The sequence below is a fragment of the Centroberyx gerrardi genome, chromosome 4 (assembly GCF_048128805.1).
Source record: "Centroberyx gerrardi isolate f3 chromosome 4, fCenGer3.hap1.cur.20231027, whole genome shotgun sequence".
Classification (NCBI taxonomy): domain Eukaryota; kingdom Metazoa; phylum Chordata; class Actinopteri; order Beryciformes; family Berycidae; genus Centroberyx; species Centroberyx gerrardi.
The window spans coordinates 33,746,440-33,818,528 of NC_136000.1; the positions used below are offsets into that span (position 1 = coordinate 33,746,440).

Sequence of the window (72,089 nt, forward strand, 5' to 3'; positions counted from 1 at the left end):
TCCGGCCTCTCAGATTTTTCCAATGTCCACGGGAAAAGCGCTTTCTGACGCTCTGGTGTTCCCCCGCTCGATGACACGCTGGCTGCTCATTTTTCTCCTGGCTCAACCAGCTGGTCTGGCAGCAGGAGACATGCTCCTCCTCAACCCAGAGACAAGGAGACGGTGGAATTTTATGGCAGGTTTTTCCACCTGGCAGCCCAGACGGCAACAACAACCTGGGGCTGCTGGGGGTGTCCCTATCCACCGTGTCGACTGGAAAAGCCTCCCTCTCTGCTTCTGAATTGGATCATGTATCCCGTATTGTGGGACAGATGAACAATTTAACCAGGGGAATCGCCACCGCCGCTGGACGTGCCTTTGCTCTGGCTACCGTCGGTACTCGTCACGTGTGGTTCGGTCTGACAGCCCTTCAGAAGAAGGACAAGGAAGACCTGCTGGGTTCTCCGCTGTCGTCTAATGGGCTTTTCGGCGCATCCGTCACCTTGGCTACACAGCGTTTCCAACGTTTAGAGGAGGAAAAGGCTCAGTTGCGCCGTCATCTGCTGTTGCTGTCTTCTTCCGCCAAGCAGAAGACTTCCTCCCAGGACCCAAGGGAATGGCGTATGGCGGCGTCCAAGAGGCGTGGACGGCGTAATGTGGCTTCCTCTTCCGCTACATCCTCCTCTCGCCTCCTGCCGGCGTCCGCGACGCAGCCCGCCCCACCACCGGCTCGCTCCGACGGCGACGCTCCTCCTCCGCCACTGGCCCAGAGAGGACCCCGGGGCTCCTGTCCGACCACTGGCTTGTTCCTGGAAGGCTGGGAACCAGCCGCCCAGCAAGAAGCTATACTCACTGCCGGAGGGGGGAACCGACCCGGCTTGCGAGGCTTCTGTTCCGTGTGTTAGTGGCATTGTTCGCGCATCCCCCCACAGTGTTCCTGGATATGTTCCCATTGTGCCTTGTGTGAATGATGTTTTTGTTTGTAATAAAACAAATTACTTATTCCATAAAGAGCCTATTCCTACCACCCTGACTGCCGATTGCTCTCTGTCCTCCTCCCACAAAAGACACCGGCCACAGCGGCGATCGCAGTCATCATTTTGCTCTCTGCTCTCTTCCCACACAGGAAGCGCTGCGGAGCAGCGATTGGTTCGGTGGTTCGGTAACCCCCTTCTCCCCTGGTCTTCGGGCCGAAATGGGACGGCTGATGGTCTCAGTATCACCAACCCACCCTGCTGTCCCATGGGACAACAGGAAGGAAGCCGGAAGGCTTTTACACGGAGCACACGATAAGCACACGAAGCACCAACTACGCACTGATAGTATAAATGAAAAACACTTGTGGCTTTTGCTTTTTCTGTGTGCAGGGCATAGCAGTTTGCAATACTGTAAAGTTTTGTCATGCATGTAGTAACGTAAACACACATACAGACAGGTATCCAAATGTGTAAAGTATGGATGTGTATTCTGAACATAACACACTATCAATACAAATGAGGGGAAAAAGTTTTTTGTTTTTTTTCTTACTGTAAGAAAAAAAAAAAAAAACTTCTTCCCTTCTTTGTATGTGTGTTTACTACATGTATGACAAAACTTTACAGTATTGCAAACTGCTATGCCCTGCACACAGAAAAAGCAAAAGCCACAAGTGTTTTTCATTTATACTATCAGTGCGTAGTTGGTGCTTCGTGTGCTTATTCAAATGATGGTTTGTGTGTACTGTATTGACGCAAAAACACAATGTTTTAAAAGAGTTTGAAGAGTTTTGCAAGAATTGTTTACTTTTGCAAGAGATGTATAATGTTTTGCTGGTTTGGTGTAAGGTTTTGTGGTTAGTGTGTAGAGTTTTGCAAAAATAGCCTATAGTTTCAAAGATAGTGCCTAAGCAATCAGAAAAAACTGTAAGGTGCCGCATATTCCAGGCCTGGAGAACACGGGGGCCAACCTCATGTCGAGGGGCGGGCCCCTGGAGGACGAATGGAGATTACATCCTGGCATAGTGGACTAGATTTGGTCCCGATTCGGGAGGGCGGAAGTGGACCTTTTCGTCACCCGGCAGAACGCCCACTGTCCCCTGTGGTTCTCTCTGTTTCCCCGAGACGCTCCCCCATTGGGGGTGGACGTGTTCGGACACGCGCCATGGCCAGGAAAGCTGCTGTATGCTTTTCCTCCCCTCCGTCTCATTCTTCCCCTGCTGGCGAGAGTGAGAGTGGAGAGACTGTCGCTCATTCTGGTGGCCCCGGACCGCACAACGGCACAGTGGTACCCGGAGATGAGACAGCTGCTGGTGGCTCCGCCCTGGACAGTTCCCCAGTTTTGGGGGGCATTGTCTCAGGCGAATGGAGCGATAGGCGCGATGCCCAGCCTGGGACAGCCTCTCAGGGTTTGGTTCCTGAGAGGGACAGACTGATGCGCGCTGGACTGGCTGCGGATGTGGTGCAGACCATCCAGGGTGCGAGGGCTCAATCCACCATTAATAGCTACAAGGCTAAATGGTTGGGCTTTCAGAAATGGTGCAGGGAGTGGAACATCGATCCTTTGAACTGTTCAATTGGATCTGTTCTCTCTTTCCTCCAGTGCCTGCTGGAAAGGGGGCTGGCGCACTGCACTATTAAAGTGTATGCGTTGGCAATCTCTTCCTGCCATGAGGGGTTTGGAGAGAGGTCGGTTGGAGGCTCTGTCTAAGGAGCCTTTTGAACCGATTAGGCAGACTTCTCTTAAGCTGTTGTCGGTCAAGACGGCTCTGCTGCTTGCTTTGACCTCAGCTAAGAGAGTGAGTGACTTGTGCGCTCTTTTGGTCCATCCCAGCTGTTTGCTGATACGTGGGGACCTGAGTGGCGCCACACTCAGCCAGAATCTGTCTTTTGCACCCAAGAACATCAATAGTTCTTTTCGGTCTAGGACGATTCAGCTGGAGGCTTTCTATCCTCCTCCTCACGGTGAGGAGAGAGAGGTGAGGCTGCACCGTTTATGCCCCGTGCGTGCTTTGGCATGTTATGTGGAACGCACAGCCATGGTGAGGCGCACACAGCAGCTTTTTGTGTGCTATGCAGACAGTGTGGCTGGCAAGCCCCTGTCAAAGCAGAGACTCGCCCACTGGCTCTGTGAGGGAATATCACAGGCTTATGTGCTGGCGGGTAGGGACCCTCCTGCAGTCATCCGCACGCACTCAACACGGAGTGTGGCTGCATTGACGGCACTGTTCAGTGGAACAGGTGTGGAGGAGATCTGCACAGCGGCGTCCTGGTCGATGCCCTGTCCATTCATCAGGTTCTATCTGTTGGATGTGTCTGGGTCTTTCTCCGGTTCTGTACTTGTACTTGTACAGTACTGGTACACAAGACCTGTGAAGAAATTACCTACTAGGCAAGGGCGTAGCGGACACGGGGTACGCGGGGGACACGTCCCACGCAGTTCCCGTATCTGTCCCCTCTGTCCCCCGCACTTTATTCCAAAATTCAGTGCTAATTCCTACTCAGAATTCTCTCTCTCTCTCTCTCTATCTCTCTCTCTCTTTTCTTAAGGGAAACAATAATACTTGTATGATAGCGGTTTGCACTTGTATTTGTCAATTTCATTCCTCCTTTCCCCCTCTGTTTTCTTTACAAATCGCACTCTGCTGCCGTTTCTAATATCATTAATTCATTTCCAATAATAAGTGTGCTTACAGTATTTCTATAATAACTCAGTCCTATAGTCCTATAACTGCTTTAGGCCCGGATCTACTAAAGGTTTGCGCCACCGCAAATCGCATTGCGGGTGCTAAAACCTTGTTTTCTGATCTACTAAGACGGCCGTTTTTTGCGGTGTGGTCTAATTGCATATGCATTTGTGGGTGTACCAAGGCTGAGGCGCAAAATAAAGGGAGGGATTTATGGAAATTGGTAGTGGACGTGATTTATCAAGAGGCGGTGGCCGTTAACACCTGGTGATTGCGCATGGCAAAGCATGTCTTATCATTATCATTTTGTGCATAGGATAGCTCTGCTGGAACTGTCTCTGGAACCGGTCTACAATCAAAGTGACAGTCATCTACACAGCATAACATGTAGTCATTAGATCGCAGGGTTTAAACGACTTAAAAATGTACAATTTAAGCCTCATTGGCAGAGTAGCAGAATACGCACTCATTATTCAGACTATTACCTAAATATAAAAAAAAGAAAAGTTGCATGCTCTTCTCTGGAGCGTGCAACTTTTCTTTGCTGACACTAAGGAGAGGCGCAGAAACACGTTTGGGTGCTTCACTTAGGCTAGATCATGGCCATGAATATTATGCTCAACAAATAAGACGGGTTGTAGACTTTAGTTTGTGTATATACTATGTTATGATGAATAGGCCTATAATACTGTGAGTTATTTGAAATCTGTTGATTTATGTTTGTGAAAATCGAATGGGAGAGGATCTTTCAATAAATAATTCAATAAAAATCGTCTTACTCCTGAACAATCTGTCCCCCTCACTTCTGAAATTATGGCTACGCCCCTGCTACAAGGCCTGAGTCTCTCGTGTTGAAGCTCGATGGAGACTGGCCACTGGGTTGGCCAGCGTTACACCTTACTGTTTGTCAACATGATTAAGTGTAGCGTTGGTTTTTCACGCCCCCCATTCTATAGACATGGGTGTGAGCGGAACCATATCTGGCTGACCTATTGCATTGTTACAGTCGATCCAGGCTATGACACAGCATGTTGTTCATGTTAGTGTCTCGGCAGGGAGTGAAGTCATCGGGCTTCGCCCCCTAAGCCAAATGAGCCCTGTTAGAGGGCGAAGCCTGTGTGAAATAGAACGATAGTTAAGTATTGTAACTCTAGTTCTATGATCACAGGCGGAGCCCTCTAACAGCTCGCACTGCCGTTCCACGAGTCGCTGAAGACTTGGTGGATGCTGAATGAGGGGCCGCTCGCCATTTATAGTGCGAGGCCTCATAGAGGGTGTATAGGCTCATCCTGATTGGCTGAGCACGTGCATGCAAATTTCAGTGCACTAAGGCGACTAGATGAGTGGCTAAGTCAAATGAGCCCTGTTACAATACTTAACTATCGATTCTACTTTACTTTAAAGACAATAGTTTAGGTGTAAGGGACTGTTCGTTATTTGGGGGGGGGGGGGGGGGGGGGGGGTGTTCAAAATGGGGGAGGCACGTCAAATAATTTGCACCGGGGAGGGACTTATGTTTTTTATTTTGGCTTTAAGGGAGAGACATACAACTTTAAATGGTTGTACTTAGGTGGTACAGCTTCGACTACAACTGACACTGGCATAGTTAAGTGGTATATATACTAAGGGTTATATACTAAAATATTTCATGCAAAATGCAGTGTGTTCCGGTAGCCTACTGGTTAAAACACATACCTCATGACTGCAACGTCTGCGGTTTGAATCCGGCACTGGACTTTTGTTGCATGTCGCCCCCCATCTCTTTCTCTCCCTTTATTTTTCCTGTCGTTGAATGTTCACATTTAGACCATATTTCACCGGTGTAATATCCCGGTGAAATATTGTCTAAATGTGAACGTTCAATCAACGTCTTCAAATAACTTTTAAACCTGTTTTGAACGTCTTTTCAACGGAAAAATGCTCACTGGGGAGGGTCATGCATTTTCCCACAGTCACTCAGGGAGGCTCAAGGAAAAATATTTGTAGCACGGGGGGGGGTCAAGATAAAAAAAGTCACACCCCAGCCACCCCCTCCTCTCATAAATAACGAACAGTCCCTAAGCTAGAGTATGTATGTTTGAAATATTAGAATTCATTTTCAACATCAAGAAGAAAATCCATAAAAAAAAACATAATCTTTCATCCATCCTGTTGTCTGCTTTTATTGTTGTGTCTAAATAACATTCAGTGACTGTTACACAGAATATACTGAAAATGTTGACTATCAACAAAAAAATGCTAAATGATTTCATTATCATTATATTATATATATGTTATGTACGCAAGGGAGGTGATGATCCATAGGCCATGTTTAATTCCTCTATTGGCTTTTTTGTTTCCTTTCACTGGTCAATCTTCAATCTCATAATAGCTTAGCTTACATACTGCATCCTATTGCAATACATTTGACCCAGCAATAGATGTGCCTATTATAGAACAAATTTAGCTTGCCCTTGTCAATCAGTTAACTTCAACTGCTGCAATACTAAATACCAACATGTGGTGGCTCTGCATTTCTGTTAGCAATTAGTTCTGGTTAGGATATTGTGGGCAAGGGCCAAGAGTGAAATGAAATATTGGTAAATTAGTATGTTTGACAATCTATATTAACTCACATTATTTGTAGTCCATGGAGCAATGCTTGTATAACATGCCCAAAAACGATTCTATTCTATTATAATCTATCTTTGCTGCAATGCAACAGTGCATAGATAATTGTATGTTTAATTTAGAATATGGATGAGGGCAATTCTGTATTTGTAGTTGTGTAACTTTACACTGAGGCTTTGAATTCTAACAAGCGATTCAACCAGAGGAAGGTTGTCTTACATGTACCAATAAACATGCTATTGGAAGACTGATTGTTAAAGGATGAAGTTACTAAAATGTGCATTTTGTAGACTGTTTCTTTGATTAAGATATAGGAAAATTAAAACATTAAGGATAAGCTTAAACCCATCACCAAGACTGTTCAAGTATAACAACTTTATTACCATTATGACACTCGTGGGCTCTTCCAGTGTTGCTATAGTTTAATATGCTACCTGTTAGCTTTCTCAATAAGTAAGTAAATTGATACAGCAACTGGAGAAAAAAAAACATTTGCAAGAACTTCGAAAAAGCATCCTGGCAAATTGTTTTTTCACCTGTTTTCTGTTTTATTGAGATAAACACGGGTGGAAAAAACAAACAAAACGTAGATATTTGGATCCAACAAGAGAACCATGTTTTTTTTTCTCTCTTGCTTTTCAGGGTTTCCATAGATCAGCTGTTATGTCACTTAAACAAAACTTAAAAATCTCTTTAAATCAGACATAATAGAAATAATTAGGCTGCTTTTCCTTTTTAGTACACAAAGCAGAAATACCCAGCCATAAATTTGGCTTGTAATATTAATGGGGGGAAAAAACCCCATTGTGAACCACATTTGTTTTAAAGTAACTTTAAAAGTAACCCTGAAACATACAACTTACCCCAGTATGATGCTACTCTGTACTGAAATAGGAAGAAATAGAAAAAACTACTACTAACACCATATGGCAAAAATGAGCGTAAATGTTTTAAGTGTATTCCCATCGATTTTTATTTTAAGAGTTTGACTTGTACCTGGAAAATAAGCTTTTGGCAAATTTCATTACTCATCGTAACTCAAAATGCAAATGTGTTTTACTTCAATGTGTCCAAACAGTACCAACAGAAACAAACATTTCAGTAGTAAAAAAATACATGAAAATTCAGAGAATCACAACATAAACAAAGCCAGTAGTGGGTCAACAGTGTTTCAACAAGGGATGCCATACTGCAATCCTGAGGGTTTAAATGGCAATAGTATCTTTAAAATGATATTGTGTGGGTCTGCTAATGACTAATGGGCCATGTATATGAAGGCTTTGACCTCCTGTTTTAACATCATTACACACCCCACAATGCTGTGCATCCAAATAGTAATATACTGTATATATTCATAAATGAATAGTTAAGAAGCATATTTCATTCATCATGAATTAGGAGTATCTTCATTCCATACAGAAACACTTAGCGTTTGTTAGCAATGCTAGTATAAATCAAAGGCACTAAAAGACCATTTCTTTAAAAAAAACAAAAACAAAAAAACAAATGAACTACACATTTAGGTTTTTCTATATACTGCAATACGTTGTGAAACATTTTGGAAACTGAAATGTTTGGCACATGATTTTAAAGAGTAAAATTTTGCAGCCCCTTTGTCTTCCAAAAGGATTGCTTACAAACGCTAACAATTTCAGCCTATAATACTGTATTTCCAAAACCAAATCCCTGATGCAAGTGTTTGTTAATGCACTGACAGCACTCTGAATTTATGCTATATCATATAGACTCTGTAAAAACCTGAACCATTATCTAGGACTCAACCTATGATCTGAGTCCACAAATACAACTGAACAAATTCCAGGTGCCATTTATGCTGTTAAGAAATAGAACTTCCAATACTGGCAGTTTAGTGTGTGTAATCAACATGTGCAACTCCACTGTGCATATCTGTGCTACAAAGACCAACTCTTACAAATGAAAGGTAAACTGATAACACAATATTACTGACATAACAAACAGTGCAAATTCAGTTTTTAAGATTGAAAACACCCTCTCCAACACAAAAATTAAACACATGATTCCACCTTTCCCAAGAACATACTCTGAAAGTGCATTGTTTGGAAGCTGTGAGGAAGATGGTTTAGGATCAGAGCAAAGAAGCAAGAACAGAACAATGATGTCATAATTGACCTTATTCACACGGCAGCCATTTTGAACACTCGGGTGGGAAATTCTACCTGGAAAATCGACATAAATCTAGTGTTACTTCAACACATAAGTGAGGACTTCAGATAGACGAACAGTTGCCAGATTAACTTCAACACAACTAGTTTACTAGTTAGTCAGCTACTAGCTAGCTGCCTAGACTAGGCTCTGGTAGGTAGAGATAATGGGCAAAATGCATTAAAATATGAACCGATATCCCTCTGATTCTTGAGATACATTTGTTTCTGATTTTTTTTCAGTGTGAATATGTGAAATACTAAGTGTAGAGCAGCTGGACCTGCTCTTTCAGGTAGAGTTACCTGAGATACAGTACCTGAGATATTAATTGAGATACCTCAAACATTTTGGTAAGAGAACTTTCAGTGGAAGTCACATCAGCCGCATAGGTCCATGGTCATTGCTATGTAACTGGTGACTCTACACCAACTGATAGGCAGAATGATGGCATCTCACTATGGTGATGTTTTGGAGAACAATGTTATATATCTGTAGCCAACTTGTCTTAGTTTTAAAGAGCCAATAACATCGTACCAGTGGTACAACCTGGCCAAACACTATGGCACATGAGCATTGAGTAATGTCATTGATCCGGTCTGCCAGAGTTTGGGGTTTAGTTCCCACTAACACAGCCAATACTAAAAATGTATGCCATACTATAAGGTGGTATGGATACAAATTTTCACCAAATACAATATGTTAATACTAATAAGTTTTTACATTTTACGAGTTTGGTCATTGCAGTTTTCAGTAGCAGCAATGTTAGTGCCACAATACTTCTCTATGGCTGTTGCTTACTAACTCACACCAAGCATGTTTGGAGCGGTTTATTTGAACTCTGCAGCATTTATTCCTTTAGTTTGGTTAATGTGGCTAGGTGAGAACAAAGTCATTCAAACTCGGGTGGCATCAAATAACCGTCCTCTTGCAAGAGAACAGTGGTGTGGTTCGTTAGGAGTGAGGACGTAATCCAAACAACAAACGCAAGGTTTTATGGGTGTAAGGAGATGGATGTTGACATCTGATTGCTGTTACATTCATGGTGTGGGGTAGCACAGTCATATGATATAGTTGTTAGAACATACCTGTTCTTGTTATTGTTTATAATAATACTTCCATCACACATGGTCTGAACCATACTATGGTTCAGACCATGTGTGATCGTACCTTTAGTTTTACAGTAAGAGCATCAAAGTAGCTCCCACAATACAACCTGGCCAAACTCTAACAGTGGCTCTGTACTTTCCTCTGTACACCTTATTGTTCTGTCTTTGCTTTTTTGGTCCTAGGATGTATCAGGGTATCTGCAGCTATCAGCAAATTGAATTTAATGCTTTTTAAGTAACTGGTGCCACCATTAAGGTTACACAAAAGCAGTATGTGAAAGCAAAACCAAGCACAAGTCTTGATGGGTTAGAAGAACTCCACCACAGTGTTTTAACAATGGCAGGGCCAATGTAGCGATGAAAAAGAATGTGTGTGGGAACAAATCACTAGCATGATGCACATAGTCCATCGCTTAAATGATTTCTTACAGTCTGCACAGTAGGCTTCTCGGTCATTTACGTAACCAACATGCAACCATGCCTGAAAATCTTTCTTTTTAGTGAAAATTAGCATTTTCCCATCTCTGGATTAGCTAGCTATCTCCTGTGCATCTGTATGTCTGCACTGACTTTCCCACTCGTTTCTCATACTCATCTCACCCTAAAGTTCCCAAGCAGCCAGTAACGATGCATCAATTTTGTTCCGGCCTTTGTTCCAGTCTGTCAGAATGATAAGGTTCCACATAGCCAAAACACGCTAATTACTGGCTATAATAAATCACAATTAATGTACAGATGTTTTTTAGGAATTCAAACAAGTAATTAGGTTAATGGATCAGTAATATGGACCCTTTAGTAATATCTAATGGCAGCCCTAGGAACTACAACAACATCGGCAAACGTGGGTCCTCCAACAGTCACACAGCCTCCAGTGCTCCACCCAACCTCTCTCACCCCTCCCTCCCCCTGAGCTAAGGTGGTCTAGTATGAACCGGTGTTCTCACGGCAGACACCACCTAGCCAGTGTTACAGTTCAGCATGTCCAGTGAAGAGGAAACATATCCCATTGCAAACTGTTATAAATGTTTAAAACATCCCACAGTTGCAGAACTATCATGAAGTCAAGTAACAAATGGAATCAATAGCTAGTGATGCTCTGTTATCAGCTAACCCAGAGGTCTAGCAGCTCAAGCTGTAGCTAATGCTAACTAACTATACCCTTTAGCCGCTTACTAGCAACAGTTTGTTTGGTGGCGTATTGCTTGACAGATATTTATTTATGCGCAGTGAAGTCGTTCAGTAACGGCGCCGCTGCTGAAAATCCGCTAGATTGTTTTTTTTTTTATCAAATGTATTTCTGCCGAGATGCATCTTTATGGTCGAAGTGACAATTAGCGATGTGTGGTCCTGGAAATAGGGTCAACCCACCACGCTGTCAGAAAAAAAATACAGGGGAAACACTGGAGCTAACGTTTGCTATGTAGCATGTGTGGCTAACTTTAGCTACATCAGGTTGCTTACCTGTCCAATAAATGTAAGGCCAACTCCGCATCGCTCTTGTTTTCAGAGTCCTAAGCTCCTCCACCTTTGAAATGCTGTATTAACCCTGGTTTTGGAGCAGTTTTGTTATTGTAGGCTTTGTCAGGCTTTTTGAGCTTGCTCCAGTTCGCTCTGCCATGGTTGCACAAATGAAACTGAAAGAAGTCCTGAACACAAGGAGGGTGTAGATCATGTCCACCAAAGCAGAGAGTATGGGCCAGACTGCTTGTTTAAGTAATACTGAGGTAACAGTGGAGTGACTGGCATTGATCAACAACACTTGCAAACCCCCGCTGATATATTATTGTTATTTTGTGCAACGAGCCAGTATAATATTACTAATAAAATGATAAAGAAAATATTTAAGACCTCTGGGAATCAAATTTCAGACTTTTTAATGCCATTTAAGGCCTTAATTTTTGCAAAATGTATTTAATGCTTTTTCATACTTTTTAATGACCTGCGGATACCCTGTGTATAGATGGGGAAGGTTTGATCTTATAAATCATATCCTGGGCAGGAAGTGTGTGACGGTCATAGTGGGCGTGACTCTGTTGCCTCTCTTGGTTTTTCCAGTCTTGCTGAGGCCAATGTACATGCCAGGATGGGCAGCCGACTCATAGGCATTATAATTGTTGGCCAGGAGATTCTCCTTGAACTTGCACTCCTCACTGTAATGGCCCTGAGGAGAGGAAGAGTAGGAGGAGCAGGAGGAGGAAGATGAAGGAAAGGAGAGGAGGAGGGAAGTGTAAGGAAGAGACACGGGAGAGAGAAAATGACTAGAGGAATGGGAAGGAGGTGAGAAGGGAGATGCAATGAGAAAGATAAAGAGGAGGAGAGGGAGACAGAAAAAGGATGGAAGGATGAATGGAGAAGAGAAAGATGATAAGAGATTAGCAAACTGTGTCTGCTTATAAAATAGATGCATAAGACTTGATGATTAAGTTCCTGAGCCTGAGACTTTGCATGGAATAGAAATGTGTGAACATGTTGTTGAACATGTATGCAGGTATTAAGAGTAACCAGATTAGTCTACTCCATCAGCTATTTCCCAGGCCACCCAGGAAACCCCAATTCCGTGATCGCCTAATTTTTCATGGAAAACTGAACCAATCACGAAAAAATACAGAAGCTGCTGAATGCATGCAGCTTCTGTATTCTAGCCTAGTTGTTATATATTTAGACATTATTTAAGCAATATCACACGAGAAGGAGTGCTGTTGTACTATATATTGGCTCATATCGGTCGTAGAAGATGCCGAAGATAATCATGGCTGTGATTATCTTCGGCATAACTACGCTAGAATACAGAAGCTGCTGCTGTTCACTTTGTATTTGTGTTTTCATAGTAACATTCCTTAACTGACAGTGCCTATCACACAGGTTCAAATTAGCGTTAGCTCATTTTCTTATCAATATCTTCTCATGCACTTGTTTCTTCTGCTGTATAAATGGCCTTGCTCTATCTTTTTTGGTCTGTTCAGCCTACTCAGACTAGTCTGTACACTGTACACCATATATAGATATACAATAATAAAACTGTTATGCTGAACAACACCGAACCACAGCGAGGACAGCTTTTTTCCTCAACTTGGTGCCGGGAGCTGGATAGCAATAGATCTTCAAGGTGACTCTTCTCCTGACTGAAACACAGCAGTAACCATTATCCAAATTTAAAGAGGTACGGGAACCTTTTGAAAACCCAATTCACATCACTGTGTTGTGATGAAAGCCTCCGTTTTGAGTCTCTAAGAAGGTTAATGCGATCAAATATTTTAAACTGTGTTGTTCATAGGAAAATAACTAAACTGAGTTTAGTTAAAGAATTACTCGGTTATTCTAAGTGTTCTCCACACACTGAAAGGTATGCCATAATGTGAGAAACAGTTAACTGGATGTTCGGGGAACATTAGAACGGATCCAAAAAGTGTTCCAGGAACACTCAGAGAAATAGTATTTGGGTATACTATGCTAATTAAATAGTGTTCGGGGAAGACACTCAGAGAATGATAAATTAAAAAAGAAAAAGGTTCAGTCAAGAAGGAAGTAATAACAGCAAGAACAACTACAATAATAACAAACTGTATTTATATTGCACCTTTCTTAAACAGAGGTTGTGCTTTACAGAATAAAAAAACAGAAAACCAAAGGCAACAACAATGGATGAATTAAAACTATAGGCAAGGTAACATAAAATAAAATAAATAAATAGAAATAAAATACTACAAGAATCACAAAAAGGCTAGTCTAAAACAATACATTTTTAAAAGAGACTTAAAAGACAAGACTGACTCTGCACATTTCCATCTTGCCCTCTTTGGTCTAACCCCATGTTTATGGCAGGAGGACACACACTTAGTGACAGACAGTGGAAAGACTTTGGGGTGACATCCCTTGGGCAGGTCTACAAAGATAATTCAATACTATCATTTGCAGCATTAACTTACCAGACAGCATGTTTTTGTCATATTTACAAATGAAATCGGTAGTTGGTAAAGTACTCGCCATTAATGGTAACCCATTATATAAGTCTGACTTGGATCAACTGTTTTGCAAGATAACTAATGGCAGAGGAGCTGTATCGGGAATTTATAAGATGTTGTTTAATCAAGCCCCCGACATCTTCTCTGTCACCTAATCAGCTTGGGAAAGAGATTTGAAGTCTGTTCTTATGACATCACAATGGAGTGCTATATGGAGAACTGGCCTTTCCTCATCAAAGTGCATAAGGTATAGGATTATTCAACATAAAATATTGTGTAGAGCTTATATCACACCTGCAACTATGGCTAAAATGGACAAGTATTCTTCTGACTTATGCTGGTGTAACTGCCAAAGCCACAGTTCTCTTGTTCATTACTTATGTGAGTGCCCCAAGATTCAGTCTTTTTGGACAGCAGTTACTGCTGCTCTTACAGAAATATTTGATATCAATGTGATTTGATCTGTATATTAGGGCTACAACCAGACCATATACACTCAAAAGCATTGTTTTATTTAATTTCATTAGGTTTGCTGGCAGCTAAACAAATGATACTCCTGAACTGGAAAAGGCTTAACCTAAATACATTTACAGTCTATAAATGGTTGGATGACTATTTGGATATAATAAACATGGAACGTGCAGTACTGTCATTAAAAGATTTTGATAAAGGTAAACATGGAATTTGGGAGAGAATTAGATCTGGATTGTCCTGCTGTACTCAGTTATGTAAACTTATGATTGTTTGCCAGTGTTGTAATTGAGGAGGTATTATGCTGACCCCTCTTGTTAAGTTATTTTATTTTATTTATTTTTTATTTTTGCATTTATTTATTTTTGTAGGTATGCATGTGAATATGTGTTGGTAAATGATAAACTATGAATAAAAAAAAAATAAAAGACTGACTCTGCTAACCAAATGTCCTCAGGTAGGTCATGCCAAAGTCTAGGGACGCTGACGGCAAAGGCTCGATCACCTTTAGTCTTCAGCCTAGACTTTGGAACAACCAGAAAAGTAGCATCTGTATACTTACAGGTGATGTATAATATTCACACTCCAAGTGATTTGCATTTACTTTACACCTGTACAAATACAGTTGCTGTGGAAAACTGAGTACAATAATGGTGGCTGTTTCATTCCAGAACACGCATGGTTCTTCCTCTAAAGGCATCAAATTTGAAAGTCCTGATCAGTTCTCACCGAGCCGTAGAGTTTCCCCTTGTTGCTCATGGCGACAAAGAGACCACTCCTCACACCAAAGAGAGTCACCACTCCTCTCTCCACTGGGGAAATTTCTAGAAGACCTGGGATAAGAAGTGAGACAACAGTTACCAACTAGATGGAATACATCAATACTGAAAGACCCCTCTCTCTCCTTACTCTTCCTGGGTAAGGAAGAAAAACATTGCATAATAGACAGACAAAACATTACGGATGGCAGACAAGGTAGATAGACAGACAGTTTTGTGAAGATTGGACACGCAGTCGATTAGTTATGGCTAATTTTGTAAAAAAAATATACCTCTTCGTGGCAGTTCATGACTTTGGAAATAATCTTCAGCATGGGAGACAGATACTTTACCTACTGCTCCAAACACCTCTGATAACTTTTATTGAGGAGATACGATTACCAGATTTCTATGGAACGGTAATAAAGTTAGGATCAAACTTAAAACACTTAAATTATCCAAAGAAAAAGGCAGGCTTGCCGATCTTAAGAACTATTACTTGGCAGTACAGTCTATTCGAACTTAACAAAACAGACAAAACATTTCATAGCTGGAAACTTTTTCTTTGGATAATTTATGAATGAAGATGGAGAGCTTATTTTGGGAATCTTTCCCAAAAATATGAACTACCACATTCCCACTTCTTCCACTACCTTCAAGTTAGAAGCTACATAGGAAATTGTCAGATGCAGAACAAAACCATCAATGACTTGCACCCCCCTTGTTAAAGGTCCCATATTATACACTTTCGAGTGTTTTATTTTGTCGTGAGGTCCATTAAAAGCTGTTTGTGTGGTGTCATGTACCAAAAACACTCTCAATCCATTTTTACACGTTAATTTTCCAGCATCTCTCTGAGCCTTACTAAGAACAGGCTGTTTCTGCTGTGTCTTTAAGGCTTATTAATATTAACGACCCCTCTGTTCTGATTGGCTAACCATTTCAAGAGTGAAACGTGAGACACCACAGCCTGGCAGCGACAGGTAGGGAAAACTCTCCCGTTAATAAACAATGGCAACCACTCAACCGCTTTGAAAAAAATGCTTTGTTAGCCTATTATTTCTTACAAAAATGATAAGCGTACCTTTGTGATGCCACAAAGTTACGGAAGTCCAAGCGGCTTGTTTAGAGGCTCGCTTTTCTAATATGGATTGTGTGGATTTAGTTGGCTACCGTGTGTTTTGATACTTTCACAATGTTTAGATGCCACATCCAACTTCTTTATAATCAAAGAGGCAAGGGAAATCCTGTTTTACACGATATGGGACCTTTAAGCTTATTTTAAAAAATCAAAGTAAGAGTATGAGTAGAATTCAAGACCATATATCTGCCATTTCCAAAATCCCTACAAACACCAATAGACAAGATGATATGAGGGCAAAGGAAAAATTAGAAAAATTAGAAATTGATTTATCAGATGATGAATGTAGGAAAATGAATATGTATATCCAACAAATTAATTTTTTTGGCAGGAATATTCTTGGAAGATACTACTGTTACTTCATAACAAACAGTGCAACATGCTAAATATGATAATAGTATCACTCCAAAGTGCTGTAGAAACTGTGGGGATTACACTACCAACTTTCTAACATCTTATGGTTTTTTCCAGTATTAAAATCAGTTTGGGAAACAATACATAAGGAAATCCAGATGGTAATAAATGTAAATGTCCCACTGGACATCAAGTATTACCTTCTTGGTATGAGTCCTTTACAAATAGGTAAAGAAAAATATAAATATTTGACAAGAAGCTTTAGAACTACTGCACTGAATATAATTATACACAACTGGTGTCAAACATACAAACCACAAATACAGACATGGAGGGATCTGATCAACCAAGTGTATATTATGGAAAGGATAACATATGTAATCAGAGAGCCTAGCAGAGGTAGGGGCAGAAACATTTTTAGGGGAGGTTGTAGAGGACAAAGAGTGGGAGCAATTCCAAGGCAGCACGGTGTAAAGGTAGAGAGTGACTGTTGTTTTGTTTAGGCTTTTGATCTCTATGGGGCAATTCCTAGCCGAGTGTGTTATTGACTTTAACATTTCGAGTTAATCTGTTGGGTAGAGACTTACTGTATAAAATCAATTGCAAAATACATTGTACACCTGAAGGTGTTTTTATAGAAGTACCAGTTGACACAGTGTTTTGGTGGAAACTAACTGGCCCTTCTGTTCAGAATTTAGTTTCCACAGCATTAGGTGTAATTGAACACCCCTCACCAAAGCTACGAAGATTGATCCTCAGCATGAAACCTTTGGCCAATTTGTATGTCACAGCTTTCTATTGGTATAGTAACGTTCCAGACGCCTGTCTACAGAGAGTGGACCCACATGTTGGTTAGACTATGGCATTTCCAGCATTTTCAAGTGAAGTTTTTATGCAAGTTCAATCAGGAAGACTACCTAAAACCACCCACCTCTCTCTAGTTTCATTCATGCTTTCTCTTTGCCCAATGAGAGTTGGTAAACACTTTCCCTCTTTTTCCAGAGAACCAATTCGAGTTAGCCGTCACTTTCCCTCTCTTTTCAGAGCGCCAATCGTCTAAGTGGCCAGGAGTATGTCACCTACTATGCTGTTGTGCTACTCAGAACTATGCTGTATGCTGCTGTCATTCCAGTCGCTGTGTGTACCTTCGCCCTTTCTCCTCCCCACCACCACCACCGACTGTGTGTTATGTTGATGGAAGCTCTTCTAAACATTCTAATAGAGAAGACTTAAATGCTGGATATGCTGAATAGCAGACCACCAATGTGGGTGAGAACTGTGTGACTTTAACTAGGAGTGCGATAACCTGAAAGTTACATCAGATCATTTCCACTCCTAAGGACGGTGAAAAGAACGGCCTTGTCAAAGAACCATAAAACACCATGCTTGTTTCTGGTAATCCTTAAGACACCAGGATGTCTGTGATGAGACACATTGGAATGTGCTTAAAATAACATTAAATATTTGATACAGACTCGGGACTTGGGACCTTTGGGAATCACATTGTGTTGTACTCTAATGTATATCTCTTGTTTTGTGTGCATCTATGATGTTCGATACAGTATTTATTCATTTTATTAATCAATTTCTTCATCTTTTCACAGGGCGTATGTTTGATACCATGATGTAGTGTTAATGTTACAACTGCCACTTATACTGCATAGATCTGGGATCCAAAATGAATGTTTTATGCATATGTTATGAGCTCTTTCCCGCCGTAACTCTAGACAGTACCACTCCACACATACACGTCTTCCGTCTCATAATAAAACGTGACCCTGCCCAAGAGGGACTTCACACTATGTGGTCGCGAACACATACCAGTGAGTCTAAACAACTTTGTCTCTAAGATTTTGACTCTGAGACTCGCCTCATCATCGTCAGCTCCACAAGCCAAATAGAGAATCTGCTTCATCTTGAAACTGATGGAGAGTGCTTTGTTGCATCTGCCTGACACACACATACACGCCACGTCAGAGTGTCTATGTCTCCTGTCTGCTGCAACTCCACTAATCTCCAGAGAGGGTCGGCTTTGCCACCCTCACAATACTCTGTCCAACTTGCAAGTGCTGCAGCCTATGTGTTCTATCCTGTGTTGTGGCCCTGCTGAGTTCAACTCTGAACAATCGTCATATCTCCATCAACCACCTGTGCCTCGTCAAACAATCTCTTCACAGCCAAAACCTGTTGAGCACAATTTGTTTCCTAAATAGGTTTGCATGCACAAATGCTTGAAAGATGTTAAATGAGCCACTGTAAACACATTTTATCATTTCAAGTAAATTTCTGGCAACTTCAATCAAATTTGGACTCACTTAGGCTAAGGTGTGGCAAGTCCCACACTTTGCCATTCCCAATTGAAACAGGCAAATAAATCAAAGTTGCTTACTGTATCTGTTTTCATTATGCACCCCTGTGATCTTCCCATCTGGTAAGACTTGGATGTGAAAGCCAATGCCCACATTACAATAGAGCCTTCTGAGTCTCTTAATCCCCTGCAGGTAGTCTCTGTCCCCAGCCGCCTCCTCCCTCTTGTCCCAGGAGCTGCTGCCTGTCAGGGCCAGCGTCTTGCCGCTCCGTACACTTTCTCTCTGACTGCTGATGACTGGGAGAGGAGCGGAGGAGCCGCACAGGAGGAGCCCGTACAGGAGCAGAGGGAGCAGGGATGGTGGCGACGACATCCCCTGCTCATCAACCCTCTGGCTCAGATAAGTATAAAGAAATTTTATGTGTGTATGCCCAAGCAAAACTTTTACCTAGTATGCCCAAAAGTTGAAGGAAAACTCTGCGCAGCTTCAGTCTCTCTGAGAAATAACCTGATGCCTTAATTTCAATTATATTCTGCAACTGCACTCTCTAAAGCTGAGAGCTGAAAAAAACGTAGAAGCTGGAGTCGATGTCCTTGGAAGGAAACGTTGTCAAATTACTCTTCTTTATCTCTGCATGTAATCAGTCGGTCTACAGTCCAAAGATTGTGCAAGAGAAATGATAATGTTCTTGACTTTGTATGGATTCAGTCTTCAGTCTACCAGGTGAGTCTTGTCCAAAGATTGTACAGGGGATGGGATCAGTTTGGCCAATAGTCAGTCTCCAGTTTCCCCACTTTGCTTCCTCCTCAGGGAGGTTCAGCAGACAGACAGCACACTTATATATCCTCCATATTACATCACACACCACCTACTGTCTGTCTATCTGTGATTCACAGACACTGTGGGAGGCACAGAAACACATAGAAATACACACAAACACATGGAAGTACACAGAAATACAGAATACCTTTAGCTGCATTCCTCTGGGCTATCCTGCATTTTGGACACAGAATACACATTTGCATGATGGTAAAATGAAAGGTGGGTAACTTACACCCAAAAAAGATTCAGTATAGTACAAGAAAATGGTTATTTAGGTTTGTACGATAGCAGAACCCTTTATGATGCTGTAAAGAGCACAAGAAAGGCTCTCTATTGCACCATGCTCAAATGGTTCTAAGTAGGACTATGATGCTGTAAATAACATATGAAATGTCACAAACCATAAGTATTAAATTACTTTTTCAAGAACCACAGTGTTCTTTATTCTGATTTGCCTTGGTTTTGTCTGAACAAATTAGAAGATTCTTTGAGTATTATGGTTTGATATAGAACCAAAGAACCCTTGAAGAACCCTACTTTTTCTGGGTGTATGAAACCCAGATGGCAATCAGATTTTGATTTAAAAAAAAAAAAAAAAGTGGAATTTTTACAATAGCCTAGTATTTCTTTTATTTTTTGATTGGACAATATTTTCCTGCAACTTAAATGAGGCTGATACTTTTCACTGTACTGTAAACTCATATAAGTTGAAATGGTCGTTAAACTTTTTCACAAATAAAAATGCACCTAGTTTAGGTAGTTTTTATGTTCGGTTTCAATGTTTTCCACAGATAGACATCACAACTACTAGCTCATCATTTCACCACATTTCATACTTTTCTTTTACTTTTCATTTTGAATTATTAGTTAGTGGTAGAAGGGCAGCCCTAATGGGAACTGAACAGATATAGAGCTGATTGGCCATGTGGTGAGAATCGGATAAAATGCTTAAATGTGGCTAGAATTTGAACAGGCATATCTCATGTCCCGTTTCACGTCCAGTCATTAAAATGTGTGCATCTTTTGATGTGAAACAAGTTGGTAATGTGGCATGGAATAAATTATTAATCTTTGGTGGAAATCCGATATGTGTAACTGGCATATATTGACAGTTGCCATCTAGTCTACCTTGATTTTATTTATTTACTTGTACTTTGCACTTTGAGATTTTGCTTTTTTCATGCTGTGAAGCACTTTGTAACATCTGTTTTGCTAGTGCTATACAAATCAGGGCTTGGAAACAGAATTTTTTTTCAATCGTGTCGCTCTGAGCAGTACTGATCTTGGGTTTCCGGCCCAAACATAACATTACCGACCCGGTTTGATTTAAATTAAAAAACGATTAATAGTTCCCGAACTTTAGTTATAATAATAATAACTTAATTTAGCGGTTCAAATGTTACTGCGTGCTGTGGGATAATTCTTTCCCTCATTTACCATTGATCATCGTTAAATGTGATCATCAATAGTCCTGGTGTTGTCCTGGCCAAACATTAAGTTAGTAAAAAAAATAAAATGTTGGTACAAAGTGCTGCTTGTATGGTCATAACCATCAGCACAGTCACCCACGGAATCTGCAAAGAAGGTTCCCGCTAGCAGTGAGACTTAATCCACAGATTTTTGTAATTTTATTTAAATATAGGGGGGCTTTTGTAAAGTTTGCTGTTTGAGACTAATTTGTTTCTTGTGAAATATTAGGTGTAAAAAAAAAAAAAACCTTATTAACTAATTCATTAAATTAACATTTCTGTTCCAGAACAGTAAAAGCTGATTACGTTTTCGGCTCTGTTTTCGTTCATGGTAAATTATCGGTTTGAAGCCCTGATACAAATAGAGTTTATTATTATTATATTATTACACCATGTTGAGTGATAGTAGACTCCATGCTAACACTTAGAATACACTATTTTGAGCTATACAAGTGCTATACGAATAGAGTTTATAATTTTTATATCATTAGTGATAGTCGGCTCCATGCTAACACTTTAGCACACATTACGTTGAGTGATAGTCGGCTCCATGCTAGCACTTTAGCATACAGTATGTTGAGTCATAATAGGTGACTCGCACAATCCAAAGTAAGAACACTGACCTTTTAATAATAAAACATTGTTTGTGGTTCTTGCCTGTAGATTCATGAATTTTAAAAATGAAATGCAATTAAGTCAATATAGTTGATGTAGCCAGGTGTATTTTTGGAATTATTTCAGCTGAACAACCATGTATTCATCCACTATGCAGTGATTTTTAGTGATTTTTCAGTGATGTTAGCAATTTATTTTTTCTCAGGTGGCGTAACACACCATTACTGCATTTATTATTACTATTGCATTATATGAGATAACAGTTGGCTGTAAGCTCTCTACAGGTTAATGTCATCTCTATGGCGATTCTAAGCAGAAATAATTGTTTATATTGTGTGTATTTCATTTGTTTATATTTGACGTAGTTACACATCACATAACTTACAGTTTGATTAATCTGCACCACAATTAAGCACTTTTCATAATGACTATGTCACAGCAGCTTTAAGATACACTTAACTAAGGTGGGCACACTCCCGATCTAAGTGCTGCTTTGAGAAACGCACGTAGGTAATTAACAAACCTTCATAGGATTACACTTAAAAACACTCTTTACCTCTTATTGGGGAATGAGGCCCTGATTTGGGCATCAGCTAACATATCTAGTAGAAGCCAACGTAGTATGGGCTAGTAGGCCCATGTTAAAGCTGCAATAACCGATTTTCCGACCACTAGAGGGTGACAGAAACCACAACACATTTGTAAATAACGCACAGCAAAACGACTGGACTACGGAAGCCCCTAAGGACAAACCGTCCATAAAGGCTAACAGCTAAGCTAAATGTACCTATGGAGAAGTGTCGCCAGTTACCAGACTCGCTTTGCCAGAAGGTTACATGTCCCACAATGACAAGTGAAGAGGTAGGTAGCAAGTTGACTAGTTTAACACGTTTACTGGCTCGCTTCATCAATTCCGCCATTACGATTTTTTTCAGGGATGGGAGGGGGTGAGTGCCGCTTTTAAACAGCGAGGGAATGGGCCAGGAGGAGCTTCAAGTCGGGCCGTTTTTTGACAACAAGCTTTAGAAAAGAGGTGAAAACAGCAACACAGCTGGCCCGCGTGTGTGGATATTGGTTTATATCATTATGTCTCAAGGAAATCTCCACATAGCACACGTTAGTTTCAGGATTGGTAATAGGGTCTGAAATTGTTTATTGCAGGTTTAAAGCTGAAATACGGGATTTCCCCACTTTGTCTCCCCCTCTGGCGGCGAAAAGTATTTGAAATGATGTTTGGACTACAATCAAACAACCATGGAACTGTTATACAGTATATTATCAAAGAAGGTGTGGCAGGCAGTGCCACTCATGTGCCGTCAGTTCACCAGTAAACAGTTCCTACTCTTGTAAAAATGGCATCACCAGACCAGGTAATTTCACTGTCAATGTCCAACTTTTGTAATGAAATTAGGCAATAACACTGCGGCCCCTGCTCCCGTTCTGCGGAGCCGTTGTGGCCGGGTCATCCGTCCCCCTCCACGTTGACTTTCTCTGTTATGGTGAATTCTGGAGGGACGTATGTGGCAGACTCTATAGACATTATTCACCATAATCTGTGGTTTTGGTATGTTTAACACACGCAGTTATATTGTGTGCTTCTCAGGGTTAAAGAGACACGGTCCCTTTAAGAAAGTCTGGTTTTCTGAGTCTGACTTCAGCTCGACGTGATGTTGTGTTTTTGAGCGCGAAGTAAATTGTCTTGCTCTGTGGGTTAAAAATAAATGACACACGAGTTGGTGTAGTCAACGAGAGAAGTTGTCCGTCTCCGCATTCCTGCCACTTCTACAGGTGCTCATTTATTGAATTTGACGATTAAATACAAAGTAATTGGTTTAAAACATTATTTTGAAATCTCACACTTTCATTTTGAAGGCTAAACAGCTAAACCGAAAGTCTTGTTTCTGCTAGTTCGAGCTAGCTTACCTATCGAGGCCGGGGTGCGCGCAAACGTGACGTATTTTGAAATCAACAGCTAGAGTGGCGATTTCAGCTAAATAATGGTGTAAATGTCGTTTTCAAGTCGCTTTGGGATCTTTTGGCTTCAAGAGACTTGTAGTATGCTGTAAGAGCTGCATGGAGCCATTTTATGGTTATTTTCCGTTATTTTTTCAACACCGAAGACAGGTCCCCAGCAACTTCCGTTGTTTTGGAGAAAGCTGCAGTGTACTTCTTCCGGGGATCTCCAGGACTGTTGTAAACTTTACCCGATTTTCTACTGGCATGGGGGTGAGTAGATAATGACTGAATTTTCATTTTTGGGTGAACTATTCCTTTAAGATAGGCTAACTTGGCAAAGCGAAGTAGCGTTTTGCTGCCACCACCTTTAAACCGGTATGGTCTAGAGTCAGAGGTCTGAGATTGCATCCAAGACACAACAACTGCATAGAAAATTACAACACTTCATTTGAAAATATTAGAAATGAATTATTTCCAGCAAGCAGGCAAAATTGCATAGACAACTACGGGACAACACCCCGCCCCAGCTAGATGGAGGCTTCAGTTATCCACTACACATAAAGAGTTTCAGTGCTTACTATGGGCCTATTTTATCACTACAAATGGGCATGCACTACAAACAAACGTGGATGGCCTGTACAGCTTAAACTGGCAGGCAGAGACCTTCAATAGCATGCAACACGTGATTCAGAGCACATGGGTCAACTGGACCTGAATTGGAAGTACCTGGGCGCGAACAGGGAGCTTCCACACCAAACTAGGGAGCCACTCCACCAAGCACCCATCCCTAGGGTAGGATAGAAATAGGTAGAAATACTGTTTTAAACCAATTACTTTGTGTTTAATTGTCAAATTCAATAAGTGAGCACCCATATTAATGTTTGATGTCATAATAATAATAAAAAAGGCCATAAAATATGCCATTTTTAACTTTAACGCTGCATGCAGAATACATACATAACAGAGACTAAAGTGGTTGTTGACAAATAACAGACAAAAATCATCTGTTGCCTCAAATTACCATTACTGCGGCCTCATGCCTACGACCGAATCACAGCCGTGCTGATATATAGTAGCCTACAACAGCACTCCCTCTCATGTGATATTGCTAAATTATAAGCAAGGTCATGAGGAATTGTGACTGCATTGTAATTCCTTATAGGTGCCCTTATAATGGACAATAGATATGCTCATCATAGACAGAGTTACTAAATTATATCCGATCCATTGAGCCTTTTACCAATAATTTAAATAATTTTTTCATTATACTTTTGGTCACAAAATGGATCACATTGATTTTGTCTCCATTATCAATCCCTATCCCTGCTGAAGGTGCAATTGCCCATTTCTGTAATATTAGGATTCAGGCTTGTATTCAGGCTTTCCCCCATGTCTCAAAATTGATGTGCAAACAGGTAAAATTACTTTATGAAAAGTATGATCCAGAACACAGAATGAAATAAGATTACAGGGATCTAATTTTCCTTATTTGTTGATGTGACAACAGTATAGTTTTAGATAAGGTTTATAAAATAGAAGCAAAGGAGTACTGATAAACAACTGTCCATAAAACAGCCAGTTTTGGTGTTTGACCATTAATGAATTCCTATTGAGGAATGAGCACAAAAAATTTGAATGTTGCTCTTCAGGTGATGCTATATGGGGGAAGCATTGCCTTCAGCAAGGATGGGGATTGACAAAAGGGAGACAAATGAATTAATGTAGAAGACAGGCTTTTAGGAAATAGAAGGAACACACTGACAACATACTGTTGGTCATAGTTGTTCGCAATATTGCTCATGTGTACTCCTTCAAAATGTTGTTACTGTATGATTGCAATTGTAAACTTGATTTTGTGTTACTGTGGCGTGTTGCGGAAAATATGTTCACCACTTTTGGTCACATGGGTGAAAGTGTGTTGCAGGGAGTTAGATTGCAGACTATCATGTCAGTTCAGCAGATATACAGAAAAACCCATTTGCTGGTAATGGCCACCACGGGTCACCACGGCTGATCAGTTCCATTTTTGCAATGGCTCCAATTGTGAAAACGTTAAGGACATGTTTGAAGAAACCCTTTCATGAATCAAATAATTCACCAGAGCAACTGGTTACAATGATTATTATAGTGAACTGTGGGTTGAACAAGGTATTAGAAGAGCTGTCGACAAAGTCATGTCAATGGAGCATCACTAGAGGCCAGCATCCCATTAGTCATTGCTGCCCAATGTTAGCTGTGGCACAGTCCAGTTTCCAGTTTCCAAATTAGCCGCAGAATCTTGCAGAAAAGTACCGCGGCGCTTGCTTTAGCCTTGTTGTTGTGGCAGTCTGCCGGACACCACAAACGAAAGTTGTGACAGTGACGACAGTGTGGCACAAGAAATCCTGAAAAGACAGCAGACCATACCATCCACCATTAAAACTTGCTTTTCATTCAGCTAGGTTAACGTTAGCAGAGCATACAAACCTATAGCCTACTTGCAACAGCGCTGACTAGCCTAGTTAGCTCCTGGTTTACAAGTTGTGCTCAATAATGAGAGCCTAGCGAGACCGTGTCAAAGTGTGTGTGTGTGTGTGTGTGTGTGTGTGTGTGAGAGAGAGAGAGAGAGAGAGAGAGAGAGAGAGAGAGAGAGAGAGAGAGAGAAAAACTGAGATGATGTGAATGGGAGGAGAAATCAGGAGAGAGCAGAGGGGGGGGGGGGGAATAAGATAAGAGTTCAGTATTACTATTACCCAATATGTTCTTCATAAGTTCCACACTGCATGATTTCTAATAAACTTGACAGCAACTCTACTCAGCCAGCTAAAAATGTGTAGTATGTAGATATAAAGTACGTAAAGTACCAAAGTAATGGAAATTGTCCATGTGGTTTAATATCAGTTCAGTCAGGACGAACGTGTCATTTAAAAGGTTTGACATTAGGGTGTGTGTATGTTCATTGGTTCACTTGTAAAGGTGCGCTTTTACTCTTTTCATATTCAGGTTTGCTTTGAGTGGGTAAAGGCCTGCGCTGTAACCAATACACCACTCTCAAGATCTGATATTCCCTGTTTTTAATGGCCGCAGAATATTGCAGAAATTGCTGATTCACAATCGTATCATTTTAAAAATCCATGGCAGAAGTACATTTTTAGCACGGTGACAGCAATGTTGGTTTGTTGCTCTGTTCACCACTTTTGGTTAACATGGAGGAAAGTGTGCTGCAGGGAGTTTGATTGCAGACTCTCAATCAGGAGACCGGAGTTCATGGCTTCCAGAAAATTCAATGTTGTTAGTCTTGTTTTACCATGGATTCCTGGAGGGCCTGTTCTAAGCTGCTCATTTTAATACCACCCCCTCTGGGCAGCACACAAAGTGTCTAAGCATAGAGACACATTGCAAACAACAATCTGATTTATACCAACAAATATTGGTGTATATAGTCAGCACGCGCGCACACACACACACACACACACACACACACACACACACACACACACAGCAGCAGCAGTAAATGGTTGATATCATGTGACATTTGGTGCGTCAGAGCATTGCAGGGCTCCTGTACCAACACAACACACTGAGACTCCAACCGAGAATTGCACTGTTCCTCAGCCAAGATGACCACAAACAGAGAGAGACAGAGAGAGCGAGAGAGAGTGTGTGAAGGTCCAATGACCCCACCAGGAGGGAAACCCATAGCTGTGGTGACGTGGGCCGACCATTTACCAACATTTGTGTTGACATCAAACCTCGTCAGCAGAGTTCACCTAAGACGTAAAGAAAAAACTGTGACATTGACGGATCTTGCGTCTCTGATTCAGTTTTTTACTTCCTGGAGCTAGATTTTTCTACTAAGCACTATTAGGCGAAACTCTGCAAGTTTATTTGCTGCTGCGTCTCGTGAATTTGTGCACTCTTGGTTGTACAAATTCTAAGTAGGACCAGAAAATGATTCTTTAGGATGGGGCCATAGCAGAACCCTTTATGGTGTTAAAAAGAACCCTTTTAGAAAGGCTCTCTATTGCACCATTCTCAAATGGTTCTACATAGCACCTTCATAATGCTGTAAGGAACCATTTTAAGTGGCAAATTGAAATTACGAACTTTTGTCTCCATCTTTGGTGCCAAGTGGTCATTACTGTGGTGTTTTTCAATTTTGTCTTCATCTTTGGTGCTAAGTGGTCATTGCTGTGATCTTTTTAGGGTGGATGCCATATGGAATACACCCTAGAGAAATGGTATTCAGGTTTGCTGTGTTGTCATAGAAGTTGGTTCAAAAATAGGACAGTGATAGTGTGCAATGCTGCATCAAGGTGTGATGTTTTAAGCGCAATCCCAAGACTGTACTGACTCTTTCATTTTTTCCATTCACTCACTGGTGTACACGCAACTCTGAGTATGCCATAGATAATAGAATTGGTTGTTTGATAAATATTCTCAAATGATGTATCCAAGTATCAATATAGCTGATCGTACAGCCAGCCAGATGGATTTGACTCCAGGGTGGACGGATTCACTGTCACAGTGTGCTGTGAGTCACCTGAAAAATTGTATCAAGACCATTACTAGCAAAACGATTTGGTGTGCAGCAAATATCATCTTACAGCTAACCAAACAAACCAATTTTCAACAGCTGAAATGTGAATATTTTGTTGCAGTAACACATCAATAAACGACGAAGACGGCGAGCTAGGAAACCAAGGATCTGGAGCCATCTTTGGCTACTGTAGCGGCAGAGACAGGGTGCCTACGCCAATTTATGTAAGGAGTTGGAAGTGGGGGCTTTCACCAATCCCCCCCCCCCATCCACTGTCCGAATACTTAGACTGCAAAAAAAACGCTCCCACACACTTCCTTCTTCACTCGCAGTTAAAACATAACAGCAATAAAAGATGAAGGTCTTTGTACCGAAATGTTCTTAATAAAGATGTTTTAACTGCAAGTGAAGAAGACAGTGTGTGGGGGCTCTTTACTAATTGAATCATTGAGATAAAGAACCATATAAATGTGTTTTTGATTGTTTTTTGACCACTCATGTATTTGAAGTTGTATATTTGTGACTTAGTGCAAATTTGGTGTGCAGCAAATATCATCTTACAGCTAACCAAACAAACCAATTTTCAACAGCTGAAATGTGAATATTTTGTTGCCTAGCCAAAAGACAAAGACAAATTTTCATTGTTAACGGCAAGGCCATTTCTTGCTAAATGCGGACTATGTGGCTGCGTAGGGCCCTCCGTTGTGCCACCGTTTTGTGTTTGTTTTTGTTTTGTTTTTAGCCCCGCGACAGCAGGGGCTCTATGGATCGTAATGTCGTTTGTCAGCTGTTTTGTTATTTCATCAGATTTTAATAAAATAAAGCCTTGGCTTTCATTCTGTGTAAAATGATTATTGTGAAATTCAAACGCTAAATATAATTTTGAAGCTCGTAAAGGTATGGTCACAAGCCAGCCCAGAGGGAAACTACTAGCTTAGTTTGTCAGCTAAGCTTTCATCCAAGGCTGCCTCTCAAGTTGCCAGGTTTGCAGTTTTCAATATGCTTGGCAGTGGTATAAATGCTGTCAAACACTTTTGACATAGATTGGCAGGATTGTATTTTGGAGTTTTGGTATTGGGCTATTGTTTTGGCTTCATTGATCATTGGGCTGTTTGGGGTTGGGTTTAATTGCCACAGGGAGAGTTTCGTCACTAAGAACTTGGCAACCCTTCCCCCCTTACTACAAGTGTCCCTTCAAATTATGAATGAACATCTGCATAGTAACAGGTATGTTGAAACATTGTCATTCACTTTATCTTCGTAATCGTCCGGAAAACGTAGGCTAGTTGTCAGGCATCTCAACCTGAGAGAGGGAGAGAGAGAAATCAAATGGACAGAAACTGAATTGAAATCAGCTATAAACTCCATCTCTGTAGAATTTCAGACTACTTTCTCACTCTGGTACCGGTGGATGCGCGACCCGTCTACAGTGACACCAGTGACTCTGCCTCGCATCCACGTGGAGTGTGCATTCATAAGTAACCGTGTGCACATAAGTGGGGACTGCCCATTGTTCCGACGGCCCATTATTCCGAAACCCCAATAGTCAGAAAAATATCCACCCATTGGACTGAAAGCCCATTTGTCCGACAGCCCGTTATCCCGGAGGTGGTTGGGTTGAGGCATGGGGTCACTGAGGTTAGGGTTAGAGCAAGCTTACGGTCAAGGCTGTCAGAAGCCACGGTTGTGGATGGAGCCAGGCATGGAGTTTTCAGACTATTGGGGTTTCGGAATAATGGGCCGTCGGAACAATGGCATGGCACCGAATAAGTTTGCTCAAGTGCATCTCCACGCACACGTGAGAATTAGTTGTGCCTCTTGTGAAAGGTTGAAGTTCAAAATGTGTGTGTGTGTGGTGCACACGTGCATCTGCTTGAGTGTGTCTGTGTACATGTCTGTGTGTATGGGCACTCGTATGGAAATTTAATGTTAGTCTGTTATGTTTGAATGATTTCTCTAATAAATTTGAGTAAATGTCTCAGAATTGACTGCAAACTTTAAACCTGCAATAAGCGATTTCAGAACCTATAACCAATCCTGAAACTAACGTGTGCTACGTGGAGATTTCCGTGAGACGTAATGATATAAACAAATAGCCACACACGCGAGCCAGCTTGTTGTTTTCACCTCTTTTCTAAAGCTTGTCCAATTCGGCCAGGGTTGTAGCTTTTCCTTTTTTTAAAACTAGTTCATCTCCTCCCTCGCTATTTGAAAGCGGCGCTATCCCCCTCCCATCCCTGAAAAAAAATAGCATATTAAACCCAAAATGTTTCCAGGGGCCAGTGTGACTGAAAATGATGGAGCAGGTGGTGTTCTGTTAGACTCTTCAGGCCAGTTCAGATCAATGATTCGCAACGAGACTGGATGCAACTTGCAAAAGAATCCCCAATGTCTGATTGTAAACATTCTAAAACTGGGTCGTTCACATCAAAGCAACGCGCACAGACACAGATGACCGTTTCCATAGCAAAGACGCACTGGCATACCCCACTACTTCTGCGTTGATACTTAGCTTAGCTTAGCTGGATTTCTGTGTGCGTTTACCTGGCAAGAAAAAAGAAAGAAATGTGTGACAGTGACTTGCTCGCAGTGTTTGCAGTAACACATCAATAAACGACGAAGACGGCGAGCTAGGAAACCAAGGATCTGGAGCCATCTTTGGCTACTGTAGCGGCAGAGACAGGGTGCCTACGCCAATTTATGTAAGGAGTTGGAAGTGGGGGCTTTCACCAATCCCCCCCCCCATCCACTGTCCGAATACTTAGACTGCAAAAAAAACGCTCCCACACACTTCCTTCTTCACTCGCAGTTAAAACATAACAGCAATAAAAGATGAAGGTCTTTGTACCGAAATGTTCTTAATAAAGATGTTTTAACTGCAAGTGAAGAAGACAGTGTGTGGGGGCTCTTTACTAATTGAATCATTGAGATAAAGAACCATATAAATGTGTTTTTGATTGTTTTTTGACCACTCATGTATTTGAAGTTGTATATTTGTGACTTAGTGCAAATGTAATACATAATCCGAAAATACTCAGACTCTACTGTACATAACACTCCAACTTAATCAGCTTTGAATAATTAAGTTTGAAAACACTGTTCATCTGAAAGCTTCAAACTGCCTTTATAGTTCTTCATCCTAAGGATTCAATTATTAACCCTCAAGTCTTCTTGTATGCACCTGTCACCTTCACCTTGTACTCACATGTGCAAGAGTTTTGCTGTTTAAAGTACAATATATACATTCCACTAGCAGCTATGATGGTGAAAGAAAAATAGGTAAAGCAAATGTATAGCATTACATTAGATTTATTTTTCAATTAAATCTTAAATACACATTAAATATTACATTTTAAATATGGTTAACAAGCATATTCATATATTTGATTGGATGAAAAAGTCAAAGTACAAATTATAAGTAAAAGTCTAAATAACAAATCAAGTAATTAAAACACAAACACATTTCATTAAGTCATATCAATTGAAGAAGAACTTGCACATCCAATATTTCTTTTTTGCAGGTGCGTCGGAGAGGAGCTTAATATCTTAGAAATGAAGAAATTCCCGCACACTGCTATTGCGATGAAGACAATTACTTAATGAAAACTAACATTTTGGTCCACATGGACCTTCATCAGAGTATTGATTCTCAGATGGATTCTCATATGAGAATTCAATACTCTGATGAAGGTGCATAGGGAAATGGCTGGTAAGTAGGTGTGTGTGTGTGTGTGGGGGGGGGGTTGGTGTGAGAGGGATGGGGTTAGTTGGACCGGTCTCTCATTGTAGCCTGGTAGCATGCTTCCTCTAGCTGGTGCTCTAACTCAAGCAGGATGTTCTCATCATGGATTCGCCTCATCTTCTGCTCAAGTTTTTTACAAAATAGTGTGATCTTATCTTCTGGATTTTGTTGGCTTTGATTTCTAAAATAGGTGCCTACTGCACTGTGGACATCAGCTTCCTGCTTTTCCATTTCACTTCTCTTTTTCTTCTTGGCTGGAATGACATTAAGCTGGGTGCTGCTTCTCACTCCTTCCGGTTCACTTCTCTCCTCCACCTTCTGCTCCTCAACTTCTTTCAGCCCCTCCTCTGGCTCCTTATTCTCCTTCTCTGCTTCATCATCCTGCAAACGACAAACATAATGAATGCATATTCCATATCATTTAATTCGGTCTCTTTATTTTTTAGTGCCCCAACACCACAGATGAGTGGAAAAAAGTGGCGAAGGGATTCCAGGAGCAGTGGCAATTCCTAAATTGCCTTGGAGCTTTGGATGGGAAACACATCACCATCGTACCTCCACCATCCTCTGGCTCAACATACTACAACTACAAGCACAGCTTCTCCATTGTGCTGATGGCCCTGGTTGACAGCAGCTACAGATTCCTATACGTTGATGTAGGGTGCAATGGCCGAGTGTCAGATGGTGGTGTTTTCAGGGGATGCTCACTTCAGGAGTCTCTTGAGCAGAAGACTGCCAAAATTCCAGACCCAGCACGGATGAGGCATTCCCGCTGAAGGAATACATCCTCAAACCCTACCCCAGCCGAGGTCTCTCACAAGAGCAGAGGATCTTCAACTACAGGCTGTCAAGGGCACGCAGGGTGGTGGAAAATGCCTTTGGCATACTGTCAAACTGCTGGCGTGTCTTCTTGACACACATCCACATGCTGCCGGAGACTGTGGACAAGATCGTCCTGGCCTGCTGCACGCTGCACAACTTCCTGTGCGACGAGTGTGGCGACGCCTACCTGCAAGTCCCCTGCGATCAGAAAGGCCCTGATAACACTGGCCCTACCCTTCCCCAAGCTGCACTGCCACGCTGCACCAACGCAATGTAGTATGTCAACTCGGACACTAGTGCTGTTCCATGGCAGGAACAAGATTTAATCTTGTGTGTGTGTCCGTTTGTGTGTGAATAACATAATTGTTATCAACGGTACTATATTTCCACTGTTCTGTAAATGTTATAACTTCAAGCAGACAAGCACCTTCTATATTTACTATATTATAACTTTAATGAACTTTGTTGAATTATTATATTTATTTATATTTCAATTATAACCAATTATTATTGTTTTTGAAAATGTTAAAACTAATGGACTACTAAAATAAATTCATACCTTGTCATTATTAACACCAGCCACCAGCCAAATGTTTTTGGAACATGTATCCTTTTACATAAGTTTTCCAGCCCTGGAAAACACTATTTTTAAGTCCCATGACTCTTCCAGGTTCACCATGACTGTAGGAACCCTGGCTTATGAATCCACTCCCCTCTTTTCTGCTCTGCAATTCTGTTCTAAATCATATCCAACAACATAATATCTTCCTAGCTGGGTAGCTTCCACCTTCCTAGCATCCACAGGTGCACTGTGTGTCTTCACGTTTCAGGTAACGCCTGGTTTACACAGGATGCGTAGTGGCAGCGGAACGGCCCCGAAGCGGAGGCCGCTTTCTTTCAGTGCCCATGTTAATGGGTCAGGTCGTTCACGCTCGCAAAAAATAAAAAAGTGGCAATCATAGAACACTAGACATAACATAAAAACAAATGGCAAAAAGTCCCTGAGTGCAGGTTAAAAAAAAGTGTATAAAAACAGAATAAAAATACCTTAATAAAAGCAAAGTGCTGCGTAATGGTGTAAAGTGACCTGTGCAGGGTGCATCTGTGTGTGTGTGTGTGTGCGCGCGCATGTCAAATGAGGCGTGTGTGTGTTTTGGGTAGCAGTGAGGTGTTGAGCAGTCCAACAGCCTGGGGGAAAAAGCTGTTAACACATCCTGGTGGTGCTGGCGTTTATGCTGCGGTACCTTGTGCCCGATGGCAGGGGGTCAAAGAGTCTGTGAGAGGGGTGAGATGAGTCCTCCACTATACTGGAGGCCCTGCGTAGGCATCTCTCCCTGATGATCTCTGCTGTCTTCACTATCCACTGCAGGGTCTCGTGGTCTGCTGTGTTGCAGTTCCCGTACCAGGTTGTTATGCAGCTGGTCAGGACACTCTCAACAGTGCCTCGATAGAACGTAGTGAGCAGAGGCGTTGTTAGGATCTTGAAACATTGGGGGCTTAGCCCAGCCCAGAAATCTTTAGATTTTCACCCGATAATTGCACCATTTTCAAGTTATTTCAGAGTAAAATGAATATAAGATGTGAGACACTGTGCTCTACCAAAAAGTTCCAGTCAGGTGCGTAGGCTGGCTTTCACAACATGAAATCAAAATAAACAAAATGAGTGCAATCTGAGTTCTCATTCAACTTCGTTATTATTTTTATTTTCAGCAGCAGGAGTAAAACCCTAACTGTGCACTCACACCAGAAGCGTCATGAGCGCCGCTGGGCGCTCTGGTGGCTGCCAGCCCTCAGCAGTCGTCGCCAGGGGGCGGGGCGTTCACGCAGCGCTGCAGACATCAAGTTCGGTTGTGGCCAATATATCAAGTTTGTAGTAGAGCTATTCGGCAGGCCTGCCGTGAACTGTGACAAGCATGATCAAATAAACAAACTTCCACGTTTTCCTGCAAAATATACCTAGTCTGTATTTCATAAAATAATGCTACCACATGCTTCTGGCATTTGTATTTAAGCTAGTAGCACAGTAAATGTAGTAGGCCTAATCACGCTTACCAGAAATCCCTACTATCTCTGACACCTTCTTCCATGCATCATTTTTTTTTTGTTTATGTCTCTATTAAACGAACAAGGACGGGTCATACAGCTCCGGGAAACCGGAGACCGCAACAATCAGTTTCTCCTCCATTGTCAGTATGGAACAAATATTTGCTAGGAACTTCAGTACATAGGGAGACGTTTACAGCGGGAAGAAAATCAAATCCCGATCTGCAAATGGTTGCTGCTTCAGCGCGTCGCTGCTAATTTGCATAAAGTTCACCTCAGCTCAACTTCAACTCGTCACTCTGGTCGCTGGCATCGTGCCGCTCGCTGCTGCCACGGCGTCGGACGCCTCTCGTCGCCAGCTCCCATTGAAAATGAATGACTGCCGGCCGCTTTTGTAGCTCATGACGCTTTTGGTGTGAGCACACAGTAAGAAAAAATAAGAGCCTTGACGTTGATGAAGCAGTCATATGCTAGATTGTATGTTGCCAATGCTTTGTTCAATTTTGAAAATTGACCAACCCTGGTCTCATAGCTTCTGCTTCTATTGTGTGACAAGGGCTCCTTTTGAACTGTGACAAATTTGAACTGTGACAAACTGTGTTAACTCTGTGTCTTGTCTATCTGATACTCTCCTCTTCTTCACCTCTCCAGTAGCTCTTTTGGTGTCTCATCTGTCTGTCGTCCTCCTGTTCTCTTCTCCTCTCTCCTGTCCTGGTCATAAAAAGGATGCAATCAGCATAGCCAACCAAAATCTAACCAAATCTCTAATTTTTTGATGTGATGATTAGATCATAAACACATGTTATTTATCAATTTATTTTATACATAGACTTAACCAATTATTTGAACACACCAACCAATATCAGATTATACAAAAGCAAACCATTAATGCACTATTCCATCCCATAGGAGCTAAATAGTCATCAATGCTCATTATTCCATATGGGCTGACAGTCACACAACACAGCAACACTATTGGATGCCAGCTACAGGGTTAGATGAGGCAGTGGCACTCTCACATCCTGACTCATCTGCTGCTACAGCAACAGGAGATAACTCTTCCTCCACCTCCTCTAGCCTCACCTGCGCCTCGTTGCCTTCATCCTTTTTCTTTTTGAAAAAGCTTCTTATATCCATAGCCTTCAAGTCTTGCCTTAGTGAATTAGCTAGCTAACTACCACCAGATGCCAACAATGACAAGCCTGGTAACCGGTGCGCTCTCTCTCTCTCTCTCTCTCTTTCTCTCTCGCGCTCACACAAAATGCACGCGTGCCAAGTAGTGTGAAGTAGATCTGCTGCTTGAATGACACACAGAGGACCCAAAACGTACTTGTGTTTTTGATCAACGATATCATATTATTTTCAAGGGCTTTAATGCATGATCGGAATGACAGATTAATAGATCCGGGGCTATTTTTTTTATTATTCTTATTTTTGTAAAAATATATATAAATATATATATATTTTTTTTTTTTTGAGATCCGAGATTCATAAAACATTCGGGGCTGTAGCCTTGGACGCCCAGGCCTAACGACGCCGCTGGTAGTGAGGATGGGGGATGGGACCGTCGCCCGCTTCAGTCTCCTCAGGAAGTAAATCCGCTGCTGTGCCCTCTTGGCTAGATTGGTGGTGTTTAGGGACCAGGTGAGGTTGTTGCCGATGTGCACACCAAGGAACTTGGTGCTGCTGACCCTCTCCACAGTGGACCTGCTGATGTGCAGGTGGGCGTGGTCAACCTGTGTCTTCCTGAAGTCCACGATCATCTCCTTTGTCTTATCGACACTGAGAGACAGGTTATTGTCCTTACACCAGTCCACTAGCTGTTTCACCTCCTCCCTGTATGCTGTTTCATCATTGTTGCTGATGAGGCCCACTACTGTTATGTCATCAGCGAACCTAATGATGTGGTTTGCACTGGATTTGGCAGAACAGTCGTACATTAGCAGCGTGAACAGCAGCAGGCTGAGCACACAGGCCCCGGTGCTCAGCGAGATGGAGCCAGAGATGTTACTGCCAACGCGGACTGTCTGTGGTCTGTCTGTCAGGAAGTCCAAGATCCAGTTGCAGAGGGAGGAGTTAAGACCGAGCAGGGAAAGTTTCCCTCCCAGCTTCTGTGGGATGATTGTATTGAAGGCTGAACTATGAACAGTCTATGAACAGCATTCTGGTGTAAGTATTCTTTTTGTCCCAATGGGACAGGGCTGTGTGAAGGGCAGAGGATATGGTGTCGTCTGTGGACCGGTTGGAGCAATATGCAAACTGGAACGGGTCTAGCGAGGTGGGGAGGCTGGCATTGATGTGGCCCATGACTAACTGCTTGAAGCACTTCATCACAACAGGGGTCAGTGCCACGGGACAGTAGTCATTGAGGCAGGACACTGTTGACTTCTTTGGCACAGGAATGATGGTGGTAGCCTTGAAGCATGCAGGGACAGTAGCCTGGCTCAGGGAGATGTTAATGAAGTCTGTAAGAACACCTGCTAGCTGGTCTGCACAGTCCCTGAGCACACGGCCAGGTATGTTATCAGGTCCTGCGGCTTTTCGTGGGTTGACTTTGGTTAGGGTCTTCCTCACATCAGCTGTGGCGAGGCTGAGTACCTGTTCCTCGGGGGGAGGGTGGCTCCTTCTCCCAGGCATGTTATTAAAGGATACGGCAGGTGTTTTTAAATACATTTGTTATCGTCAACAAATCCTATGAAAATAACAAAATCAACAATGCGTTTGCTCTACTCCCATTACTTTCCAACTTCCCACGTTTCCTTTTTAGCCTTCAAACCGAAAGTCATTGGCTCCAATTGTAAGCTAAAAACCCTTAAATACAGCTCACAAAGACATAGTTTCGATTTTAAAAATCGCTAACTGTTACCATGAAAAGTCAGACTATTGTAGTTATTACCAAATCAAATTCAAATTGGAACAAATGCTGCTACAGTGCTACAGAACTACTTTCCTGAGATCAAAAACGTGTTTACGGTCGGCTTATTAAGTTGTTTGAGGAAAAATTTGGCCGGCCCGGTGCATCGCGATGATGAAATATGCTGCCCAGAGCAACGGCATGGCTCTTTGACATGTTTTTAATAGTTTTTTTAATACAATGGAGTTCTATGGCTACTGAGACATGGCTTTATTGGGCATCGGCTACATGGACTGGTTAGCAAAACCTTACAAATCCTATTTTCATAGGATTTGTTGACAGTAAGAAATGCATTAAAAAACACCAGCCTTATCCTTTAAGTGCTTCAAAGCGTGCATAGAAGTATTCAGCCTGTCGGGAAGGGAGGTGTCACTGTCATCGGCGCATGATGTAATCTTATAATCCGTTATGGCCTGGATTCCCTGCCACATGGCGTCGCGTGTCCCTGGCCATTTCTGCGAAGAAATGGCCGTGGATCTTCTGTGCGTAGGCCTGTTTTGCTTTCCTGATGGCGCGGGAAAGATCAGCTCTTGCCGACCTGAGGGCTACCTCATCCCCCAATCTGAAGGCAACATCTCGGGTTTTCAGCAGCATACGGACCTCCGCCGTCATCCGTGGCTTCTGGTTGGCCCGTGTAGTGATGGGTTTAGTGACACTGACGTCCTCAATCCATTTATCATTTGTCATTTATGATAAATACACAGTGTAGGTGTGTAGAGAGGCGTGTAATTTTGGCATTTAACCTTATTACCCTACATTAATGAACATGACCTGACTTCTGTCACCTTTCTTTGTAGGCTTACTAACCTCCCCACTGTCTGTCCTTTCAAGTGGCACAGTGAGGAGACAGAATAAATTAGGAAGTGGGCTTGCTCCTCAAGCTTTTAGAGGGGTGCTGGATAAAAACATTGGGCCTCATTCAAGAACCACTCCTACAAACAGATGCATTCTTAAGTCACTCGTACGAGCGATTTAAGAGAACTTGCCGCATTCACCAATTTTCTCGTATTTAGAATTTTCTCTTAGGTATGACCAAATTTATGAGTGGTCCAGACCTGTCATACTATTCACGTACAACCAACCTGCCGTTCTCCAAAGCAAAAAAAAAAACTTTGTTGTTGACTAATGGATTCTATCTCTGTCACTTTGAAGAAATATTGAGTTTGAATATATAAATGATACTGTAAAGTAATGTATAATCATGTTGAGATTAATCAGTACAGTGGTTATAGTCATAGGAAAAATAGCAAGGGAGCACTGTTGGCTTTTTCAAAAGAAGGTAGTGCGTAATTTATTTTACCAGAGCTGCATAAAATCTCATAAGTATCCATGCGGGTTACATAGTAGCCTATAAGTGCGCTCAATACAAAGACAAAACAAAAAACACTAATAATTGCCAGGTTATTTGACAAACATTCAGATGAGACAAAGGCAAGGTTAGATTGTATTGGGGGAAATACATTAAATAGGGAGATAAATCTGATTTCTAGGCTATTTTACTCCAGTTGATAACGTTAATGTGGGTGTAAGTGAATCTAAACTTTAAAAAGAGAAATGGCTTTAGGTCTTACCAGGTTGAGGTGCAAGTCGCTGTCCAGGGTGACATCGCTGAACACCTGACAGCTATATCGCCAATTATGGCAGGTATAGGCCTATTCTTTCATCTGTCTGTGTAACGGAGAATTCCTCCTGGCCCCTGGTCATGGATCATCTTGCTTTTTGCATCTAATTTCATGTCAAGCCCTTTCTTTTTTTTTATTTCTGTGACGGTGCCCTAACGACAAATCACTATAGTCCTATAATATTCCTTTAATACTCCGATATGGACTTAGAGTGTCTGTGGTACTCAATAGTGAGTTTATAGTGACCTTATCATGGTATTTTTGTCTTCTGTAGTATCACTATAATATTCCTATAGGGAATTAGCTTTGTTGGGATATTTATTTAGTGTTCATCTAAAATGTATAGGAATACAATAGTTGTTTTTTTCGTAAGGGGACACACAACAGACAACACTGCATTAATAGCACAAGTTATTTTCTCGCATTTCTTGGCTTTAGCAGGACCTTTGATTCCACTATTGAATTATATTAAATATTATATGCTTTGGTTGACTTATTTCTGATAGTAGGACTTCAGTCTCAGAGCTGGTAGACTTCTCCTTAGTCTTCCGTGTCATTTTTATGAATGAAGCTTCCCGACATATGGGCCAGACGCCTAACCTTATATGGCATTATTTGGGCGTCAATTATGCAAATTCACAATTCTCATGAACGCGCGTTCATTTAGAACAGGTGCCATTCATCATGTTTACGCAGGTCATTTACAACTGTTTTCTGAAGATAGGAGCGTTTGGTGAATCTGACGTGGCACACTCGTACGAGTCCACCTCACAAAAAAAGTACGAAAAATTTAAGATAAGAATACGAGAATGTTCTTGCATGAGGCCTGTTAGACCCGCAAACGTAACAACATCCCGCAAACGTAACAACATCCCACAAACGTAATAAACCACAAACGTAATACAAATCTGCAGCTTTTCATGTAATAATCCCACTAACGTAATAAATTTCCCGCAAACGTAATAACTATTACGTTTGCAGGGATTTGTTACGTTTGCGGGAAGGTGAAAATCTTCAGCTTTCAAAATTGTAATAACTTCCCACAAATGTAATAAATCACTAATATAATCAAATCTGCAGCTTATACAAGTTGTTAACTCTCAATGTCTTCAACAGCCAATGACATTTTCTTCCCACATATTCTTGTCCTTTAGGTTCTTGCCTGTTTAGACTGATCAAGTGTTGTTGCAATTAAACCCCATCATATTAATTTCAGATTTATTCCAGGTTTTATTACAAAGCCAAGTGTAAAAAATCTCAGGAGAGGCAAAAATAGTATCATGTCACTCTAGCAATGAAAGATTTACAACCAATCATACTTAACACTATACAAAAGTTTCAGTACAAACTCACCTGCTATACAATTAAACTATGCACAAGTAAAGAATATAAAGTATTGATTGTCAGTAACAGCTGGATATTATTTATCCCCATTAAAGGGATACTCCACCCAGAACATGATTCTACCTCATTTTCATTCCTGTTTGGAGCCAGTAAACTCATTTTTTAGAATCGTTTTTTCTTTATAAAGATATGTTTAACTTCTACATGCTAACATTTTGCTAACAATGAATAGAATCTTTAATCTTCAATCTTTAGAAAGAATTAACTATTCTAAAAACTGTCTGGATGAGTTTATTGGGTCCAAAAGAGAGTGAAAATGAGGTAGAATCGTGTTTTGGGTGGAGTATCCCTTTAAACACAATAGTAGCCTATGTTTGAACCATTTAAATAAAATATGTCTGCATATCAAAAGCCAAAAACTTGAATATGTATTTTGAACAGTCTTTCATTCTTTGAAATAATGAAAAGGAAACATTTCTCAAGTTTTAAGACAGTCTTAGGACTGAAAATTAAAGGCTTGCAAACGATTAATGACTGACATCAGGTGAGCTTAAATTAATGTCAGTGAATGCAGGAAAGAATCTGAATTCCCCTGTACCTAACTGAAAATTTCCCAGACAAAAGAAAAGGTTACATTTACTTTAAATAAAAGTCTTTAAGCTAAGTGTCATCCAAGCTCTCATCCACCTCTTATTGTTTGAAAGAATTATTTGATAGTTGCGTAAAACCACAGTTCTGACCAGTTTTGACCAGCTTACAGTTTCATAACACTGATAATTCGTGATTTTTGTAATTCTCTGAACAGTTGTCGCTCGCCTGTGTCACTTGCCGTTAGGACACGGTGTTAGTGATTGTAGCTGTTTTAGTAGCGCTTGTAGTAATGAGCGAAGTGACGATAGCTCATCATTTTATAGCTATCAATCCAAAAAAAAGAAATAAAAAAAATGAAATTCCTTTCGGGTCATCGGTCTGAAGTCTTAGTCTAGTCAATGAATAAGTCTTCTGTTATTTATGGTCACGCAAGTTGCAAGTCATCAAATTTGAGACTGAGATACCACAGAGGCTGAACTTTCGAATCAAGGCAATGAAGACCACAGTGATGAAGCGGATGCAGGCCTTTCTGATCATGCTTTTGGCATTTCTGAAGAAGCTACCCTGACACTTCCAGAAGAAATTATGTCCATGATTATAAGACACACCCTGGATTTGGACATGTCCATGATTGGCACATTCAATAGAGTGTCTCCACTGTTCAGAGAATGAACTGGAAGACACCTTCCCAGGATCTATATCAGACATCCGTTGTCTGAACATCTTGATATAGACAAAAATCATGACACAGATATCAGTGTTCTGAAACTGTACAAAGCAACAGGTCGGAACAGCAGTTTAGCGCAACGTATCAAAGAACCTTTCTCAAACAATAATAAGTGGATGAGAGCTTAGATGACTCTGACACACTTAACTTTTGGGCACTACAAGGTGAAAGACTTTTTTTGGAAATAAATGTAACATGTTATTTATCCTTTTATTTTATTTTGGAAATGTTCTGTTAGATACGGGGGAATTCAGATTCATTTAGTCATTAATCGTTTGCAAGCCTTTAATTTTCAGAAGTTTTGAGAAATGTTTTGTTTTCGTTATTTCAAAGACTGAAAGATGTATGTATGTATGTATGTTCAAAATACATATGTTGGCTTACGATATGTAGACATCTTTTATTTACATGGTTCAAACATAGGCTACTATTGTGTTTAGTGAGGATAAATAATATCCAGTTGTTACTGACCTGGGTTAGGGTTAGTTACTAAAACAATACTTTGCGTTGTTTAAATTCCTATTGAAGCTTTTGTATAGGGTTACTATGATTGGTTATAAACCCTTTACAATGTTTTTGCCCATCCTGTGTTTTTTTGCACTTGTCTTTGTAGTAAAACTTTGAAGAAGTCTGGAATAAATATGATTGGGATTTATTGCTCATTTGTATACACAACACTTGATCAGTCTAAACAGTCAAGAACCTAAAGGACAAGAATATGTGGGAAGAAAATGTCATTGGCTGTTGAAGACATTTAGAGTTAGCAACTTGTGTAAGCTGCAGATTTGATTATATTAGTGATTTATTACATTTGTGGGAAGTTATTACAATTTTGAAAGCTGAAGATTTTCACCTTCCCGCGAACGTAACAAATCCCTGCAAATAGTTATTACGTTTGCGGGAAATGACGTATTACGTTTGTGGTAGGCAACTGCTATTACTTTTGTGGGAAATTTATTAAGTTAGTGGGATTATTACATTAAAAGCTGGAGATTTGTATTACGTTTGTGGTTTATTACGTTTGTGGGATGTTGTTACGTTTGCGGGTCTAACAAGGCCCAATGTCTCTCTTCTAAGACTAGCCCTTGGGCTGTCTTGCAGGCCATAGTTTAGCACATAGGCATTGCCTTCTTTAATTCTTTTGGACATTTCCTCGAACACAGTAATTTTTGTGGCCATGTTGCCATCTGAGATGGCTGCTCTTATGTTTTTTTGACCAGTCCTGCAGGTCTTTGAAAGACCACGCTAGAGTCTTCGGCTGGTCCTGGATTGCCACAATCTTCACGATGAGTGGCATCAAACTGATCTAGGGTGTCCTCTTTGTCGTCAAAATAGCTTGAAGAGACATTGTGAAAATAAAGAAAAAAGGATTAAAAATTGTATAAGTTTGACTTTGTCCTTGAGAACCCATGTCAATTGTACCCAGCTTTAAAGCAATATTCCACTTAGTTTTAACATGGGGGTTATTCGGCACTTGACCGCCATGAAAACCAGAATATAAACTAATCACCAAGATGGGATGCAGCTAGGACGAGTAGATCCGGTCTCACAAACAGCAACTATCTCTCCTAAATATTATCCCTCTGCTATGTTCTCTTCTATAAAAATAAAAATGCTATTTGGTGCAATTATTTTCTAAAACGCTGGATTATCAGTCAATTGAAAATCACAGTAGTGGGATCTGTTGAATCCGTTCACAAACATGTTAAATGTCAGTTTTCAGGCTATTTTCGTGGCTTCAATCAAATTAATGGGAAGTAAAAATCTGAACTCTACAAACTCGTCCCAGCGTAGAAGAAGAGTAGCGGCCATGTTTAAGACATCCATATAAAAACAACTGTGAGAGGCCACACAAAGGTGAGATTTTATACTTTATTGGAAATATTTTCACACAATATGTTTTACTCGTGTAACAGAAAAGGGTTCAAGGATTTCAGAATTGGCAAATTTCAGTCTGGAAACCTTGCCCACATGAAGTCAAAGTGGAAATCTTTGATTTTCAGGCTGCTTAGGTATGGTGATAGACAAGCTATTATGGATGATTATCGAGCAGCAGGCTCCTACCCCATGCATGGAAACAAAAAGCTTAATCTGTTTGGGTTAGGGTCAGGAAGAGGGACTATTCCTACAAGTTTTATCCTCATTTTTATGGGATTTCCATCCCTTTAATTTTAGTTCTGACTTTTTACATGCATGCACCACCATTAAAGATATTTTAAAATCAATTTTGCCATACCTCTTGGGCTCATTCACTCCCATTCAATTCCAAACGGTATAGAAAACAATTTATTATTCAGTCAGTAAAGGTAATCCATACCTGTGAATGAGAAGCCGACAATAATGGCAAGCCATTGTAACATTAAATGGTTGCGCTTGACTATCCATAATTACATTACAGATATCTACAAATACAATTTGACTAGTCATAATTATAATATGGCCAGTCAGAATGGAAGAATTCAAGATATCTGCAATTACAATCATCTAGTAAGAATGGTAATTAAAGATATCTTACATTTTCAGTCAAAACATCTTTTAAGATATCTATGATGTCACAGATATCTTCAACTGATGCGTCACACATACTGAATGATAACCGGAGATATCTGTAATTCTGCTTTGGCTAGTCAAAATTATATTTTCAGATATCTCAGAATTGTGACTAGTCACATTGGTTGTGCATGACGTAACTGATGCGAGGCTTCACAATGAATGCCGGTGTAATGCCGAATTCTGTATAGGGTCACCAGAAGTTATAGGGGGGATACATTATTTGGCAGGTAGAAATGCAGACCTGCTGAGGTAATTGACATTATAAAAGAGCAATTCTCCTCACAAATCGTAAAAATGTGAGATAGTTTCCTCTTTTGTTGGCTTGTAATACAACTGAGACAGTGGCTTCCATGTTTCTGCAAGGTGCATGCCTCGCATGCCTTAGTTCTGATGTGAAAATTACACATCTTTTTGATATCTGCAATTGCATTTTGACTAGTCAGAATGATAATTCAAGACATCTATAAATACATTTTGACTAGTGAGAATGGTAATTCAAGATATCTCCAAAATAAGATCTGTCTAGTCAAAATTCCTTTCAAGATATACATAACTTGTTTGTAGATATCTTAAAAGGACTTTTGATTTGTAAGAACTCCAATTTGAGATATCTCCACTTTAGTTTTGACTAGTCATAACTCCAGTTCAAGATATCTACAATTGTATTTTGACTAGCCATATCTTAGTTTCAGATATCAAAAAAGATAATTTAGATATCTTTAATTATGAGGAATTAAAGATATCTTTAACCAAAATTATTACTTGTCAGAACTAAAATGACGATATCTTGAATTTGAGATACGACTAGGCATAATTTCAATGGAGATATCTGGAATTCACATTTCAGATCAAAACTGAGATATCTTTAATTGGAGATTCCATACAACTTAATGGCAAAAATAACTTCAATCTTACAAGTCAAAATGTAATTAGAGATATCTTAAATTAGCATTTTGACTAGTCAAAATGTAATTAGAGATATCTTAAATTAGCATTTTGACTAGTAAGATCGAGATGAGACAGGAGGGGGCAAATATCTTGTAATGTGATAAAAGCACTGGAAAACAATCTACAGGTGTTACAGCTCTCAGTGGCCAACAGTAGAAGTCACATACATTTGCACAATTTTGCGATGTAACTTGTGACAAAATAGTCATGGCCATTTTAACATTGCCATCAATAACTATGACATATAATGTCAGGTGTTAATCACCACAGCACCTTTACCCCTCCACTGATTCGTGTCTTCACAGGCCCCTTCCCATCATCCCCTCCACTCAAAAGGAAGGGATAAAGTAGGAAGGTTCCCAAGGTGGTGTGTGTTTATTCTGCCTCATAATGACACTACAAAGACACACACACACACACACACACACACACACACACACACTGCTTATGGCAGTCCATTGGAATTGAGGATGACTCTGCTTCTTGTGATTGGTGAGTAATAGGTTTGCCAGTGGCTATTGTTGCTTATGACGATGCCACTGTAGATAACTATGACACACACACCTCCCATGGTGCATGCATAGGTCAGCGTCTGAATGGGGAGATGTGCTTATAGCATCTTTGTGTATGTGTTTGTGTGTGCATGTTTATACATGTTGAGGATATAGGAAAAGTAACACTGACTCTTATGTGCTGCTGTGAAATAATGTGTCATGTAAAAGTCTGCTACATTCACACTTCTAACCAGGCAAGTCAATTAATACATTTTTAACAACCTAGTAGCTAGTTTCCTCATGAGAAATCACAGATAGTGTTGTATCCAATTTCTGCTGCCTGTGATAACACCGACCGTATTTACATGCACAAATAATTCCCTTCTTTACCTGGTTGCTCGTTAACCTGGTTTTGGGTGGATGCATGTAAGTATCATAACTGGGTTAGGATAACTCAGTAAGCTGATACTTGGCTAGTTTACTCCCATATTAATCTGGTTACTGTGGAATGGGATCATCTTACTGCTTTTTGGTTTTCACCATCATCTCAGACTTAGAGCATTATGGGTGCATACTACTTTGAGATATAGACATCAATCTATCTTTACACTGCAGTCTTTTTAGAATCTGTGTGCCATTCAGGGGAAGGAACCACAATTATTTTAAATTTGTTTTATTCAGAGCTGAATCATAATATTTCCATTCCAATACCAGCATTCAACCAAACACAGTAATGTTTTGAACGGGCTAGAATGAAAAAAAGGTTCATATTGCTCTACAATCTTTTTGCTATACTTTACCTCCATACTGCTCTATCCTCCCCTGGCTCTGAAATCCTTGTTTGGCCGCTGCAGTGTTTTTCCCACAGGGCATCAAGAGGCATATTCAGGTCAGTCAGTCAGGCAGTCAATCAGTCAGTCATCAACACTTCGTGAGATGGCCTCTAGAGGGTATCTTTGGCTGCGAGATGCAATGTTTCCCATACATAGGCTCATCTGTGGCGCACGGCCGTCACAAAAAAAAAAGTTGGTCAATGTATAGAAATTGATCTAAATTGACGTCACGTCTGTCATTTGGCGATGCACTGACCAGCAGACCAGCAGCACTGTACTCAATCTGACGAAAACATAAGGGAAACTTACTAGCTGAGCATCGCATACATTGAATTGAATTGGATTAGATTGAATTGAACATGCGCGCCGTGGGCCTGCATAGGATCTGTGCTTGTTCCTTGTTTCACTTTTGCAGCTTTTTTTTGTCTTTCCCTGCGTCTTTTAAACATATTGTATCTGCAAATAAAAACATGTGCTGGCTTTATTGTTCTCTCTGTTTAAAGTCTGTTGCAACACTGGTGTGTTAAATGCACTTCAGATTCTATTTGATTTTGATTTGTCTACATAGACCTCATACCCCAAATATAGCCATATCTATTAATGCCTTTCTTACGTAAATGTCAGTTTCACCTCTGGGATAAATAAACAATCCCAGTATATTCAACAGTACGGTCAAATCTGATCTGGCCTATATTGTGTTTGACCCCTATAAGCAACAACAGTGGCAGCAGGAATCCATGGTCCTCCCACATGTTCAGACACTGAGGGTATCCAGAGGGTCCACCCCATCCAGACTACATACGTCAGAGCTCTGTAAATACATGTAACACAGAGAGAGAGGAATCCCTAGGATTTCCCACTGCTACCCACACACCCACAGACTATTTGTCAGCCCTCCCTAGAAATTCCCAGTTAGGGCACCTTTCCCACAAGACCCCCTGGACTGGGAAAGGCCACTAGACCCCCTAGGTTGTTACCAATATAAAGTCTCCTGGAAGAACATGGGAGTGCTGTTTGACTACCTACAGAGCACATATAATGACAGGAAGTATTGAGAAATCCTAGGGATTCCTCCGTCTCTATTGCATGTATTTTTGGAGCTCTGACGTATGTAGTCAGGATGGTGTGGACCCTGTGGATGTCCTCAGAGACTGAACATGTGGGAGGACCATGGATTTTTGCTGTCACTGTTGTTGTTTTTATAGGCCAGATCAGATTTGACCATACTGTTGATTGTACTGGGATTGTTTATTTATCCCAGAGGTGAAACTGACATTTATGTAAGAAAGGCATTAATAGATATTTAGCCATGCCATCGCACATAATTAGAATAACCTTGGTATTTATTGTGAACCTTGGTTGTGTAGCTTCCTGGCCATGATATAACCCCAAATTCGGCGATTCTCTGTTATGATGCTCTGGTAGAAGTGATTGGAGAATTATCTTTTTTTTTCTCTCTCCATTCATTGCCATTGTATGTCGGAACAGGTCTCAAGGTATCACACTTCTATCAGATAAACACAAACAAAGCAGATTCTGACAATATATATAAAAAAATAGTCATCCTGCTGAATTGTGTTTAAGTTAATCGCTTTTTTAGCCCCGCGACAGCAGGGGCTCTATAGATGGTATTGTCGGTCGGTTGGTCGCTCTGTTCACCACTTTATGGGTCACGTGGCCCACAGGGAGTTAGACTGCAGACTCTGAAAGGGAAGACCAGAGTTCGACTCCCGGCAGAGACGTTGCGGGGCTGTTACACTCTTAGTCTTGTTTATATTTATTAATTTATTTGAAGTGTATCACTGGAATACGGTTGGAGGAAATTTATGCCAATGGAACGAAGAAAATAATACGTTTACCAATAATTGTAAATAGTTTTTTGTTGTTTTATTTAATTTCTTCTAGGCTATTAATACTATTTATTTTTTTTATTATCAGTGTTGGGGAAGTTACTTTCAAAATGTAATATATTATTTATTACGTATTACTCCTTATTAAAAGTAACCAACTGTTGTCCCACCTGGCTCAAAACTGCATTTTTGAAAAATTCCAATCTGGTTTCAGAGCTCTTCACAGTACTGAATCTGCATTACTAAGAATAACTAATGACCTCCTTCTAGCTGCTGACTCAGGTAACTGCTCCGTCCTCTTGGTCCTAGATCTAACTGCAGCCTTTGATACAGTAGATCATTCCATTCTCATTCACAGGTTAAACCATTGGGTGGGGGTCTCCGGTTCTGCCTTAAATTGGATTTCTTCATATTTATCTAACAGATCTTTCAGTGTCTCTATTAGCGACTCATCTTCTTCCTCTGCCCCCATGTCCTGTGGTGTCCCCCAAGGTTCCATACTTGGTCCAATCCTCTTCTCCATCTATTTGCTTCCGCTAGGCCACATTATTCAAAAACACAACATTTCTTTTCACTGTTATGCGGATGATACACAGATCTACCTCCCCCTAGAGCCTAATAACTACACCAAACTAACTGACCTCAATAACTGTCTTCAAGACATCAAATCCTGGATGGCTGCAAACTTTCTTCAGCTCAATGAGAATAAAACTGAAGTTATCTTATTTGGACCACAGCATTTGACCAACATTATTTCTCCTCATCTTGGCCCATTGGCCCCCTCTGTTAAACCACATGCAAAAAATCTTGGAGTCATATTCGATTCAGGATTGAAGTTTGACAAACAAATCAATCAGGTGGTAAAATTAAGCTTCATGCAGCTCTGCATCATCTCCAAACTCAGATCAATTCTCTGTACTTCTGACCTGGAGAAAGTCATCCATGCCTTCATATCATCCCGCCTTGATTATTGCAACTCGTTATATTTTGGTATCACTCAGTCTTGTTTATCCCGTCTCCAACTAGTTCAAAATGCAGCAGCAAGAGTTTTGACAAGGTCAAAAAAGAGGGAGCACATTACTCCCATTCTTGCCTCCCTACACTGGCTGCCTGTTAGCTACAGAATTGATTTTAAAATCCTGATGTTTGTTTACAAGGTGTTAAATGGTTTCGCCCCCTCTTACATTACAGAACTCCTGTCCCCATATCACACTGTCAGAGTACTGAGATCGTCTGACCAAAGACCTCTGTCTGTCCCGAGATCCAGGACTAAGTGTTATGGGGACAGGGCCTTCTCTATCGCTGCCCCAAAACTATGGAATTCTCTTCCTCCCACCATCCAATTCTCCCCCACTATTGAGATCTTCAAGAGTCATCTTAAAACACACTTCTACTCACTAGCTTTTAACTGTGCCTAACTTAACTTAACCAGCTCAGGTATTTCTCCTGGAGTCTCTGTAGGTCTGTGTTGTCACTTGGGCTCTGTGTGACCATGTGCCTTTACTATTTATTATTATCATCATTATTTATCATCACTCTGATCTTTTCTCCTCTTCTATTGTGTTTGTCTCCTTCTTTTGTTTTGTTTTCCTCTGTGTGTTGTAAAGCACTTTGGATCAACTGTGTTGTGTGTAAAGTGCTATATAAATAAAGTTAAGTTGAGTTGAGTTGAGTAGTGTGATTAAGTTACTTTATTACTTTCTGTTTATGGTAACTAGTTATATTACTACACTGAACAAAAATATAAACGCAACACTTTTGGTTTTGCTCCCATTTTTCATAAGTTGAAATAAAAGATCTAAGACTTTTTCTATGCACACAAAAGGCTTATTTCTCTCAAATTTTTTTCACAAATTTGTTTAAATCTGTGTTAGTGAGCACTTCTCCTTTGCCAAGATAATCCATCCACCTGACAGGTGTGGCATATCAAGATGCTGATTAAACAGCATGATTATTGCACAGGTGTGCCTTGGGCTGGTCACAATAAAAGGCCACTCTAAAATGTGCAGTTTTATCTTGAAAAAAGACATTTATTAGGCACTGAATTATGGATCTCACATGACTAGGGCTACAGATATGCATTTTTTTGAAAACCAGTCAGTATCTGGTGTGACCACCACTTGCCTCATGCAGTGCGACACATCTCCTTCGCATAGAGTTGATCAGGTTGTTGATTGTGGCCTGTGGAATGTTGGTCCACTCCTCTTCAATGGCTGTGCGAAGTTGTCGGATATTGGCAGGAATTGGAACACGCTGTCGTACACGCCGATCCAGAGCATCCCAAACATGCTCAATGGGTGACATGTCTGGTGAGTATGCAGGCCATGCAAGAACTGGGATGTTTTCAGCTTCCAGGAATTGTGTACAGATCCTTGCAACATGGGGCCGTGCATTATCATGCCGCAACATGAGGTGATGGTGGTGGATGAATGGAACGACAATGGGCCTCAGGATCTCGTCACGGTATCTCTGTGCATTCAAATTGCCATCAATAAAATGCACCTGTGTTCGTTGTCCGTAGCCTATGCCTGCCCATACCATAACCCCACCGCCACCATGGGGCACTCTGTTCACAACGTTGACATCAGCAAACCGCTCGCCCACACAAAGCCATACACGCTGTCTGCCATCTGCCCGGTACAGTGAAAACCGGGATTCATCTGTGAAGAGAACACTTCTCCAAAGTGCCAGACGCCATTGAAGGTGAGTATTTGCCCACTCAAGTCGGTTACGACGACGAACTGCAGTCAGGTCAAGACCCTGGTGAGGACGACGAGCACGCAGATGAGCTTCCCTGAGACGGTTTCTGACAGTTTGTGCAGAAATTCTTTGGTTTTGCAAACCAACTGTTGCATCACCTGTCCAGGTGGCTGGTCTCAGACGATCTCGCAGGTGAAGAAGCCGGATGTGGAGGTCCTGGGCTGGCGTGGTTACACGTGGTCTGCGGCTGTGAGGCCGGTTGGATGTACTGCCAAATTCTCGGAAACGACATTGGAGACAGCTTATGGTAGTGAAATGAACATTCAATTTACGGGCAGTCAGCATGCCAATTGCACGCTCCCTCAAAACTTGCGACATCTGTGGCATTGTGTTGTGTGATAAAACTGCACATTTTAGAGTGGCCTTTTATTGTGACCAGCCCAAGGCACACCGGTGCAATAATCATGCTGTTTAATCAGCATCTTGATATGCCACACCTGTCAGGTGGATGGATTATCTTGGCAAAGGAGAAGTGCTCACTAACACGGATTTAAACAAATTTGTGAAAAAAATTTGAGAGAAATAAGCCTTTTGTGTGCATAGAAAAAGTCTTAGATCTTTTATTTCAACTCATGAAAAATGGGAGCAAAAACAAAAGTGTTGCGTTTATATTTTTGTTCAGTGTAGTTTCTACGGCGACCAAGGCTCCTGTCAGCCTCTCTACCCTGCCAGACACTATTTGCCAATAATAGTCTGCTCATATTAACACTGATAGTTCTGGGTCCTCGTTGTTGCCTACTGGAACATCTGCTAATGGCAGCCCCTTTTCCTTTAGCTGCTGTTGGATGTGTTCTCCTGGGACCTTCATCATGGCAGTACATACTTGTGGGGTTTCAATAGCTTCAATCTCAATTCTATATTCTTTATTCCAGATGTTCTCCAGGATTACTTTCACAATGTTGCGTTCTGTTAATACTGGGTTTGTGGAACCAAAGGTATAGAGGTTCAAAGTCTCTTGCCTGAGTATTGGCAATCCCAGAGCTTTCACCAGGTTCTCATGAACAAAAATCCGCTGACTTCCACCGTCCATCAAACAGCGCACCATCTTCCCCGTAAGTCCTTTAGTCCATGCTCTCACAGTTTGCAGCAAGATTGTTTTCTGACCCCCAGAGTTTGTCTTTTCTGTATGTGGCATCACAGAAGTAATGAGAGCATCGCTTGGTCTTTCAGCATCAGTAGAGGGTTCCACGTGCTCACTTTTATCACACACTGCAGGGTGGTGCCTTCTTCCACACACCCTTCATCTTACAGAATTTTGCAATGTGTCTTGGTCCTAGGCACACAAAACACCTTCCCATATTCTTTATTTTCTCTTTTCGCATGGGGATGGTGTTATCTCGGCACAGTTCTGATTTGTGGTCTGCGCTGTTACAGAAAAAACAGCATTGAGAAATGGTTGAGCTACCCGTGTGGAGTGCTGCAGCAGATGGGACATTAGGTTTTCTTAGTTTCATTGCACTCACTGATTCTGGCTTGTAGTGCTACTTATAGGCACCCTGACTTTCTTTTACTTGGTTGCCTGCCTTGGTCAAGTGTATTGCACGTTCTCTACTTTCAACTTCCTGCTGTAAGAAAGTGATGAGCTCAGGAACCTTCCACTCATGTCCTGTTCCAGTTCTATGTGTGTACTCGAGAGCAAGGTCATCAGGGATCATTTGGAGTAACATGGGGCACAGCAATCCACCAAGGGACTCTAAGCTTCTGACCTGCACTTCACACTCATCATACAGCTGTCTCAGTGCAACAATGTCTGAAGATCTTTTCACGGGAGTCAAGTTCAGTAATTTAGACATATGTGCACTCACAACTAGGTCCTTCCTCCCAAATCTCTCCTTTAGCATGGCAATCGCTGCATCATAATTGCCGTCAGTTATTTTTAGCCCTGCGACGGCTCTTGCAGCTGGACCCACGAAATATGATTTAAGGTATGTGAACTTCTCTGTCTTAGTCAATTCTGCATTGTCATGAATGGCTGTTTCGTATTGATCCCAGAATTCTTGCCACATGCATATTTCGCCATTATATTTGTTTATGGTGACTTTCGGCAGCTTTACTGACGGTCTGGAGGACAGTCTGTCTGAATTTGTACTCGTACTTGTTGATGCTTGTTCTCTTTCAATTATTCTGGATGCGCGAGCCTTCCAAAGATAAACGCCGTCCTGATAATCCTGTGATTTCGCAACATCCGCCTCCAGCTCATCCATCGGTATCTCCTCTTCGATTTCCCTTTCCAACTCCAGAAGATTCCCTTCCTTGACCGATAACATGGATAACAGCTCGCGTAGGTGGTCACAGTTGACGTTATCCTCGTCTAGTTCCTCTTCAATAGACTGCAGCAGTCTGGTCGCAGAAGCCTGAACAACTCTGCGCTTCTGTTTCAGTCTCTGTAATCGTTCAGACATTTTCTGGTTCATTGTCAGCTTCTAGGTTGTTGTTAGCTGTAGCTGTAGCTATTTGTTAATTAGTCTGACCATACTTCTCCCTTCTCGGGTTTCGGCACCATAATGTTCTGACCATAACTACAACTTCTGTACGAAATAAACGAACGGAACGTCACTGTTGTTCTTATGTTCATTTTACTGAATGTTCTCAAAACATGTTTACATCAGTAACATAACCTTAGGCTTGTCGCCATATTTCTCTCCGGAACACATTTAGACTAACATTCTCTTCCTGTATATTCACGAACAAGGCATTCTGGGGCTGCCAAACATGTAGGCATTCTGACATTAACTGACCAATACTGCCGCTGAGTGGCAACTATCAGGTAGGTTTCTTAAACAGTACATGAATCAAATAAATCAATAACAAATGCTACATAAATCTATGTCCATGTATTATAAGCCCAAACTAGCCTACATAAAACAAATACAACACCCTCATTGGCTGCCCGCGTTCCATGCGCCAAGCGGCGTCCCCGCCGTTCCATGCGCTAGTGCTTTATAAACACCTGTTCTCACAGCACACAGCGCGCCAATGGCCGCACCGTGCCGCTGGCGCCGCTTGGTGTTTGTTCCAAGTCCATTTTCTTTCACATCTCCATCAACAGCGGCGTTTCATGTCCAAATACTGTCGGAAAAGTCATGGAAGGACAACAACATTACATTTGCAATAGGGCAAGAGTCATTTTATTTGGAAAGTAAAATGATCAATAAATAATAACAAAAAAAATATATATATTCATTAAGTCCCCCCCCAAAAAAAGAAAGAGAAAAAAATGAAAAAATGACTGTGACAACAGACAGGAGTTGAACTTTCCAAGTCCAGTTCCTCCGCTTGGTGTTTGTTCCAAGTCCATTTTCTTTCACATCTCCATCAATAGCGGCATTTCATGTCCAAATACTGTAGGAAAAGTCATGGAAGGACAACATTAGCCTGCATTTGCAATAGGGGAAGAATCATTTTATTTGGAAAGTAAAATGATAGATAAATAATATAGGCTAATAATAATAATAATAATAATAACAACAATAAATAAATGCAGCTAGCCATACCAGGCGTACCGCTGTTGACCGAGACCACCAGGCTGTTTTGCCGCTCTTGAGGAGAGGGGCTGCATTTCCTCTGGTTTCTCTTTTCATGACGTGCAAGTCTTTCGCCTTTTACTAAAGGCTTCCGTGTAGGGTAACACCAGTGAGTCAAGGGCATCTGTGGCAGGATTTGCTGTTTGGCCGAGCCCTGTACAGTGGTGAAAGGGACAAAAAAATAACTAGGCGGATAAATAAACTAAAGGCTCCTTGGATAGAGGTGCTAAGCACGGGTAGCTTCTAAGGTAAAATATAATGGCACACCAAGAAGGAAGAACTTTCACCAGGGCACAGTTGGGCTGCAAACAACAAGGGGAGGCTCTGGCATTCCAAGATGGCATTCCAAGATGGCGATCCAAGATGGCGAGACGCTGCAAGTCCTGTCTACGTCAGTTCGGTGTTTTTAGCCCGTTTGTCGATTAATCTACTTGCTTTATAGTAGATCATTGCGTAATTTGTTGAATTGGTTCAGTGAACTTAGTACCATTGAATTTAACCTGCTAACAAACAGGATTACATTCGGTATTTACTAGAATATATAAAGTGGTCCAATGCGCACCTCCTTCCTTCCTGGATTTACCTGTTTCACCATCATCTTCATCTGCCGGCCTGAAAAGCTCCATCCTGCCTGATTTTATCGTGCCAACCTCCGCTAACCATTTCAATTGTGTCAGCGAACCCGACACTTCCACCTCTCCCAGTCTGATCATCGGCGATTATCCGTGGATCCTCCGCGGTGGCCCGACGTTCCAGTGATTCTACACCGATGCTTCTCTGCTGACTCACCCCTGCTCAGTGCCACAGATCTCCGCTGTTTCTCTGCGGCCTCCTTGCCTCACCGCTTCCAGCTCTACCTGCCCTGTTGATTACCCACGGACTTCTACGCTGCGCTTTGGATCCGAGGATTATCTGCTCAGCTCTTTGGAGTCGTTTTACACCGGTGTGCGACTGGCTTTTCTGACAACGCACCTACGCTGCGGGACTCCAGCGGGGTCACAGCCAAACTCCAACGGGGGGATTTTGAACACCAACCGGGGGATTTTTTTTCCTGCCAATCCACCTCCATTCACATTTGATCATCATAGCGCTTGCAGCGCATCCCGCCGACCGTATCCGGAAAAGTGGAACTTTTACGCACGCTGATAAAAGGCACTCTTATCCCCAATGGGGTGTCGTTATTTACCTTTTCTCTTGCTAGTATACTATAATTTGTCTGTCAAGACCATGTCGCATCCCGAACTGCCTCCAGTGCAGGTAATTCCACCTTCTCGGGGTGAAACTATGCCTCTGCCTTCTTTATGTAGGGACGTTATCTCATTTGCGCTAACTCTGCTACTTGGGCTGCCTGTCTGGACCATTTTGTACATTATTCCAATGCTTGCTTGCTTGTCACTGAAACAATTATGCCATGTGTTTCCAGTCAAGCCGATTATGAGCTCTCTCTCGCGCGCACAACTATCTGAACGCAGCAACTACAGTCACAGTTTTATTATATTACTGTTGCTGATTTCAGGTAATGTGCATTTAAATCCTGGCCCTGATGTTTTACATGATAATGATTATGTCTCCTTTGTTAACAATTCTCACATCTCTGATGCTAAAATGTTAACTTTTGATTGCTTCTGTAACCGCAAAAGTCTTGGTTTAATGCATTTAAATATCCGAAGCCTCCTCCCCAAACTTGATGAGCTGAAAGCATATGTGCATACAGCGAATCCTGATGTTTTAGTCATCTCCGAGTCCTGGCTTAAGAAATCTGTCACAACCTCTGTTGTATCCATCCCCGGCTATAATATTTTCCGGCAGGATAGGCCCTCTAAGGGTGGGGGGGTTGCTATTTACTGTGCGGACAGCTTGTAATGCTCTGTCATTTTATCTAAATCTGTGCCCAAACAGTTTGAGTTGCTGCTTTTAAAGATTAATCTCTCAAGAAACCTCTCTCTCACTGTTGCTGACTGTTATAGACCACCCTCTGCTCCTGCCTGCGCCCTGACTGCTCTCAGTGAACTAATTGCCCCTCACACTTCCTCTGAGTTTGTGCTATTAGGTGACCTGAACTGGGATATGCTCAATCCTCCCAATTCTGTACAACTTCAGCTGGATGCTCTAAATCTCTCCCAGATTGTGTAGGCTCCTACCAGATTTAACACCAAGTCTATGGAAAACGGAACACTCATTGATGTTATTTTCACCAACATGCCAGCCAAGAACACATCTGCAGTTTTTTGCCAAGGCCTTAGTGACCATTGTAGTATTGCTTGTGTACGCAAGGGAGCTAATGTCAAACACCCTCCCCTGATCATCTATAAACGCCTGCTAAAGAATCTTAACGAGCAGGCCTTCTTAGGCCTTCTTCACCTGGCACAGAATTGGCCTTATTCCCACTGTTGAGGATGCTTGGTCCTGTTTTAAAAACTCATTCACTACCGTTCTAAACAGACATGCTCCTTCAAAAAAAATTAGAGCCAAAAACCGCTACAGCCCTTGGTTTAGCACTGAACTGTCTGAGCTGATCTGTCAAAAACATCTGCTCTGGCATAAAGCAAAGGCCTCCAAGAACATCTCTGACTGGCAATCCTTCAGGGAAATTAGGAACAAATGCATCCAGTCGGTCAGGAAAGCTAAATCTAATGGGGCTGGATGCTCTAGACCCTTTATTCTTGAAGTTAGCGGCTCATATTATCTCAGCTCCCATCACCTGTCTGTTCAACCTCTCCCTGCAGACCTATGAACTCCCCCAGGACTGGAAATCTGCTGCTGTCATCCCACTCTTCAAGGGAGGCGACAAGTTAGACCCCAATTGTTACAGGCCCATATCCATCTTGCCTTGCCTCTCCCAAGTCTTTGAGAAATTGGTCAACAAACAGCTCACCCATCACTTAGAGTCCCACAGTATTCCCACCACCATGCAGTCTGGCTTTAGAACCGGCTATGGGTGTGTCTCTGCAACACTTAAAGTGTTAAACGACATCATATGTGCCATCGACAGTAAAGAGTACTGTGTGGCTGTATTTACTGACCTGGCAAAGGCTTTTGATTCTGTGGACCACTGTATCCTGCTTGACAGGCTCAAGGACATAAGATTCTCAGAGGAATGTCTGGCATGGTTCAACTGCTACTTCTCTGGTCGTGTACAATCTGTGAGAGCTGAGGGTATCCTGTCTGACCCACTGTCCCTGTCCATGGGTGTCCCTCAGGGGTCCATTCTAGGTCCAACCCTATTCAAGATCTACATAAATAATGTTGCTCATGCTGCTGGCAGCTCTCACATCCACCTGTACGCTGACAACACCATTTTGTACACATCCAGCCCCTCCCTGAACACTGCCCTGACTTCCCTGCAGCACAGCTTCTACAGTATCCAATATGCCTTCTCCAACCTTCACCTTCTCCTAAATACTAAAAAAACAAAATGCATGGTCTTCAACCAGAACCTATCCCAAGTCGCCTGCCCCCTCAAAATCTCCGCCCTGGATGGGTCAGAACTTAAATTCGTCAACTCCTATAAATACCTGGGTATCTGGCTCGACAGTTCACTCTCCTTTCAAACTCACATCAACACGCTGCTCTCCAAAGTCAGAGCAGAAATTGGTTTCCTGTACCGTAATATAGCATCTTTCACCCATTCTGCAAAGCACACCCTGGTTAAAATGACCATTCTCCCAATCCTGGGTTATGGCAACTTAATCTACAGGATTGCCCCCAAAAACCTTCTCAATAAACTGGACGTCATCTACCACACTGCCATCCGCTTTGTCACCGGTGCCCCTTTTAACACTCATCACTGTAACCTGTATTCTCTAGTCAACTGGCCATCACTCCATACCAGGCGACAAATCCACTGGTATCAGTTCATTTATAAAACTATCACTGGCAAAACCCCCCCATACCTCCACTCACTACTCAATATCTCCATTAGTAACCGCAATTTACGTTCTGGCAAATTCATTATTATGGTCATTCCTAAAGTCCGCACCTCTTTTGGCCGTCACTCACTCTACTTTGCCGCTCCTAGTGACTGGAATGAGTTGCAAAAGATGCTAAAACTCCAGACCTTCATTCCGTTACCCTCCTTTAATTATTCATTACAAGCGATAGTTTCTGATCACTGCACCTGCTTTTGAATTTGCCTCTTCTGGTCCATAGTACATAGATTTTTATTGTTGTATATACTGTATATATAGTGATGTCTTAAATTTGACTAATGTTGTTATGTACTTGCTGTATTTATGTGTTCGACTTGCCTTCTGTTTCTGCCTCTTGGCCAGGTCGTCATTGTAAATGAAAATTGGCTCTCAATTGACTTATCTGGTTAAATAAAGGTTAAAAAAAAAAAAAGACAGGGCTTCTCGGCGCTTTAGATGCAATCAAGTGTAGTATCTGTTGTCATCAGTTGAATATCTGATACGGTCTGTATAGGGGAAAACATATTGAACAGATTTTTAGGGTGTGGAGTTGAAAAAAGGCTCTCGGTCCGTTTGCTCCACGCGTCGACCCGGTGATGCAGTACCACCGGGAGCGATGCACCATTGTCTCACCGTGCGGAAAAGCGACAAAAGAAATAAATGACAAGAAGTCAGCGCTATTGAATAAATGATGCCTTGCACATGCCGGAAGTACAAAACCCAAAGTAGAGGGAAATCCCTCTACAATCCCTCTACAATTTGGTTGGGTTCTTTACTTGCTTATAGTTTGTTTATTCTTCTATTATTTTCTGTCTCACCCTGTCTCTCTTTCATTCCCCATTACAAGGGTAAAAGTCACTTCCATAAACATGATTGATGATGTACATTGGGAGGTTTGACAAGGATCCTGGCATGTGCCCGTGCATTCTGGGCATATTATATGCTCATGACTTCATCTCCTAACCTAACCCTAACCCTGCAAGTTAACCCTAACCCCAAACACTCTTATTAAGGGCCTCTAAACCCAACCCCCTTTCCTAAACGTTAAACCACAACCGAACCTGCAACTAACCATGAACCTTAACAGAGTCAGAGGAATAACATAACCCTGAGCTTTGACCCCTGAGTTGATGTTGTATACCTCTAACCACCATGCTGTACTCTCATGGTATTTGAAATTTGACTCTTCCATACAGATCAACCAGACCAGGGAGCTTCACTCTAATCCCAACCATGAGACACCCAGCAGGTATAGGGAGACTCTCTCCTAACCTTAACCGAGATTTTTTCTCTGCCAGATAGATCCACTGGTTGTTTGTGCCCACCAAGAGAACATGCAGTAACCTTTTTTGTCCACTAGAGACCGCCAGAGCTCTGTTCCAGAGGGCCTGAACAGTTTCGACCTGTCTCTCCGTCCCAGTACTTACTCATGAACCACTACAACCTATTATAAGAGCTTTTATACTCACCTTTAAGGGCAGACACTCCCCTTTCTTTTAAACACAGCCCTCTGTCCCTGAGGGTGGTCTCCTCCCCTAACCCGGGGTGTGGCTGGGCCATATCCCCCCGCCCAGCCAATTGACCTATCAAAAAGGGACAGACAGTGTTAGGGGGTGGGGCTAAGCAAGGTAACCAATCAGACAGGAGAAGGAGTCGAAATGGAGGGAAAATTTAACCTCCATTTCGGCTTCTATACCCACCGGCACCAATTCTCCCTCAATCCCTCTGAGGAAGCACTACCAGTGCGAAACGTCAGGGAATCCGACTGATCTGGAACCTATCCACCTCCTTTTAACAGAACATTCTTATATCAGGGACACTGTTGCCCTTTTTAATTTGTTTATTAATAAAGTATAGTTTTTAACACCAGAGAGGGCCCACTTTGGACCACACCCCAAACATTTCTCCCCACCATTGGAATTACAAGAGGATTTTAAAGGAAAATGGACTACTTGAACAACAGAGACTTTTAAACACTAACCTGGATGATTTGGAGTGTTTGTTTCCTGAGCAGACAATGGCCTGAAGAAGAGGAGAACCCCCACCAGCGGCAGGTGCTAGGCTCAAGCAACAATGGGGCCTGCAGGAGAGCCGGGTGATGGAAAATCAGGTGGGTCCTCACATTGGTGATTTGATGGTGGAGGGGAAGGGGTTCCGTACCAGCTGGGTGCAGAGGGAAGGTGCACGGCAGAGAAATATGTTTCACAATGCCACCAATGCACCACCTAGACAAATACAGCAGAGGTCTAAGGAACCACAGGCCCCTACTAGGAGGATAGGGAGGGACAGAACAGGAGCAAGGCCTTCACCCTCCCCCCGCAGACAGGCACCGGACCCAGAGACAAGGCGACTAGCCAAGACCTATTTTAAACTCATAAAGGTGTAGTGGATAGAGCTATAGCTACGGATTAATTTCTGATTGGGATGGTGAGGCAGGTCCGAAAATTAAGTGTATTCATCAAACCATTGTCACCAACTGAAGTTGTAAGAGCCCAGGTTGAGGACAACACCAAACAATGGATGATCAAAAACATGATCATTTTACAGGATCATTATAACACAACTATAACACAACTATCACAGAACGCACTGAGGTCTCTGGGAATCGTCTGGCTCTAAAAATAGCTACCGGTTGGACAACCAAACGGTACGGGGCCAGACTGAACCCCGAGACCTTAACGATAATACAATAAATTATGGAGCACTCACTGAATGAAGGCCAACAGCCTACGTCATTCGCTCCTTCCTCTTCCTCTTCTCCCATTCCTCCCACCGCAGGCCCGACGGAGCAGAGCAGGGCCCCCCGGAGCCAACAGGGAGGGGGACCGGACCTGGGGGACGAGGAGCAGTTTCCGACCTAGGTGGCGCTCACGAGCAGTCCTACCCTGAAGCCTCTCCCCAGCTGCAGCCACACCAGCGGCATCCTACCACTGAAACTGTGGGGGGTGTAAAAATGATGAGTGGGTCCAAACATAAACTCAAACTGACAGATACAATGACCCTCACTGAAGCCCCCCACACTCACTTCAATGGTGCAGCAGCAGGGAGAGGAGGATGGGGAGGAGCTCGGGGCCGCCGGGTATCGACACAGCCGGGAGGCAGACGTGGTCGGCCACACCCCCACTTACCACCTGGCCAGACGGGCAAGAAAACTCCAGGATTGGGAATTTCGAGGCCACAAGCTGGTCCTAATCCTGGGGGACTCGAATCTAAACCGTTTTCCACAATACAAAAATAAAAACATACAGGTTGGCGGTTATCCGGAGGCCATGTTCTCCCGCTGGGCCAACACCTCTTCTCCTCCCCCTTACCACCACATTTTCACAGAAATATGTGCAGCTGCATCACCAGCTTAAAACAAATTTTCATAACATACAGCTAGAGCATACACTCTTGTTGGACCGCCGTGTCATATCAGCACTAAGGAAAAACAAGAGTTTAAAGGACTTACTTGTCCGCTCGCTGTTCACCAGAGGGGCAGTGAGGGAGGTTGACGCACAGCGGGAGTACTTCAGGGTCAGCAAGTCTATATCCAACCCGCGGAGCCACTTTCCCAGTAGTGGGATACTTCACAATAGATACAACAAATGTAGTATACTGTATTACATGCCAACTGCAGAATACTATACATTGGAGAAACATGGAATAGTCTACGAACGAGACTGAAACAACATCGCCACAGCGTTGGGGAGGGTGGAGCGGAGACCTTGGTAGCGCAGCACTTTCGGTCCTACCCAATAAACCAGCTCACCATATGTGGGCTGGAGACCAAACCTACATGGACTATTTGGCAGAGAAGGAGATCAGAGAGAATATGGATTGAGAAACTGGGCACACAGACACCAGGTGGCCTCAACGAGCGCTACTAGCTGGATGGAGGGTCTTCAATAAAATATTTAAATTGCAATGATGTGTACTTACCATTTTTCCCACCAGATGGCGCCAGGCTGTTCCACAAAAAAAAAAAAAAAAATAATAATAATAAACGTTATTGACTCACCTTGACCTAGAAAATAAATATAATAAAATGTAATCATGTAGAATTAATAGTAATTAAAAAACATACATTAAATTAGATAATTATACATTACCTAAACTGGAGGCCGACTGGGCATATCCTGGTCCGAAGGCCAAAGGTCAAAAGGTCAACCTAAACAAAAAATTGTGGAAGAGCCTGGTAGAATGACTGGGATTGCTGTCCTCTTACATGTTGAATGAACACCATCTAAAAAAGAAAATAAAAAAGAATTAGGAGAACTCTTCTTTATGTCTATTATTATATATATGATAATTCTACTCCAGCAAATACTCACCTTCCTATGGGAGGTGACTGTGTGATCTGGATCCTGTGGATCAAGCTTTTGTCTTTTATTAGTGTGTGGTTTGTATTTATTTTGAATCTGCATGGCAACTTTTGCTCCAGGAGGGGGAGCCAAATACCTCCCAATAGCACTTACTGAAGGCCTTGGCCTCACTTATGTGTTTACTGTTGTGGAAATGTCCCATTGATTGTTTTATGTATTCCTTTCATCTTTTTATTATTCATGGAGAGACAGCAATTGGAGGAAACACAGAGGAAAAAGGTAACAGACAATAAAAGTACATCATTGACATTCACAGACAATAATGGATGAGGAAGCAGCCACTTTCTGCACACCCCCAGGCCAGAGCACTGAACCACACCCTGTAGATCCACACTCATTCTTTTCCTAACCTAACCCAATGGCGTTCCATAGCTGGTGTTTCAGTGACTGGAGTTCTAGTAACCTGAATCAAATCACACTTTATACTATGATAATCTGCTTACCAACTAACACATGTCTGCATGCCTGCCTGCCTGCCTGCCTGCCTGCTGCAAACCCACAGAAATTAGTATCAGGAGTACTTCCGGTTCTGCGATGTAGCCTTCAAAGTAAAAGCATGGAAACTGAATTTTAGAATTAAAAAGCTAATTCAAAGTAAGCATCTGGGTACAGCAGTACAACAAACGTGATAGAAAAATACTCATGAGAACTTCTAGATTGATATTGGAAGTTTTATAATTAAAAAGATTGTATGATATATTTTAAATAGGGCTTTTTCAGCTACAGTACATTTAAGGATAAACAGAGAATAGATATTTGATGAATGAAACATAAAATACATAACAGAATTCTTTGGAAGGTATATTCTTGCACAATATTTGTGGTTTGCAAGTTCTCATTTCTCTTTTGCTTAGTTTAGAATAGGCCTACAGTATAGTCTAAATGTACTTGTATACCTCTCACTACAGTATCAAATTGCTATAAATGTAATACTGTAAGCCAGTAGCATTTCCATAAACAAATGGTGAATCTTATTTATCACAATAAAAACAATGAGCACTGTGGTCACTGTGGTCTTAGGTATTGAATTCATTCATAGGCTATTTTATTATCATGGGTTACAGACCCATCCAATGAACATATTTTTAGAGATCTTTTTTTTTTTTCTTTTTGAAGAGACAAGTGAAGAGACAGGAAATACAGGAGGAGGGAAAGTCATGAGATGCGAAGCAGTGTGAAACAGAGATGGGATTGACTAGCAGCTGGCCAACAGAGGGCGCCAAATCTGTAAAGCCACTCAAGCAAACACTGTTTTGGAAAAAAGCATTTTGCATTGCAGAATGCAAATACTGTATTTACTGTATAAATACTGTACTGTCCTTTGATAAGTAGCCCTGCAAATGAAGGTACACAAAGACTAAAACACCCATAAAATGTTGATTGTTTTAATAATAAAGTTTGTGTTACATTGTGGGCCCTGCTGATGAATAATATCAATAATATATTCATAATATAATAATAATATGAAGGGCATGCAATATGTTCATGAAGGTCATGTAATATGTTCCACTAGTTACTTTTAGTATATGTATGTTGTTGGAGATACAACAAGGAAACAGTGATCTATTTCATATGCTATGATTCTGGGCAAATAGTTCCTGTTAGTGGCCTATGCTTAAGAACACAAAATCTCTATGCCCTGGTCCACCATCCCAGTTAAGTCACACTGAAATTAAAAATTACTTCTTCTTTTTTTAGGCAAATATTTACACAGTATGTCTGCGTTATGTCTGCCTTAATATCATGTTTCAAAAGGAAATGCATCACATTAAGGAAGCAAGATGCTCTCACAAATTATTGTGACTTTAAATCCCTTGTTATGTCTGTTAGGTGACCCTAAGCCAGGTGGCAGAGAAAATGTATCAACTTGTGATTAATTGGACGTGGCCTGATGCTCCTTCAATTGCCAAATGGACAAGCGAGCTGCTTGGCAATGCACCATTAAACTGAATTATTTTAGAGGAAAAGGAGACCCCTCTTTTTACAGAAGATTGACAACCTCCTTTTTATCTCCTCATTGAGTGTCATCTTAGAATGAAAACCCTCAAGACCCTATGAGTGGACCTATTTTTAACATCGTGAACAATAAAGAAAAGACTTCCACACACTTGAGAGTAGCGGTGGGCCCTTAAGAGAAAATAATTTCTCTAATATGGCCTCTGTCGCACAATGAAAAGCCCAGGCGTCTGCTGTGGCTCTTCAGAGACAATTACACTCTAACACCGTGTAATGAAACCAAAGCTATCGACTGCAACACTATCTCTTGATTGCAGAAACTCAACCCTCATAAGATCCTGTTGAATTGATGACAACACTCCAGTGCTCGATTCCTATTCTAAAGTGACTCCAATGTTCACAAGTGAAGCTGAAGTTGTCTAACCCTAACCCTATTGCAGGATCTTAGAATGATAAAGTAGACCACAGTCCACTATTAAAACACCCATTTCATTCTGTACATTTTACCTTTAATATTGTATTCATTGTCTTCTTTATTCACTGTTCATGTTTGTATTTTATGCTCAAAGGATACCATGCTACCAGGACACGTTACTCCACATAACATGTTACTCCAGCCAACATCCCTCCATGTTACTCCTGTTAATATATTACCTATTGAGTAATGTTGGGAACTAGGAATAAGCGGTACAATGGTACAAGGTAGTGGAAGTGACTTTAACTGTATTTGATGTGGAGGGGGTGGTTCTAGGATGCCAGAAATCACAGTTGAGCATTCTGAAGGTGTCATAGGCCTAATTCAATGAAACATCTGTGATGGGAGGTGCCCACTTTATAACCCGAGTGACATACCCGCACTCGTACACTCAACCTATTAAACATTTAGATTAGGTGGCTGGTCCTGTAGATTTATGATGGCATAGCCTGATGCCCTCTATAGTCACCAGTTGTGGGTTAGTACCATAGACTGTAAAAAAAGATGCACGTAGTGAGTGTGACGTCACCCATAGGTTTCTGAAGGGCCGTTTTGAAGCCAAAAGATTGGGATCGCCGATATGTTGACATTTTTTGGAGCCAGTGCAGCCAGACCAAAGCCGGGGGTCGTCTGCAGAGCCCCAGCTCCGCCTGCTATTGGCGACCTGTCGATTACTGGACAGACAACCAGTCAATCACTAGGAAAACAACCCCATTTTATAACTGTTATATCCCATTAATGACGCAATTATTTAGAAAATCAGCATATGGACACATTAGAAGTGAAATTAGCTACTGAGACCATAACCTGACTTTATATTTTGAATGAGAAGTTGGGTTGTGGTCCCATTGACTTGCATGGAGTTGGGCCAGGTTTGGAGTCTTTTTGGAGCCAGCATCTAGCAGACATTAAAGGAACTGCTGCTTTCTGCCACTTCCTTATTGGCTACAAAATTCACCCATGGTTTTGGCCGCTTGGTTAGTACATCAATCTTTTGACATCTAAATTGGGCTTCTGTATGAATGTTCACTATGGATTATGGCACAAACGATTGCAACATCAAATCCTGTGCACTGGTAAATGATTTAGCCAACATCCGTCCATGTTATGCCCCCTGGCCACAGGGTGTTCAGGGATGTTGTGGGAATATCTCATTCCTCTGTCGCAGGCATGGTAATGAGCAGACAAACCAAAGTATATACAGTATAAACTACATATTGGCCAGACACTGATGGTCAAAGGCAAATGATCAAGGAACATTTCCATCATGTTGCTTTCAAAACATTATCTGACTGTATGCATGTGACCATTAGGATGCTGAGAACAAATGTATCACTAGAAAGGCCAACTGTGGTCAATTGACTGCTCTTTTGAATTTTAGAATTGAAAAAAATCGGTTTCTGTACAAAGAAGCTACAAGATTTTCCAAATCATGCAAGGAAATAGTATATTTACCCCCCTTCAATTGACAGCTTGGTGGGTTTCTCTTAGACCCCAGAATCCATTGGCCTTTCTAGTGTTACAGGAAAGGACAAATTGAGCATTCAGTTGGTATGGGATGGTGACATGGGGTCTGGCCATGATGCCTTTTCATAAAAAATCAGAGATTCCCATAGAAAAAATACAAAATACCCTGAGTCATTTCAGATTATGTAAAGTATTTTTTAATTATGTTTTTATCCAAATAATGTCGCACAAGAAGGTTTCCAATTCAATCCCTCAACTCATCCAATAATTGTGTCCTAAACAAAACTGAATTAAAAGTCCATGGTATTTAAAGGTAATATCTCAGAAGAAAGACATGAAATTGAGAAAAGTCCTGATTTTCCACCATACACAAAGAAGCCAAGATTTTTTTCAGGCTAGGAGAAAGCAGAGGTGAGGTAGGTGACAGGTGTCTGGTATTGAACCAGATGTAATTAGAGGGCTGAAGAGGCAGAGGGTCATTTATCCCTCACTCACTCGCTCGCTCACGCACGCACGCACACACTCTCGCATACACACACACTCACTCACTCACACACACACACACACACACATACACACACACACACACACAAACAATGTTATGGCAGTGGGGCCAGTTTCTACTGAGATACAGAAAGAGAGAAAGTCTTTTTAGAGCTGGTTTCTCTTTCTCTGTCTGTCTTATTGATTCTGTGTTGAGGTTATTTTTCCTGTGATGTCTTCTTGTTGTTTTGACCACATGTTCTGTAGACAGCAATCTAATTACAGCATTTATCCACGCTATGCCTCGCAAACAAAAAAATCTTCAAAACACCTTTTCACCTCCAAGAAAGGCTGTACTCCGCCTCCGGCAAATAAACACATTTATCGACATTGTAATCACTGTACTCCGTCTGCCACACACACACACACACACACACACACACACGCACACACACACACACACGTCATTCAGACTATGGTGAGAGGTCAGAGGTCATCTGGGAGTCATAAGGTCTATGATTGGATGTTTGTAGAGAAGTGGGCGTTACCAATCGACACCACGCTAAATATCGACCCAAGAAGACACCCTCACTAATGGAGAGATGGAGGGGGACAGACAGACAACTAGAGGAGGCAGAGAGAGAGGGAGACAGATGGAGGGAGAGAGAAGGAAGAAGAGGAGAGTAAAAGGCTTCAATTAGCTTTAAAAAAAGAGAAGAGAGAAAGATATTTGATGTGTACATAATGTAATGTATACAGAATGCAGGGTTGGGTACTAACAGAATACAGAATACTGGCGTTATGTATTCTAAATACAATAAAAACGTTACTGTATTCCATTAAGTTACCTAAAAAAATAATGCATTCTGATTCAACAGGAAAACGACAACATAATCCGACTATTTAGGTCACCAAAAACGACCAATATTTACGTTTCTTTGACAAGCGACCTCTTGAGGTCATGTGATGAATAGCAACGTGACCTACTGGGGCTAGGGGCTATCTGGCGGTACATTTGCTTTTGTAACTGGTGAAATGGAGCTGACGTCCATTTATTCTCTGACATAAAATAAAACAAAACAACATCACCATATATATGCTATAGCGCCACTCTTACGTACAGCTGTACTACAAAACTTAAAAATATATATATAAAATAAAACACAGTAAACATACCTGATATGAAATAAAACAAAATAAATCCTCCAAGTGAATATGGCCCTCCTACACAAATGAAATTAATGAAGGAAAAAGGGGGAATGTTAGTTTAACTCATACTGTTTGTTAGCTAGCAGATTTTGTTTGTTCAATATAACTTTTTACAAGGGCCAATACATGGAAATCTATAAACTAACAGGTGCATCCAGACTTTATGACGGTAGGGATAACAAAAATACAAATATGAATCATAAGAAACTATAAGATGAATTGTGATATTATACAGTAGGAAAAATGACACCCACCTCTCCCATAGGGGAACACAGCAAAGGGGGAGAGGTGAAGGGGGACAGGGAGTTTATGGGGGCTAGGAGAAAGAGGGGTTCAGGAGGGGGGGCTCTTACTGTACATACTGTAGCCCAGTTGTTCTCAAATAGGGGTACGCATACCCCTAGGGGTACGTTGGGGTACTGCAGGGGGTACGTGTGAAATTTTTTAAAAACGTTTTTTATATATCAGACGTGAATAACTCCTAAAATAGTTCTACTATAATAAATTCAATTAAAATCAGTGTACTAACGTACAAATTCAATAAACTATATTTGATATTCAATATTCTTTTCCCAATGAGCGCCATCTTGTCCAATCAGGTGTTAGTTCACTGCGAGCTAAGTTAGCAGCCAGTTTTGATTTCAAAAGCCAGACGGAAATCGAAAAATGGATAAGTGGGTGAAACGTAGTGGCAATGAGAAAGAAGTGGAATCTGTGAAAAAGAAAGCTTAAACGGAGCCACCAAAATATCGGCAGTATCAGGAAGAATATGTTTTTATGGGATTTACGTACACAAGCTGCAATCCCCCCCAGGCGTTGTGCTTCTTTGGGAAAAATTAGCCAACAGTTCCATGAAGCCATCCCACCTCCAACGACATCTCAACACAAAACATCAGTGTCATGTCGGTAAGCCACCAGAGTTTTTTAAAAGAAAACTTTCTGACTTCAGATCAGCCCAAGTAACAATGCGAAAAGCTTCTACTACCTCAGCCAAAGCACTTGAGGCTTCTTATGCCGTGTCCTTGCTAGTAGCTAAAGCAAAAAAGCCATTCACCATTGCTGAAGACTTGCTACTTCCAGCCGCTGTTGTATTGGCCGAGACTATGCTGGATAAAACCACAGCAGACAAACTAAAAACTGTGCCTTTGTCAAATGACACTGTTTCCCGCAGAATAGATACGATTGCCACAGACATTGTTGATCAAGTTGTGGGAAAGCTTGGTGAATCGTTTTCCCTCCAGCTCGATGAATCGACAGATATCAGTGGACAGGCACAGCTTGTTGCTTTCGTGAGGTATATTGATACTGATGACGTTTGTGAACATGTACTTTTCTGCAAGAGTTTGGGGGGAAAAACGACTGGAGAGGACATTTTTAATGTTGTTAATGCGTTCTTTTCTGAAAACGGCCTGAACTGGAAATCCTGCACCAGTGTATGTACGGACGCAGCTGCGTCAATGACGGGACGTGTGAAAGGATTCATAGCGCGAATTCGAAAGGAGAACCCCGACGTGCAGTGGACTCACTGTATCATACACAGGGAGGCACTGGCGTCCAAAAAAATGACTCCAGTGTTGCATGGTGTTCTGTGTGATGCTGTCAAAGTAATTAACTTTTTAAGTCAAGGCCACTTAATGCACGACTGTTTCACAGCCTTTGTGAAAACATGGGAGCTGAACACACACAGCTGTTATTACACACAAAACTGTGCTGGCTCTCTCGAGGGAGAATACTAAACAGGCTGTTTGAACTGCGATCTGAAGTGCGCACCTTTCTCTCAGAGCACGGATCTCCAGGGCAAGGACACCAACATTCTGAACCTGTATGACGTAACCTGAACCTGTATGTAAGGTGGGTGGTTTCCAGAAGAAAGCAGAGCTGTGAAAAAGGGCGTGTGCAGAGGGAGATTTCACCTGCTTTCCCCAGGTGGATGCTTTCCTCTCCAATGAGGATGTGGAGAGAGCTCCAATGAAGGCAATAATAGAGGGACATTTGGCCAGTTTGATTGATGGTTTGAGGAGAAATCGGCACAGCTGGACTGGGTGAGAAACCCATTTCTCTTGTCTGAAACAAACAGAAGCAAGCTTCCTGTCAGTCATCAGGAAAAACTCCTGGATGTGTCATCTGACAGGGGCCTACAAATGAAGTTTGAAACATCCACTCTCACACAGTTTTGGGTTTCTGTGAAGAGGGAACACCCTGAGTTGGGAAAGAAAGCTTTGGAGCAGCTATTACCTTTTGGATCCACATATTTGTGTGAGGCCTCCTTTTCTGCAATGACTGTGATAAAAACAAAGCAAAGAAACAGACTGTGCCTGGAAAAGAGCTTGATCACAGCAGTTGCCTCCCTGCCACCCAGAATGACAAAGATCCTCAGTGAAGCACAAGCCCATGTTTCTCACTGAATTGTAAGTGCCATCCTTCTATTTAATCTTGATGTTTATACTGCTAAATAACATGCACACTACTGTGCATACTGTAGTGTACATTATTTATGTTCATTTTTACTTTTTTGCTTCCAAAAATGTTTTGCGCTGGTCAGGGGGTACTTGGCTGAAAAAATATTTACATTAGTCAAAAAAGTTTGAGATCCACTGCTGTAGCCTATATGACAGCAGAAGTTTCAGTGGAGGTAGAAGAAAACGGTCAGGTATACAAACTAAAATGACAGGTTTAGTGCAATTATACATGTAAAAACAACTCTGTTACTCTTTGATTAATGACCATAACCATTTAAATATTCAAAATAATTAAAAACGAGTAGCTTGTATTTTTTTATTCAACACAGTGAGAAATCCAAATTCTAAAAGTTGCCAGAGCTTGAAATATACAATCAGGCCAACATAATTTATGTAGAAAATTGCCACAAGATGTTTTGACTCTCTCTCTGTTTTGAACCTCTATTGTGCTGTTAGGTTATCCCACTTATACACAGAAATATTTAGTTTAAATAGTTTAAACTTGAAAATATATGCTGAGTGAACAAGATCCATTGCGTTGTACAGACAAGATATCAACGCGCTTCCAGCTTTCTCCCTGACCAGACGCTCTCTGCTTTGCTCCCTGCCTGCTTATCTATTTTCAGCAATATTTTCCTGTTTTTCCTGCTGACCAACTATTTTTTAAGTATTAGTGTGCTTGCCGTAGGCAGGGCACACTCTTACTATCTTGCATACTTATTAGTGTGCTTGCCGTAGGCAGAGCACACTCTTATTATCTTGCATACTTATTATTAGTGTGCTTGCCGTAGGCAGAGCAAACTCTTATTAGTGTGCTTGCTGCAAGCAAAGCACACTCTTATTATCTTGCATACTTATTAGTGTGCTTGCCGTAGGCAAAGCACACTCTTATTATTATTATTAGTGTGCTTGCCGTAGGCAAAGCACACTCTTATTGTTACTGTCGGCCATTTTGTTTATTATAAGTGTGCTTGCTGTAGGCAGAGCACACTCTTATTATCTTGCATACTTATTAGTGTGCTTGCCGTAGGCAGAGCACACTCTTATTATCTCACATACTTATTAGTGTGCTTGCTGCAAGCAAA

At 41.5% G+C, this 72,089-nt stretch overlaps 1 protein-coding gene and 2 non-coding genes across 3 annotated transcripts; 2 read left to right on the forward strand and 1 right to left on the reverse strand.

Annotated features, from left to right (window-relative positions):
* Positions 1–11,524: 11,524 nt before the first annotated feature.
* On the reverse strand, positions 11,525–18,907 carry LOC139928991 (fibroblast growth factor 4A-like). Its single transcript, XM_071921733.2, has 3 exons — positions 18,616–18,907; positions 14,703–14,806; positions 11,525–11,701 (listed from the first exon to the last, which is right to left on the reverse strand). The coding sequence occupies exons 1-3, from the start codon at positions 18,905–18,907 to the stop codon at positions 11,525–11,527; spliced, it is 573 nt and encodes a 190-aa protein (XP_071777834.1).
* Positions 18,908–54,718: 35,811 nt separating this feature from the next.
* On the forward strand, positions 54,719–54,833 carry LOC139928994 (U5 spliceosomal RNA). Its single transcript, XR_011785388.1, has one exon. It is a non-coding gene; the product is annotated as a U5 spliceosomal RNA (small nuclear RNA).
* Positions 54,834–59,027: 4,194 nt separating this feature from the next.
* LOC139928993 (U2 spliceosomal RNA) lies at positions 59,028–59,218 on the forward strand. Its single transcript, XR_011785387.1, has one exon. It is a non-coding gene; the product is annotated as a U2 spliceosomal RNA (small nuclear RNA).
* Positions 59,219–72,089: the final 12,871 nt, after the last annotated feature.

Bases quoted from the DNA above. Each gene is read 5' to 3' on its own strand.
- LOC139928991 (XM_071921733.2), bottom strand. From the start codon at position 18,907: ATGTCGTCGCCACCATCCCTGCTCCCTCTGCTCCTGTACGGGCTCCTC. The intron at 14,807-18,615 runs GTAAGCAACTTT...TTCTTATCCCAG, and splicing joins GCATAATGAAAACAGATACA to GTCTTCTAGAAATTTCCCCA. The intron at 11,702-14,702 runs GTGAGAACTGAT...TCCTCTCCTCAG, and splicing joins AGGGGAAACTCTACGGCTCG to GGCCATTACAGTGAGGAGTG.